Source organism: Zea mays, chromosome 8 (genome assembly GCF_902167145.1).
Source record: "Zea mays cultivar B73 chromosome 8, Zm-B73-REFERENCE-NAM-5.0, whole genome shotgun sequence".
Lineage (NCBI taxonomy): Eukaryota > Viridiplantae > Streptophyta > Magnoliopsida > Poales > Poaceae > Zea > Zea mays.
In genome coordinates this window covers 162778981-162849137 of record NC_050103.1, presented here as the reverse complement: position 1 = coordinate 162849137, position 70157 = coordinate 162778981, and the positions used below count along the sequence as shown (strand labels likewise).

General features: G+C 44.4%; 6 protein-coding genes across 7 annotated transcripts; 1 reads left to right on the top strand and 5 right to left on the bottom strand.

Annotated features, from left to right (window-relative positions):
- Positions 1-22577: 22577 nt before the first annotated feature.
- Positions 22578-23634, bottom strand: LOC100382442 (uncharacterized). The gene has a single exon (NM_001175184.1). The coding sequence runs from the start codon at positions 23406-23408 to the stop codon at positions 23118-23120; it is 291 nt and encodes a 96-aa protein (NP_001168655.1). The 5' UTR covers positions 23409-23634; the 3' UTR covers positions 22578-23117.
- Positions 23635-24293: 659 nt separating this feature from the next.
- Positions 24294-26592, top strand: LOC100283872 (uncharacterized). Its single transcript, NM_001156770.2, has 9 exons — positions 24294-24606; positions 24715-24833; positions 24947-25012; positions 25098-25195; positions 25321-25358; positions 25453-25540; positions 25614-25889; positions 25974-26039; positions 26115-26592. The coding sequence occupies exons 2-9, from the start codon at positions 24773-24775 to the stop codon at positions 26268-26270; spliced, it is 849 nt and encodes a 282-aa protein (NP_001150242.1). The 5' UTR covers positions 24294-24606; positions 24715-24772; the 3' UTR covers positions 26271-26592.
- Positions 26593-26683: 91 nt separating this feature from the next.
- Positions 26684-29593, bottom strand: LOC100280185 (uncharacterized). Its single transcript, NM_001153117.2, has 7 exons — positions 29373-29593; positions 28842-28907; positions 28483-28629; positions 27746-27853; positions 27577-27666; positions 27356-27478; positions 26684-27131 (listed from the first exon to the last, which is right to left on the bottom strand). The coding sequence occupies exons 1-7, from the start codon at positions 29536-29538 to the stop codon at positions 26968-26970; spliced, it is 864 nt and encodes a 287-aa protein (NP_001146589.2). The 5' UTR covers positions 29539-29593; the 3' UTR covers positions 26684-26967.
- A 1920-nt stretch (positions 29594-31513) lies between these two features.
- On the bottom strand, positions 31514-34174 carry LOC100193530 (Radical SAM superfamily protein). The gene is made up of 10 exons (NM_001138641.2): positions 33950-34174; positions 33781-33856; positions 33550-33647; positions 33301-33405; positions 33113-33199; positions 32927-33043; positions 32701-32804; positions 32256-32395; positions 32037-32173; positions 31514-31943 (listed from the first exon to the last, which is right to left on the bottom strand). Exons 1-10 carry the CDS (start codon positions 34148-34150, stop codon positions 31770-31772), a joined length of 1239 nt encoding a protein of 412 aa, NP_001132113.2. The 5' UTR covers positions 34151-34174; the 3' UTR covers positions 31514-31769.
- Positions 34175-34641: 467 nt separating this feature from the next.
- On the bottom strand, positions 34642-36085 carry LOC100283086 (uncharacterized). Its single transcript, NM_001367099.1, has 2 exons — positions 35427-36085; positions 34642-35343 (listed from the first exon to the last, which is right to left on the bottom strand). The coding sequence occupies exons 1-2, from the start codon at positions 36006-36008 to the stop codon at positions 34789-34791; spliced, it is 1137 nt and encodes a 378-aa protein (NP_001354028.1). The 5' UTR covers positions 36009-36085; the 3' UTR covers positions 34642-34788.
- A 1410-nt stretch (positions 36086-37495) lies between these two features.
- LOC100381463 (uncharacterized) lies at positions 37496-46902 on the bottom strand. 2 transcript variants are annotated; one of them, NR_159708.1, is made up of 12 exons: positions 46708-46902; positions 46566-46613; positions 45986-46039; positions 45619-45738; positions 39632-39777; positions 39356-39503; positions 39179-39262; positions 38574-38689; positions 38439-38497; positions 38279-38369; positions 37886-38198; positions 37496-37731 (listed from the first exon to the last, which is right to left on the bottom strand). NR_159708.1 is itself a non-coding variant. In NM_001174299.1 (11 exons), exons 1-11 carry the CDS (start codon positions 46808-46810, stop codon positions 37971-37973), a joined length of 1197 nt encoding a protein of 398 aa, NP_001167770.1. In that variant the 5' UTR covers positions 46811-46902; the 3' UTR covers positions 37767-37970. The 2 variants fall into 2 exon arrangements, 1 of the variants encoding a protein (NP_001167770.1); NM_001174299.1 differs by lacking the exon at positions 37496-37731 and having other exon boundaries at positions 37767-38198.
- Between the last annotated feature and the right edge of the window lie 23255 nt (positions 46903-70157).

Below are 70157 nucleotides of genomic sequence, written 5' to 3'. Positions count from 1 at the left end.
GCTCTGTCCTCTGCACGCGCAGGCGCGCATTAAATGCGTTGCAATCGACCGTTGCGCGCGAAGTAGTCGTTGCTCCGCTTGCACACCGGACAGTCCGGTGTGACACCGGACAGTCCAGTGTGACACCGGACACTGTCCGGTGCTTCACCAGACAGTCCGGTGAATTATAGCGGAGCGCCCTATGATTTTCCCGAAGGTGGCGAGTTCAGAGTCGAGTGCCCTGGTGCACCGGACACTGTCAGGTGGCACACCAGACAGTCCGGTGCGCCAGACCAGGTTGCCTTTGGGTTGTCTTTTGCTCTCTTTGTTTGAACCCTTTCTTGGTCTTTTTATTGGCTTATTGTGAACTTGTGGCACCTGTAAAACTTATAGACTAGAGCAAACTAGTTAGTCCAATTATTTGTGTTGGGCAATTCAACCACCAAAATCAATTAGGAAAAAGGTGTAAGTCTAATTCCCTTTCAATCTCCCCCTTTTTGGTGATTGATGCCAACACAAACCAAAGCAAGTATAGAAGTGCATAATTGAACTAGTTTGCATAATTGTAAGTGCAAAGGTTGCTTGGAATGAAACCAATATGTTCTCATAAGATACGCATGGATTGTTTCTTTATATTTTTAACATTTTGTACCACGCTTGCACCACATGTTTTGTTTTTGCAGATTCTTTTGTAAATTCATTTCAAAGTTCTTTTGCAAAATAGTCAAAGGTAAATGAATAAGATTTTAAGAAGCATTATCAAGATTTGAAATTTTCTCCCCTTGTTTCAAATGCTTTTCCTTTGACTAAAACAAAACTTACCAATTTGAAAATCCTACTTTCTCCCCCTTTTGAATACAATAAGATATCAATTTGAAAAATTCATCATTTCAAGGCTTTTTCTTAACTCAAATTTTCAAAATTGGTGGTGGGGCGGTCCTTTTGCTTTGGGCTAATACTTTCTCCCCCTTTGGCATGAATCGCCAAAAACAGATACTTGAGTGAAATATAAGCCCTTTTAAACTACTTTCTCCCCTTTTGCAAACAATAATATGGGTGAAGATTATACCAAAGTTGGAGAGAGGCTCGGAGCGACGGCGATAATTTGATGGAGTGGAGTGGAAGCCTTTGTCTTCGCCGAAGACTCCAATTCCCTTTCAATCTATGACTTGGTTTGAGATGCACTTGAAAACACATTAGTCATAGCATATAAAAGAGACATGATCAAAGGTATATTTATGAGCTATGGATGCAAGATATCAAAAGAAATTCCTAGAATCAAGAATATTTAGCTTATGCCTAAGTTTGTTAAAAGTTTGTTCATCTAGTGGCTTGGTAAAGATATCGGCTAATTGTTCCTTAGTGTTGATATATGCAATCTCGATATCTCCCTTTTGTTGGTGATCCCTTAAGAAATGATACCGAATGGCTATGTGTTTAGTGCGGCTATGCTCAATGGGATTATCCGCCACGCGGATTGCACTCTCATTATCACATAGAAGAGGAACTTTGGTTAATTTGTAACCGTAGTCCCTAAGGGTTTGCCTCATCCAAAGTAATTGTGCGCAACAATGACCTGCGGCAATATACTCGGCTTCGGCGGTAGAAAGAGCTACGGAATTTTGCTTCTTTGAAGCCCAAGACACCAGGGACCTTCCCAAGAACTGGCAAGTCCCCGATGTGCTCTTTCTATCGATTTTACACCCCGCCCAATCGGCATCCGAATAACCAATTAAATCAAATGTGGATTGAAAGGGAATTAGGCTTACACCTAGTTCCTAAATAATTTTGGTGGTTGAATTGCCCAACACAAATCTTTGGACTAACTAGTTTGCTCTAGTGTATAAGTTATACAGGTGCAAAAGGTTCACATCTAGCCAATAAAAAGACCAAGTGTTGGATTCAACAAAGGAGCAATAAGGCAACCGAGGGCACCTCTGGCTGGAGGCACCGGACTGTCCGGTGTGCACCGGACAGTGTCCGGTGCGCCCGTAGACTTCGTTTTCTACCCTTCGCCAGAGGACTTCGTTTTCTACCCTTCGCCAGAGGACTTCGACTTCAACCCTTCGCCCTCGGGAATTCGCGGAGGCCGGCGCGCTATAATTCACCGGACTGTCCGGTGTGCACCGGACATGTCCGGTGCGCCAACGAACCGCGGCCTCCGGAACTCGTCATCCTCGGGTTTTCACGACAGCCGCTCCGCTATAATTCACCGGACTGTCCGGTGTGCACCGGACTGTCCGGTGTGCCAGCGGAGCAACGGCTCTCTGCGGCGCCAACGGCTCCCTGCGCAGCATTAAATGCGCGCGCAGCGCGCGCAGACGTCAGGGCTGCCCATACCGGTGCACCGGACATCAAACAGTGCATGTCCGGTGTGCACCGGACACCCAGGCGGGCCCACAAGTCAGAAGCTCCAACGGTCAGAATCCAACGGCAATGGTGACGTGGCAGGGGCACCGGACTGTCCGGTGTGCACCGGACTGTCCGGTGCGCCATCGAACAGACAGGTTCCAGCAACGGTCACTTTTGGTGGTTGGGGCTATAAATACCCCAACCACCCCACATTCATTGCCATCCAAGTTTTCCAACTTCTAACCACTTACAAGAGCTAGGCATTCAATTCTAGACACATACAAAGAGATCAAATCCTCTCCAATTCCACTCAAGCCTTTAGTGACTAGCGAGAGAGATTTGCCGTGTTCTTTTGAGCTCTTGCGCTTGGATCGCTTTCTTTTCTTTCTCTTTTGCTCTTGTGATCAACACTCAATTGTAACCAAGGCAAGAGGCACCGATTGTGTGGTGGCCCTTGCAGGGAAGTTTTGTTCCCGGTTGATTGAGAAGAAGGAAAGCTCACTCGGTCCGAGGGACCGTTTGAGAGAGGGAAGGGTTGAAAGAGACCCGGCCTTTGTGGCCTCCTCAACGGGGAGTAGGTTTGCGAGAACCGAACCTCGGTAAAACAAATCCGCGTGTCACTCTCCTTATTTGCTTGCGATTTGTTTTGCGCCCTCTCTCGCGGACTCGTTTATATTTCTAACGCTAACCCGGCTTGTAGTTGTGATTATTTTTGTAAATTTCAGTTTCGCCCTATTCACCCCCCCTCTAGGCGACTATCAATTGGTATCAGAGCCCGGTGCTTCATTAGAGCCTAACCGCTCGAAGTGATGTCGGGAGATCACACCAAGAAGGAGATGGAGACCGGCGAAAAGCCCACTACAAGCTACGGGAGCACTTCATCGGAAGAGTCCCGCACCAAAAGGAGGGAGAAGAAGAAGAGCTCCTCCAACAAAGGGAAGGAGAAGAAATCTTCTTCTCACCACAAAGAGAAGAAGGAAAAATCTTCTTCCCACAAGCCGCATCGGAAAGGCGACAAGCACAAGAGGATGAGGAAGGTGGTCTACTACGAGACCGACACTTCATCAACATCGACCTCCGACTCCGATGCGCCCTCCGTCACTTCTAAGCGCCAAGAGCGCAAGAAGTATAGTAAGATCCCCCTACGCTACCCTCGCATTCCTAAACATACACCTTTACTTTCCGTCCCATTAGGCAAACCACCAACTTTTAATGGTGAAGATTATGCTATGTGGAGTAATTTGATGCGATTTCATCTAACCTCTCTCCACAAAAGAATATGGGATGTTGTTGAGTATGGTGTACAGGTACCATCAATAGGGGATGAGGACTATGACACGGACGAAGTGGCCCAAATCGAGCACTTCAACTCCCAAGCCGCAACCATCCTCCTTGCCTCCCTAAGCAAGGAGGAATACAACAAAGTACAAGGATTGAAGAACGCCAAGGAGATTTGGGACCTACTCAAGACGGCGCACGAGGGTGATGAACTCACCAAGATCACCAAGCGGGAAACGATCGAGGGGGAGCTCGGTCGCTTCCGTCTTCGCCAAGGGGAGGAGCCACAAGACATGTACAACCGGCTCAAGACCTTGGTGAACCAAGTGCGCAACCTCAGGAGCACAAAATGGGATGACCACGAAGTGGTTAAGGTTATTCTAAGAGCTCTTATTTTCCTTAACCCCACTCAAGTACAATTAATTCGTGGGAATCCTAGATATCCACTAATGACCCCCGAGGAAGTTATCGGGAATTTTGTGAGTTTTGAATGCATGATCAAGGGCTCCAAGAAGATCAACGAGCTTGACGAGCCTTCCACCTCCGAGGCGCAACCGGTGGCCTTCAAGGCAACGGAGGAGAAGAAGGAGGAGTCTACACCAAGTAGACAACCAATTGACGCCTCCAAGCTCGACAACGAGGAGATGGCCCTAATCATCAAAAGCTTTCGGCAAATTCTCAAGCAACGGAAGGGGAAGGACTACAAACCCCGTTCCAAGAAGGTTTGCTACAAGTGTGGTAAGCCCGGTCATTTTATTGCTAAATGTCCTATATCTAGTGACAGTGACCGAGGCGACGACAAGAAGGGGAGAAGAAAGGAGAAGAAAAGGTACTACAAGAAGAAGGGCGGCGATGCCCATGTTTGTCGGGAATGGGATTCCGACGAAAGCTCAAGCGACTCCTCCGACGACGAGGACGCCGCCAACATCGCCGTCACCAAGGGACTCCTCTTCCCAAACGTCGGCCACAAGTGCCTCATGGCAAAGGACGGCAAACGGAAAAAGGTTAAATCTAACTCCTCCACTAAATATGAATCTTCTAGTGATGATAATGCTAGTGATGAGGAGGATAATTTGCGTATTCTTTTTGCCAATCTTAACATGGAGCAAAAAGAAAAACTAAATGAATTGATTAGTGCTATTCATGAAAAGGATGACCTTTTGGACTCCCAAGAGGATTGTCTAATTAGAGAAAACAAGAAACATGTTAAGGTTAAAAAGGCTTATGCTCTAGAAGTAGAAAAATGTGAAAAATTGTCTAGTGAGCTAAGCACTTGCCGTGAGATGATTGACAACCTTAGAAATGAAAATGCTATTTTAAATGCTAAGGTTGATTCACATGTTTGTAATGTTTCAATTCCCAATCTTAGAGATGATAACATTGACTTGCTTGCTAAGATTGATGAATTGAATGCATCTCTTGCTAGCCTTAGATTAGAGAATGAAAATTTAATTGCTAAGGCTAAAAATTTTGATATTTGCAATGCTACTATTTCCGACCTTAGAACTAAGAATGAAATGTTGCATGCTAAGGTTGTAGAACTTAAATCTTGCAAACCCTCTACATCTAATGTTGAGCATGTTTCTATTTGCACTAGATGTAGAGATATTGATGTTAATGCTATTCTTGATCATATGGCTTTAATTAAACAACAAAATGATCATATAGCAAAATTAGATGCTAAAATTGCCGAGCATAACTTAGAAAATGAAAAATTTAAATTTGCTAGAAGTATGCTCTATAATGGGAGACGCCCTGGCATCAAGGATGGCATTGGCTTCCAAAGGGGAGACAATGTCAAACTTAATGCCCCTCCAAAGAACTTATCTAACTTTGTTAAGGGTAAGGCTCCCATGCCTCAGGATAACGAGGGTTACATTTTGTACCCTGCCGGCTATCCTGAGAGCAAAATTAGAAAGATTCATTCTAGGAAGTCTCACTCTGGCCCTAATCATGCTTACATGTATAAGGGTGAGACATCTAGTTCTAGGCAACCAACCCATGCTAAGTTGCCTAAGAAGAAAATTTCTAATGCATCAAATGATCATGCCATTTCATTTAAAACTTTTGATGCATCTTATGTGCTTACTAGCAAATCCGGCAAGGTAGTTGCCAAATTTGTTGGGGGCAAACACAAGGGTTCCAAGACTTGTGTTTGGGTACCCAAAGTTCTTGTTTCTAATGCCAAAGGACCCAAAACAGTTTGGGTACCTAAAGTCAAGAACTAAATTTGTTTTGTAGGTTTATGCATCCGGGGGCTCAAGTTGGATACTCGACAGCGGGTGCACAAACCACATGACCGGGGAGAAAAGAATGTTCTCCTCATATGAGAAAAACCAAGATCCCCAACGAGCTATCACATTCGGGGATGGAAATCAAGGTTTGGTCAAAGGTCTTGGTAAAATTGCTATATCTCCTGACCATTCCATTTCCAATGTTTTTCTTGTAGATTCCTTAGATTACAACTTGCTTTCCGTTTCTCAATTATGTCAAATGGGCTACAACTGTCTATTCACTGATGTTGGTGTCACTGTCTTTAGAAGAAGTGATGATTCAATAGCATTTAAGGGAGTGTTAGAGGGTCAGCTATACTTGGTAGATTTTGATAGAGCTGAACTCGACACTTGCTTAGTTGCTAAGACTAACTTGGGTTGGCTTTGGCACCGCCGACTAGCCCATGTTGGAATGAAGAATCTTCACAAGCTTCTAAAGGGAGAACACATTTTGGGACTAACCAATATTCATTTTGAGAAAGACAGGATTTGTAGCGCATGCCAAGCCGGGAAGCAAGTTGGCATCAATCATCCACACAAGAACATCATGACGACCGACAGGCCGCTTGAGCTACTCCACATGGATCTATTCGGCCCGATTGCTTACATAAGCATCGGCGGGAGTAAGTATTGTCTTGTTATTGTGGATGATTATTCTCGCTTCACTTGGGTATTCTTTTTACAGGAAAAATCTCAAACCCAAGAAACCTTAAAGGGATTCTTGAGACGAGCTCAAAATGAGTTCGACTTAAGGATTAAGAAAATAAGAAGCGACAACGGGACGGAGTTCAAGAACTCTCAAATTGAAAGCTTCCTTGAGGAGGAGGGCATCAAGCATGAGTTCTCTTCTCCCTACACGCCACAACAAAACGGTGTAGTGGAGAGGAAGAATCGAACTCTATTGGACATGGCAAGAACCATGCTTGATGAGTACAAGACACCGGACCGGTTTTGGGCCGAAGCGGTCAACACCGCCTGCTACGCCATCAACCGGTTATATCTTCACCGAATCCTCAAGAAGACATCATATGAACTCCTAACCGGTAAAAAGCCCAACATTTCATATTTTAGAGTTTTTGGTAGCAAATGCTTCATTCTTATTAAAAGAGGTAGAAAATCTAAATTTGCTCCTAAAACTGTAGAAGGCTTTTTACTTGGTTATGACTCAAACACAAGGGCATATAGGGTCTTTAACAAGTCCACTGGACTAGTTGAAGTCTCTTGTGACGTTGTGTTTGATGAAACTAACGGCTCTCAAGTAGAGCAAGTTGATCTTGATGAGATAGGTGAAGAACAGGCTCCATGCATCGCGCTAAGGAACATGTCCATCGGGGATGTGTGTCCTAAGGAATCCGAAGAGCCTCCAAGTACACAAGATCAACCATCCTCCTCCATGCAAGCATCTCCACCAACTCAAAATGAGGATGAGGCTCAAAATGATGAAGAGCAAAATCAAGAAGACGAGCCACCTCAAGATGATAGCAATGATCAAGGGGGAGATACAAATGATCAAGAAAAGGAGGATGAGGAAGAACCAAGACCGCCACACCCAAGAGTCCACCAAGCAATCCAACGAGATCACCCCGTCGACACCATCCTCGGTGACATTCATAAGGGGGTAACTACTCGATCTCGGGTTGCTCATTTTTGTGAACATTACTCTTTTGTTTCCTCTATTGAGCCACACAGGGTAGAGGAAGCTCTCCAAGATTCGGATTGGGTGGTGGCGATGCAAGAGGAGCTCAACAACTTCACTAGAAATGAGGTATGGCATTTAGTTCCACGTCCTAACCAAAATGTTGTAGGAACCAAATGGGTCTTCCGCAACAAGCAAGATGAGCATGGTGTGGTGACAAGGAACAAAGCTCGACTTGTGGCCAAGGGATACTCCCAAGTCGAAGGTTTGGATTTCGGTGAAACCTATGCACCCGTAGCTAGGCTTGAGTCAATTCGCATATTATTAGCCTATGCTACTTACCATGGCTTTAAGCTCTATCAAATGGACGTGAAAAGTGCCTTCCTCAACGGACCAATCAAGGAAGAGGTCTATGTTGAGCAACCTCCCGGCTTTGAAGACAGTGAGTATCCTAACCATGTCTATAGGCTCTCTAAGGCGCTTTATGGGCTCAAGCAAGCCCCAAGAGCATGGTATGAATGCCTTAGAGATTTCCTTATTACTAATGGCTTCAAAGTCGGAAAAGCCGATCCTACACTCTTTACTAAAACTCTTGAAAATGACTTGTTTGTATGTCAAATTTATGTTGATGATATTATATTTGGGTCTACTAACGAGTCTACATGTGAAGAGTTTAGTAGGATTATGACACAGAAATTCGAGATGTCAATGATGGGGGAGTTGAAGTATTTTCTAGGATTCCAAGTCAAGCAACTCCAAGAGGGCACCTTCATTAGCCAAACGAAGTACACTCAAGACATTCTTGCTAAGTTTGGGATGAAGGATGCCAAACCCATCAAGACACCCATGGGAACTAATGGGCATCTCGACCTCGACACGGGAGGTAAGTCCGTGGATCAAAAGGTATACCGGTCGATGATTGGTTCATTGCTTTATTTATGTGCATCTCGACCGGACATTATGCTTTCCGTTTGCATGTGTGCAAGATTCCAAGCCGACCCTAAGGAATCACACCTTACGGCCGTAAAACGAATCTTGAGATATTTGGCTTATACTCCTAAGTTTGGGCTTTGGTACCCTCGGGGATCCACATTTGATTTGATTGGTTATTCGGATGGCGATTGGGCGGGGTGTAAGATTAATAGGAAGAGCACATCGGGGACTTGCCAATTCTTGGGAAGATCCTTGGTGTCATGGGCTTCAAAGAAGCAAAATTCGGTCGCTCTTTCCACCGCCGAAGCCGAGTACATTGCCGCAGGACATTGTTGCGCGCAATTGCTTTGGATGAGGCAAACCCTGCGGGACTACGGTTACAAATTAACCAAAGTCCCTTTGCTATGTGATAATGAGAGTGCAATTAAAATGGCCGACAATCCCGTCGAGCATAGCCGCACTAAGCACATAGCCATTCGGTATCATTTTCTTAGGGATCACCAACAAAAGGGGGATATCGAGATTTCTTACATTAATACTAAAGATCAATTAGCCGATATCTTTACCAAGCCACTTGATGAACAATCTTTTACCAGACTTAGGCATGAGCTCAATATTCTTGATTCTAGAAATTTCTTTTGCTAAGCTTGCACACATAGCTCATTTGAATACCTTTGATCATATCTCTTTTATATGCTATGACTAATGTGTTTTCAAGTCTATTTCAAACCAAGTCATAGGTATATTGAAAGGAAATTGGAGTCTTCGGCGAAGAAAAAGGCTTCCACTCCGTAACTCATACTTCGCCACCACTCCGAGCAACTCTCTCTTCTTTGGGGGAGAAATGAGCATCAAGGAAAAGGACTTCATCCTTGGGGGGAGAGAGTAAAAGCTCAAACGCAAAAGGACCGGACTTCGTCTTTGGTATAATCTTAACTCATTCATTTATGACCAAAGAGAAGGAACTTACTTCAAGGGCTCTAATGATTCCGTTTTTGGCGATTCATGCCAAAAAGGGGGAGAAATGAGCCCAAAGCAAAAGGACCGCACCACCACCACCAAATTCAAAAACTTAGTGCTTTCCAAAAGTATTTATCATTTGGTATCCTATTGTGTTCAAAAGGGGGAGAAAGTAGTATTTCAAAAATGGTATATCAAAACCCTCTTGAACACTAAGAGGTGGATCTCTTTTAGGGGGAGTTTTGTTTAGTCAAAGGAAAAGCATTTGAAACAGGGGGAGGAAATTTCAAATCTTGAAAATGCTTTTGCAAACTCTTATTTATTTACCTTTGACTATTTGCAAAAGATCTTTGAAATGGATTTACAAAAGGTTTTGCAAAAACAAAACAAGTGGTGCAAACGTGGTCCAAAATGCTAAATAAGAAAGAAACATTCCATGCATATCTTGTAAGTAGTTTTATTGGCTCAATTCCAAGCAACCTTTTACAAACTAGTTCAATTATGCACTTCTCTATTTGCTTTGGTTTGTGTTGGCATCAATCACCAAAAAGGGGGAGATTGAAAGGGAATTAGGCTTACACCTAGTTCCTAAATAATTTTGGTGGTTGAATTGCCCAACACAAATCTTTGGACTAACTAGTTTGCTCTAGTGTATAAGTTATACAGGTGCAAAAGGTTCACATCTAGCCAATAAAAAGACCAAGTGTTGGATTCAACAAAGGAGCAATAAGGCAACCGAGGGCACCTCTGGCTGGAGGCACCGGACTGTCCGGTGTGCACCGGACAGTGTCCGGTGCGCCCGTAGACTTCGTTTTCTACCCTTCGCCAGAGGACTTCGTTTTCTACCCTTCGCCAGAGGACTTCGACTTCAACCCTTCGCCCTCGGGAATTCGCGGAGGCCGGCGCGCTATAATTCACCGGACTGTCCGGTGTGCACCGGACATGTCCGGTGCGCCAACGAACCGCGGCCTCCGGAACTCGTCATCCTCGGGTTTTCACGACAGCCGCTCCGCTATAATTCACCGGACTGTCCGGTGTGCACCGGACTGTCCGGTGTGCCAGCGGAGCAACGGCTCTCTGCGGCGCCAACGGCTCCCTGCGCAGCATTAAATGCGCGCGCAGCGCGCGCAGACGTCAGGGCTGCCCATACCGGTGCACCGGACATCAAACAGTGCATGTCCGGTGTGCACCGGACACCCAGGCGGGCCCACAAGTCAGAAGCTCCAACGGTCAGAATCCAACGGCAATGGTGACGTGGCAGGGGCACCGGACTGTCCGGTGCGCCATCGAACAGACAGGTTCCAGCAACGGTCACTTTTGGTGGTTGGGGCTATAAATACCCCAACCACCCCACATTCATTGCCATCCAAGTTTTCCAACTTCTAACCACTTACAAGAGCTAGGCATTCAATTCTAGACACATACAAAGAGATCAAATCCTCTCCAATTCCACTCAAGCCTTTAGTGACTAGCGAGAGAGATTTGCCGTGTTCTTTTGAGCTCTTGCGCTTGGATCGCTTTCTTTTCTTTCTCTTTTGCTCTTGTGATCAACACTCAATTGTAACCAAGGCAAGAGGCACCGATTGTGTGGTGGCCCTTGCAGGGAAGTTTTGTTCCCGGTTGATTGAGAAGAAGGAAAGCTCACTCGGTCCGAGGGACCGTTTGAGAGAGGGAAGGGTTGAAAGAGACCCGGCCTTTGTGGCCTCCTCAACGGGGAGTAGGTTTGCGAGAACCGAACCTCGGTAAAACAAATCCGCGTGTCACTCTCCTTATTTGCTTGCGATTTGTTTTGCGCCCTCTCTCGCGGACTCGTTTATATTTCTAACGCTAACCCGGCTTGTAGTTGTGATTATTTTTGTAAATTTCAGTTTCGCCCTATTCACCCCCCCCTCTAGGCGACTATCATGGATCCCCGAGGGTACCAAAGCCCAAACTTAGGAGTATGAACTAAATATCTCAAGATTCGTTTTACGGCCGTAAGGTGAGCTTCCTTAGGGTCGGCTTGGAATCTTGCACACATGCATACGGAAAGCATTATATCTGGTCGAGATGCACATAAATAGAGTAAAGAGCCTATCATCGACCGGTATACCTTTTGATCGACGGATTTACCTCCCGTGTCGAGGTCGAGATGCCCATTGGTTCCCATGGGTGTCTTGATGGGCTTGGCATCCTTCATCCCAAACTTGTTTAGAATGTCTTGAATATACTTTATTTGGCTAATGAAGGTGCCCTCTTGGAGTTGCTTCACTTGAAATCCTAAGAAGTACTTCAACTCCCCCATCATTGACATCTCGAATTTCTGTGTCATGATCCTACTAAATTCCTCACATGTAGATTCGTTAGTAGACCCAAATATGATATCATCAACATAAATTTGGCATACGAACAAATCATTGTCAAGAGTTTTAGTGAATAGAGTAGGATCGGCCTTTCCGACTTTGAAGCCATTAGTGATAAGAAAATCTCTTAGGCATTCATACCATGCTCTTGGGGCTTGCTTGAGCCCATAAAGCGCCTTAGAGAGTTTATATACGTGATTAGGGTACTCACTATCTTCAAAGCCGGGAGGTTGCTCAACATAGACCTCCTCCTTGATTAGTCCATTGAGGAAGTCACTTTTCACGTCCATTTGATAAAGCTTGAAGCCATGGTAAGTAGCATAGGCAAGTAAAATGCGAATTGGTTCTAGCCTAGCTACGGGTGCATAGGTTTCACCGAAATCCAAACTTTCGACTTGTGAATATCCCTTGGCCACAAGTCAGGCTTTGTTCCTTGTCACCACACCATGCTCATCTTGCTTGTTGCGGAAGACCCACTTGGTTCCTACAACATTTTGATTAGGACGTGGAACTAAATGCCATACCTCATTCCTAGTGAAATTGTTGAGCTCCTCTTGCATCGCCATCACCCAATCCGAATCTTGAAGTGCTTCCTCTACCCTGTGTGGCTCAATAGAGGAAACAAAAGAGTAATGTTCACAAAAATGAGCAACACGAGATCGAGTAGTTACCCCCTTTTGAATATCGCCGAGGATGGTGTTCACGGGGTGATCTCGTTGGATTGCTTGGTGGACTCTTGGGTGTGACGGTCTTGGAACTTGTTCATCTTCCTCATCTTGACCATGGGCATCTCCCCCTTGATAATTGCCCTCATCTTGAGGTGGCTCAGCTCCTTGATCTTCTCCTTCATCATTTTGAGTTGGTGGAGATGCTTGCATTGAGGAAGATGGTTGATCTAGTGCATTTAGAGACTCTTCGGATTCCTTAGGACACACATCCCCAATGGACATGTTCCTTAGTGCGACGCACGGAGCCTCTTCATCACCTATCTCATCAAGATCAACTTGCTCTACTTGAGAGCCGTTAGTCTCATCAAACACAATGTCACAAGAAACTTCAACTTGTCCAGAGGACTTGTTAAAGACTCTATATGCCCTTGTGTTTGAATCATATCCTAGTAAAAAGCCTTCTACAGTCTTAGGAGCAAATTTGGATTTTCTACCTCTTTTAACAAGAATAAAGCATTTGCTACCAAAGACTCTAAAATATGAAACATTGGGCTTTTTACCGGTTAGGAGCTCATATGATGTCTTCTTGAGGATTCGGTGTAGACACAACCGGTTGATGGCGTAGCAAGCGTTGTTGACTGCCTCTGCCCAAAACCGATCTGAAGTCTTGTACTCATCAAGCATGGTCCTTGCCATGTCCAATAGAGTTCTATTCTTGCTCTCCACTACACCATTTTGTTGTGGCGTGTAGGGAGAGGAGAACTCATGCTTGATGCCCTCCTCCTCAAGGAAGCCTTCGATTTGAGAGTTCTTGAACTCCGTCCCGTTGTCACTTCTAATTTTCTTGATCCTTAAGCCGAACTCGTTTTGAGCCCGTCTCAAGAATCCCTTTAAGGTTTCTTGGGTATGAGATTTTTCCTGCAAAAAGAACACCCAAGTGAAGCGAGAATAGTCATCCACAATAACTAGACAGTACTTACTCCCGCCGATGCTTATGTAAGCAATCGGGCCGAATAGGTCCATGTGTAGGAGCTCGAGTGGCCTGTCAGTCGTCATGATGTTCTTGTGTGGATGATGAACACCAACTTGCTTCCCTACCTGACATGTGCTACAAATCCTGTCTTTCTCAAAATGAACATCTGTTAGTCCCAAAATGTGTTCTCCCTTTAGAAGCTTGTGAAGATTCTTCATTCCAACATGTGCTAGTCGGCGATGCCAGAGCCAGCCCATGTTAGTCTTAGCAATTAAGCAAGTGTCGAGTTCAGCTCTATCAAAATCTACTAAGTATAGCTGACCCTCTAACACTCCCTTAAATGCTATTGAATCATCACTTCTTCTAAAGACAGTAACACATGTATCTGTAAAAAGACAGTTGAAACCCATTTTACATAATTGCGAAACTGAAAGCAAGTTGTAATCTAAAGAATCTACAAGAAAAACGTTGGAAATGGAATGGTCAGGAGATATAGCAATTTTACCCAATCCTTTGACCAAACCTTGGTTTCCATCCCCGAATGTGATAGCTCGTTGGGGATCTTGGTTTTTCTCGTAGGAGGAGAACATCTTCTTCTCCCCTGTCATGTGGTTTATGCACCCGCTATCGATGATCCAACTTGAGCCCCCGAATGCATAAACCTACAAAACAAGTTTAGTTCTTGATTTTAGGTACCCAAATGGTTTTGGGTCCTTTGACATTAGATACAAGAACTTTGGGTACCCAAACACAAGTCTTTGACCCCTTGTGCTTGCCCCCAACATATTTGGCAACTATCTTGCCGGATTTGTTAGTTAAAACATAAGATGCATCAAAAAATTTAAATGAAATTTTAGAATCATTTGATGCAATTGGAGTTTTCTTCTTAGGCAATTTAGCATGGGTTGATTGCCTAGAGCTAGATGTCTCACCCTTATACATAAAAGCATGATTAGGGCCAGAGTGAGACTTCCTAGAATGAATTCTCCTACTTTTGCTCCCGGGGTAACCGGCAGGGTACAAAATGTAACCCTCGTTATCCTGAGGCATGGGAGCCTTGCCCTTAACAAAGTTGGACAATCTTTTGGGAGGGGCATTAAGTTTGACATTGTCCCCCTTTTGGAAGCCAATGCCATCCTTGATGCCAGGGCGTCTCCCACTATAGAGCATGCTTCTAGCAAATTTAAATTTTTCATTTTCTAAGTCATGCTCATTAATCTTAGCATTAAGTTGAGCTATGTGATCATTTTGTTTCTTAATTAAAGCTAAGTGGTCATGGATAGCATCAACATTAATGTCTCTACATCTAGTGCAAATGGAAACATGCTCAACGGTAGATGTAGAGGGTTTGCAAGATTTTAGTTCAACAATCTTAGCATGTAAAATGTCATTCTCACTTCTAAGATTGGAATTTGTAACATTGCAAACATCTAACTCTTTAGCCTTAACAAGTAATTTTTCATTATCACTTCTAAGGCTAGCAAGAGAAACATTTAATTCTTCAATCTTAGCAAGTAATTCAACATTATTATCTCTAAGATTGGGAATTGAAGCATCACAAACATTTGAAACAACCTTAGCATTTAAACTAGCATTCTCATTTCTAAGGTTGGTGATAACATCATGGCATGTGCTTAGCTCACTAGATAATTTTTCACATTTTTCTACTTCTAGAGCTTAAGCATTCTTAACCTTAACATGCTTCTTATTTTCCTTAATTAGGAAGTCCTCTTGGGAATCCAAGAGTTCATCCTTTTCATGAATAGCACTAATTAATTCATTTAACTTTTCCTTTTGTTGCATGTTTAGGTTGGCAAAAAGGGTACGCAAATTATCCTCCTCATCACTAACATTATCCTCATCACTAGAGGTTTCATATTTAGTGGAGGACTTTGATTTTACCTTCTTCCTTTTGCCGTCTTTTGCCATGAGGCACTTGTGGCCAACGTTTGGGAAGAGGAGGCCCTTGGTGACGGCGATGTTGGCGGCGTCCTCGTCGGAGGAGGAGTCGGAGGAGCTCTCCTCGGAGTCCCACTCGTGGCACACATGGGCATCGCCGCCCCTCTTTTTGTGGTACCTCTTCTTTTCTCTCCTCTTGCCCTTCTTGTCGTCGCCCCTGTCACTATCACTAGATAACGGACATTTAGCAATGAAATGACCGGGCTTACCACATTTGTAGCACACCTTCTTGGAACGGGGCTTGTAATCTTTCCCTTTCCTTTGCTTGAGGATTTGGGGGAAGCTCTTGATGATGAGCGCCATCTCCTCATTGTCGAGCTTAGAGGCATCGATGGGTTGTCTACTTGATGTAGACTCCTCCTTCTTCTCCTCCGTCGCCTTGAATGCGACCGATTGTGCTTCGGGCATGGAGGGGCCATCTAGCTCGATGATTTTCTTTGAGCCTTTGATCATCAACTCAAAGCTCACAAAATTTCCTATTACTTCCTCGGGAGACATTAGTGTATATCTAGGATTTCCTCGAATTAATTGAACTTGCGTAGGGTTAAGGGAAATGAGGGATCTTAGAATAACCTTGACCATCTCATGGTCATCCCATTTGGTGCTCCCGAGGTTGCGCACTTGGTTCACCAAGGTCTTCAAGCGGTTGTACATGGCTTGAGGGTCCTCGGCTTGGTTGAGTCAGAACCGACCGAGCTCCCCCTCGATCGTCTCCCGCTTGGTGATTTTGGTCACCTCATCTCCTTTGTGTGCGGTCTTGAGTACGTCCCAAATCTCCTTTGCGCTCTTTAATCCTTGCACCTTGTTATACTCCTCTCGACTTAGAGAGGCGAGGAGTATAGTGGTGGCTTGGGAGTTGAAGTGTCGGATTTGGGCGACCTCTTCCGAATCATAGTCTTCATCCCCCGGTGATGGTACCTATACTCCAATTTCAACAACATCCCAAATGCTTGTGTGGAGTGAGGTTAGGTGATGCCTCATTATATCACTCCACATATTATAATCTTCACCATCAAACATAGGTGGTTTGCCTAATGGGACGGAAAGTAAAGGAGTACGTTTGGAAATGCGAGGATAGCGTAGGGGAATCTTACTAAACTTCTTGTGCTCATGGCGTTTAGAAGTTACGGACGGCGTGTCGGAGCCGGAGGTGGATGGTAACGAGGAGTCCGTCTCGTAGTAGACCACCTTCCTCATCTTCTTCTTCTTGTCACCGCTCCGACCCGACTTGTTGTGTGAAGGAGATCCCTTCACTTTGTTGGCAGACTCCCCGGATGGAGACTTCACGTGGCTTGTAGCGGACTTCTCACCGCTGATCCCCATCTTCTTGGCGTGATCTCCCGACATCACTTCGAGCGGTTAGGCTCTAATGAAGCACCGGGCTTTGATACCAATTGAAAGTCGCCTAGAGGGGAGGGTGAATAGGGCGAATCTGAAATTTATAAACTTAAGCACAACTACAAGTCGGGTTAGCGTTAGAAATATAAACGAGTCCGAGAGAGAGGGCACAAAACAAATCGTGAGCAAATAAAGAGCGAGACACGATGATTTGTTTTACCGAGGTTCGGTTCTTGCAAACCTACTCCCCGTTGAGGTGGTCACGAAGACAGGGTCTCTTTCAACCCTTTCCCTCTCTCAAACGGTCACTTAGACCGAGTGAGCTTCTCTTCTCAATCAAACGGAACACGAAGTTCCCGCAAGGACCACCACACAATTGGTGTCTCTTGCCTTGGTTACAATTGAGTTTGATCACAAGAAGAATGAGAAAGAAAAGAAGCGATCCAAGCGCAAGAGCTCAAATGAACACAAATGTCGCTCTCTCTAGTCACTATTTGATTTGGAGTGATTCCGGACTTGAGAGAGGATTTGATCTCTTTGGAGTGTCTAGAATTGAATGCTATAGCTCTTGTAATGTGTTGAAGGTTGGAAACTTGGATGCCATTGAATGTGGGGTGGTTGGGGTATTTATAGCCCCAACCACCAAAAAATGGTCGTTGGAAGACTGCTGTCGCATGGCGCACCGGACAGTCCGGTGCGCCAGCCACGTCAGCAGACCGTTGGGGTTCGACCGTTGGAGCTCTGACAGGTGAGGCCTCTGGGCTGTCCGGTGGTGCACCGGACAGGTCCTGTAGACTGTCCGGTGCGCCAACTGCGTGTGCTCTGTCCTCTGCGCGCGCAGGCGCGCATTAAATGTGTTGTAGTTGACCGTTGCGTGCGAAGTAGCCGTTGCTCCGCTTGCACACCGGACAGTCCGGTAAATTATAGCGGAGCGCCCTCTGATTTTCCCGAAGGTGGCGAGTTCAGAGTCGAGTGCCCTGGTGCACCGGACACTGTCCGATGGTGCACCGGACAGTCCGGTGCGCCAGACCAGGTTGCCTTTGGGTTGTCTTTTGCTCTCTTTGTTTGAACCCTTTCTTGGTCTTTTTATTGGCTTATTGTGAACTTTTGGCACCTGTAAAACTTATAGACTAGAGCAAACTAGTTAGTCCAATAATTTGTGTTGGGCAATTCAACCACCAAAATCAATTAGGAAAAATGTGTAAGCTTAATTCCCTTTCAAGACCAACGAGGCTTTTGGCATCCCGTGTTAAGCTTTACAAACTCTCTCCCTAATTTTCCGTTGGATCAATCTGTCTTGGAGGGCAAGTTCCAACACCAAGCATCAACAAAACGCTGGAGAGACAAAGCCATTATCCCCATGGAATTTGCAGAAGAAGAGCTCGTTCTCATTAGAACAGCAAGAACAGAATCAAAGGGCAAGCTTGAGCCAAAATGAGAAGGCACATTCATAGTCAAGAAGAAGACGTCACCAAATTCCTACAGGCTTTAATGCCAAATAGGCGTAGACCTCAAACACTCATGGAATGTAGATAACTTAAGAAAATACTATTTGTAGGACAACAATCTAGCAGGGCCTCTGAGCCCTTGTAAAAGAACTCTGGTTATATTTGTGCAACAAGACCCGCACTCTTTTTCTCGCAAGGGGGCAAGGTTTTTAATGAAACAGAGCCATGTAATAATAAAAATAGAAAATCACCCTAAAAAGTGCAGCGAAGACGTCGAAAAAGGCACCAAGAATAGCCTTCGTTATTCGACAACTGGCAAAGTCACCACGACGGAAAATCAAAGATAACCGTCATGTGCGACACTAATCGTATCCGAGCAAAAGTCTCCTAAGGGTGCAGCCGGATCAGCACAAAACATGTGTGAAGACATCAAAGGTTGCGAAGTCATCTAAGAGACATAGAAATCCGAGAAAAAGTCGCCTAAGGGTGCAGCCGGATCAGCACAAAACTATGCGAAGACACTTAAGGGTCTAAATTCGTTCAAGAGACACAGAAATCCGAGCAAAAGTCACCTAAGGATGCAACTGGATCAACACGAAAATTGTGTGAAGACACCTAAGATTGTGAAGTCGTCCAAGAGGCATAGAAATCCGAGCAAAAGTCGTCTAAGGGTGCAACCAGATCAACATGAAAATTGTGCGAAGACACCTAATGGTGCAAAGTCGTCCAAAAGATCCAGAAATCCGAGAAAAAGTTGCCTAAGGGTACAACAGGATCAACAAAAAAAATGTACGAAGACACCTAAGGGTGTGAAGTCGTCTGAGAGACACAAAAATCCACGCAAAAGACGCTTAAGGGTGCAGTCGGATCAGCACAACAACAACGCGTGAAGATGAAGTCAGTCACAACTCGGCAAGGGGACGATGGTAGCGTTCCGCATCCAAGTTGTCAATTGACGACTATCTTCAAAAAGGGTTTTCAACAAAAATGAGCCATAGAGACTTCACACTTAGATTATAAAACCAACATGCCATTAGGGGCTACAAGGCTCCTCTTTCGGAATGAGACCACGCTCCTAGTAGTTATACAACATCAGTTCAAGTTCCTCGCCTTCGAAGAGTGTCCTAAGCTCCGACTCCACTCCACGACACGACAAAGATCGGGGATCCCACTCAGTGCCTCCATCAACACAAAAAACGAGGATCCATGTCTAACTTAGTCACCCCCGTCGCCACAATGCGATGACCCCATACCCGATGCCTCCTGAAGCGAGACCCACGAAACAGGCCCGCCAAGGCCCATGCGTCACCGCCTGCGACAACCACAGCGCCCACGCATAGACACATCAACGCAACCCCCTCGCTTTGGAACACTAACCTTTCCGTTTTATCACAACTAGCATAGCCCCACTCGAAGGCCCCTCACCAGTTTCAGCCTCCACCGTAGCCCCACTCGAAGTCCTCCTCAAGGAAAAATCTAAACCCTAACCCCTATTCGATGGCTCCGAATAAAAAAACCATCCCCATCACTGAAATATGACGGACCCTGGCACGATAGGAGCGTAACACAAACGATGGAGTCAAGACTACCCTTCTCCTTGTCCAGCAAACCAAAATTTCCCTGTGTAGGCTCAGTCATCGGAATTTGCGCAGGCACCAAACCAGTGTCAGTGTGCACCAACAACATAACCCCCCAGGAAAGTATTATCACCCTTTACAGTTGTGCTTTGCTCCAATCATCATCACCAGCACAGTGCGTAGTCTCCGCATAACCAGGCTCGATATCGGCAACGCCAGGCCACGAAGGCTGCTGCTCCATGTCCGCCTCAGCTCCACTAGTCTCCAGCGTACAAAGCAACTCAAAGTCTTCGACCTCCTCATCCCTCAACGTATGATACAAAAATCAACACGTTACAACCTTGACACACAAAACACATTCCTGATCAAAAACCAAAAAATAACATCACCTGCTCCACCGCCCGCCCAGTCCTCTCCCTGACCACGAAACGACCGTGCAGACCCCACATCCGGTCAAACATGGAACCAACATGTCGCTTCATATACAGGTCCTCGACTTGAAAACCCTCTTGGTCGAAGTCCAGATTACTCTATTCAAAGCTCTCAAACTGCCGACAGAGCATTGACAAAGCCTTCGCGGGTAACAAAGGAGGCATAGGCCATCAACCTGTCCGGGAGACTTGCCAGCTCCTCCTGCCACCAGCCGAGGAAACAAGTGCCTAGCTCCTCCCTGGAGCTATCGAAGGGCATCGTTACAGCGCCTAGTACGTGATAGGCCTCAACAAACAACGAATGGGCCTAATCCATGCCAGCCCGCGTCTTAGCTTCCAGCTTCTCGAAATAAGTCTCCATAGCCGGTAATTCCTACACTAGAGTGGTGACACGATCCCACACGCCCTGTGCATCCAACTGTATTTGAGTCACCATTTCCTTTATCTCGCCCAACTAGCGGTTGAGGTCCTCATTCTCTTGTTCAAGCTTGCAGGCCTTCTTCGCCAGGCATCGACTCTTTGACTCGGCCGCCGATTTTTCCCATACAACTCAGTATTCTTGGTCTGCAGGTGCTCAACCTTAGTCTCCAGCTCAGCTTTCCCGGCACGCGGCCGCGAGGTCGTAGAAACGACGAAGGTGCCATATCCCACCTAGCATGCAAAGACACTAACTTTCCACAAGCAGACTTCGTAATAAGAGAGAGATGCAGTCATGACTTGCCCGATCCCATCCCCGGGTAGGAGACACATTCATGACTCGCCCGAGCCCATCCTCGGGTGGGATAGACAGTCACGACTCGCCCGAGCCCATCCTCGGGTGGGATAGACAGTCACGACTCGCCCGAGCCCATCCTCGGGTGGGATAGACAGTCACAACTCGCCAGAGCCATCCTTGGGTGATACAGACAGTCACGACTCGCTCGAGGCCAACCCTTAGCAGGAGATGCAGTCACGACTTGCCCGAGGCGAACCCCGGACGGAGATGCAATCACGACTTGCACGAGGCCAACCTCGAGCGAGAGACATAGTCATAACTCGCCCGAGGCCAAGCCTGGGATGGACACATAGTCATGACTCACCCGATGCCATCCCTAGGCGGTACGGGCAGTCACGACTCGCCCGAGGCCAACACCGAACAAGCAGTGCATTTCCGACTCGCCTGAGGGCATCTCGTGCGATGCTCCAGCAATAATAGGAATAATTTGATAATGTTTGCTACACGGATTTTGCATATCATAGTGATGTTTGTCGTTCCGTATCTATGTTTCATACAAATTTTTACTCCCGTTGCAACGCATGGGCACATACCTAGTAGCATGTTTAGGACCACATCAGTTGATCGTGCCCTTATGGTACGAGGCATCAAGAGCCCGAGCCGAAGATGCAGTCACGACTCGCCCAAGGGCAATCCCGGGTGGGATACGCAGTCACGACTCAACCGAGACCATCCTCGAGCGGGACAGGCAGTCACGACTCGCCCGAGGTCAAGCCCGGGCGGGAGATGCAATCACGACTCGCCCAAGGCCATTCCCGGGTGGGAGACGCAGTCATGACTCACCCGAGGCCAAGCCCAGGCGAGAGACGCAGTCACGTCTCGCCCGAGGCCATCCTCGGGTGGGACAGGCATTCACGACTCGCCTGAGGCCAACCCCTAGCGGGAGATGCAGTCACGACTCGCCTGAGGCCAACCCTGGACAGGAGACACAATCTCGACTTGCCCGAGGCCGACCTCAGGCGGGAGACGTAGTCACGACTCGCCCGAGGCTATCCTCGAGCAGGAGACACAGTCATGACTCACTCGAGGTGACCATCCTCAAACGAGAGATATGGTCACGACTCGCCCGAGGCCATCCCCCGGGCGAGACAGGCAGTCAAGACTCGTCCGAGGCCAACCCCTGACAAGCAGCACATTTTCAACTCGCTTGAGGGCATCTCGGGTGATGCTCCGGTAATAATAGGAATAATTTGATAATGTTTGCCACACAAAATTTGCATATCATAGTGATGTTTGTCATTCCATATTTATGTTGCATACAACTTTTTACTTCCGTTGCAACGCACGGGCACATACCTAGTAGCATGTTTAGGACCACATCAGTTGATCGTGCCGTTTTGGTATGAGGCATCAAGAGCCCTCCATTTTATGGTGATGCTGACTCCATATGCACAGATTGTGTTGAATTTCTGTATCAATCACTGACCGATGCGCGCAAAAGGAAAATAGTTGTACAATACCATAACAATCATAATATTGTGTTTGACTAGCTAAGATTGTTCTAGCCTTGCGCGGGTGTTTGATTAATTGGTTTACACCGTTAAAAATATTCGTTTTAGATATATATGAGCAGCAATATATGTGAATATATATTGAGGTGAATTATCTTAACAGACAACTATCTTTAGTAGTAGAACATTTTAGCCTACAAATATAGAAGCATCATCAGCCTAGATGTTATATTTCTATAGTATTGTTTACATAGAGCTGAGTGGATATATACATGCATCGAAACAACAAAATATCGGCATTAATAGGAACAAAATAATGATACTTTGAAGTGTGTTTCTTCAGCTACGTACTGACAGCGAATCAACCATAGATATACAAATTTCTTAATACAATAAAATATTGGTCTTAAAGGGCGCACAATCCAGATAAAAATAACAAAATATGCAATGCCTTCTACGATTATGTCTAATCTTTATGGAGATCATTATCCTCTTTCCTAATATGTAGTGCTCCTTTCTTGGGTCTGTATGGGTTTCGCATAGTGGTAAATACGAAGCTTATTATTTTCTGACTTCAAAGAAAAGTTAAATCTGTACCTTTTTTAATGCTTGTATATATTTGTCTGCAAAATAGCTATATTACCAAGTTGTTGGTGTATCGAACACTAAACTTTTTTTTCTTTATTGGTTAAAATAAGTTGAAATATCTAAAGAAATAAAATAATTTTGTTGTTAAATACTTTCTTAAAATGGTGGGAACCAGTCGATTAATTGTATTTGAGCTCCTAGCAGGTTGAAGCGTAGTGGGACTATAGTGCTACTCGCAAGAGGCCAGGCATTAATGGAGGCGACCTCCCACTTCTCTCTTGCACTTCTCTTTGTCTGTCGTAGTGCCATTGCCCACTGCATTGCTGTGTAAGCCAGAAATCCACAAATCGATCCATAGGAGGTGTGAGATGAACGGGCGGCTTTCGGCGAAGTAGCAGTGCCTGGAGGCTGGAGGTGAAGGTGCCCAACCTGTTCTGATGCCCCCATCTAGTTGGATGTCCACGGCCACGACGGCGACCGAGCTCCTCCGCTAGGTCGCTGATCCTGCCTCCCGCTCCGAAAGCTCGCGACTTTCCTCTCCGACGACGATGTGTACACGACAAGAATGTGTTGGCTCGGACCCGCGGAGACTGTGGCGTCCTTGCTGCGGAGAGCGGACAGGTAGGCCACGGAGGCTGCCATGCGGGTGGTCGCGGTGTCCGACCGCATCGTGGAGGAAAGCAAGGGGTGTGTGGCGTGGCCGCGTCGCTCGCGCGCCGTGTGCAAGTAGGGCCTCGCTTGAGTCGCCATAAATACAGCTACGGCGGACACCCACGTGCAGCGTGTAGAAGAAAGTGGAAGGCGTCCGATGCTTCAAGGTCATAGCGTGCAGTGCGTGGTGGTGAGGCCGCTGTTGGCCGTTCGAAGATAATTGGATGGTGAATTGAAGACGGAGCCACGTGGATGTCCTCTGCGTTTACTTTTGCTCCCGCGGTTAATATAGTAAATAAATAAATAAATGTGTTTAGAATTAAGAATCATAGTTTAAATCTTCATGTGTGTATAATTTTAGTTTTTTTTTATCTTTTAAATATGTGCTAACGACGGTAAAGAGTGGTGCTTCGAGACTTGTGACTACTTTTATATGTTCACGACTGATGGTCCTTCCGTGGATTCCTTTCGAGCTGTATTGGAAAGGGATGTACTCTATTTGGCCTGTAACTAACCTGTGCACTGATTCTATCTTGCTCCTCCCGCTAGACATCTCTAGAACACAAGTTGTTGACAATATCTGAGGACATGGTTGGAGCTGCTAGTGTGGTGTTGTGTTGGCAGACAGGCAGGCATGCCGCAAGGAGTCCTGGAAGAAGGATGCGTGGATCGATTGCAGCGTCACACGCGGCGGCAACAAGAAGAGGCACCGACGGACGCATCGCGTGCCCTTCTCCCCTCCCCTCGTGCGTTGACAAAAAAGAAAGTGAAGTGAAGAATCAACCAACAATGGCCGGCGGAATCCACCGACCACAATGCTGATTTTGTTTGAGCCATCTGGACTGGACTGGACCCTATAAAAAACAGATCAGATCTCCCCCACCCTCGCTTCCCCAGCCTGCAGGTTGTCGTCGCCCTCTTCCTCCTCCTTCGCTGTTGCTGTTGCTGTTGCTTCCGCTTCCGCCGCCGCCGCCGCGGAAATCAAACTAATCTGGTAACGGAAAAATCTCTCCTCTTCCACTTCCTCGCCACACACAATACTTATTCTGTGTGCCATTCCCCTCCCCTTCGTCCGGGATCTTGCTACTTCTTCTTTGCTTAGATCGAGACCACACCGTTCCAGAGAGATCCCCCAAACAAAAAAAGAGCACGGGATCGAAATGGAGCTCGACGGCAAGTACAGCAAGGACCAGAGCCTCAAATGCGAATGCCTCCTCTTCGGTACGTACACACAATACAGCCTCCTCTCCTCATTGCAAAACGCTCGTGGTCGTCAGCCAATCGCACGGACCACAGATCAATCAACAGCTGCTTTTGCTTGTCTCCTCTGCTAGACCTCGATGACACACTATACCCGTTCAACTCCGGCATTGCTGCCGACATAAAGAAGAACATCCAAGGTAGTACAAGTACATTGTACATATACACCCTAGCCCGAGTCCATGTCCTCCTTGTTGCGTGCTGATGAGAGTGGTGCTCTTACAGACTATATGGTGCACAAGCTCGGCGTTGACGAGGCCATAAGCTTGGACCTATGCGTCCTCCTCTACAAGCAGTACGGAACCACCATGGCTGGCTTGAGGGTGCGTGCTCTACTACACAGTTCCAGAATTATATATGTAACTGCTTCTTTCTTGTTTGTTTCCTGGCCCTGATCGCTTCTTGCTATCTTGGTTGCCCTCTTCTGTTATTAAATAAAATATAATAGGCTGTTGGGTACCAGTTTGATTACGATGACTACCACAGGTACTGTACTGTACTGGACTCAGATTCGGCTTTCTTAAGTTTGCCATCTGCATTTCAGGTTCCCTAATAGTTCTCCCGCTTAATTCCTGTGCAGCTTTGTTCATGGGAGGTTGTCTTATGACAAAATCAAGCCTGATCCTGTGCTTAGGAACATCCTCCTCAGCTTACCCATTCGCAAACTTGTACGTGGCGTGGCATTTCTCCATACTGGCTTGGCTTGGCTTTTGTTTAATTCTAGTATTTGTTTCTATATAGGTGTTCACAAACGGTGACAGAACACATGCTTCAAGGGCCCTCAAGAGGCTTGGCATTGAGGATTGTTTCGAAGGAGTCGTGTGCTTTGAGACACTGAACCCGACATCTCCTCCTCCTCCTGTCCCAGCTCAGGAACTTGAAATCTTTGATCTAATGAAGCATCTGGCTCATCCACAGCCCGCGGTGCAGCTACCAAAATCACCTATCCTATGCAAACCGTCAAGGGAGGCCATGCTGCAGGCTCTCAAGGTCGCCTCCATTAATCCACAGACAACTGTAAGCACCTACCTGCTCGTCATGGACGATCTGAGGGCTACCTTTTTCTTGTATGTTAAATAGTAATGCTACCTTTTCCTTCAGATATTGTTCGATGACAGCTTCAGGAACATTGAAGCTGCAAAGCAAATTGGAATGTGTACTGTCCTGGTAAGCAATCTCCCCTGTAAACATACTGATGCTATAGAGAACTTTGATGAATGAATGAATGAATGTGCCAACCAGGTTGGAACATCTGAGCGGAAAAAGGGTGCTGACCATGCCTTGGAAAGCCTCCACAACATGAAGGAAGCACTGCCGGAGCTGTGGGAGGAAGCTGAGAAGGATGAAGATGTGAGGAATTCGAGCAAAGCCGGAATCGAGACATCTGTGATCGCGTAATCTTTTTTGTTCCTTGGTTACAAATGTAGCCCCTTCTGTTTTCCTTGGAGGACAACACGAGGTGGTGGTGTATGAAAAAAGAGGAGACCTCCTCAAGGGGTGGGGGGGACTGACTGATACTACGACCACTGATGTTACACCCCGTAAACTATTACTATCCAATAAGAATGTTTTCTTCTTCAACTATCTAGGATGGTCATTTTGTTGGTGTTTAGTTAAAGCAGCTATCCAATATTTTTTTGGATCCAAATGTGTATGTCCTCGCTACTTGGTTCTTCATGCTTATGAATGTGGAGTGATGATGTCCTGTTGTCCTTGGATTCACCATTTACTTCATTATATATGACAACAAATGCTTTAAATTACCATGGGATCAAGCTGCTCTAGATTTCTCATTTAGTGAAGTACATGGATGAAAACAAATGCTCAAGCGCTTATACATTACCATTGTTAGTAATACAAAACTGACGTACAGCGCCAGTTTTTTGAGTCAGAAATGCAATCAGCAGACAACACTGTACATCGTCGCTATTGCTAGTGTGCATAACATAGGGGTCCACCACAAGTGCTTTAACTTTTACTGTACAGATCTCCACATCCCAATGCTATTGGGCAGATCAAACAGGAACTCGAGATGGAGAATCCCCTTGTCTATCAAGTGTAGATCCCGTTTCCTTCCCACATTCAGATGATTTTGCTACATGGCAAGTGATTTTGCTAGCCCTTTAACTGGACATTCCTGATTCTTTGACTGACTTCGATTAATGTTGTTTTCACTTGTGGAATCCAGTGATGACGCTGAGAATGATGAAGATGTTATTGATGATAAGTCAGCGCAAAATGAGCTTGACAACATATTTCCTGCAAAAAGCATAACCATAGCTCTGAATGAATAATAATGATGAGTTAGTTGCTACATTTACAAACCACCAAATATCTATGTAAGTTCAAAAGACTTCGAAGAAACAAAACCCAAACCATGTTTGCTCCTGAGCCTGGGACCTATGTGGTGATTGAAGTTCCACACTATAGGCAGTTTTCCTATGGGACAGAAAAAGGTAATAGGAATATATAGCATGACGTACCACTGATTATAGCAGCCTGGAGTCTGTCTCTCACGACCCTCACAAATTTGTAAAGATCATTATTACAGTTAAGATCCTTCACCAATTCTTCAGCGCCATCCACAGAGGGAACACATTGTACTACTGTTATCAACAAGTAAAGGAATTTCAACATTATGTGACATCTAATACAACTATCAGATGGCTCAACTAAAGGCCTCAACTAAAAACCTGTAACTCACATGTGTATCTTCCTTCAACAAGCTTTACGCAAAAATAGCACTCCTTGTCAGGACTTTGCACATCAATTTTATTGAACATAAATTTCACGCCTTGCAAAAAAAAAAATCATGTGTCAGATGCTATTGCATCAATCTAATATACTAATTGACTCACTAAGATTTCAATTACCTTCTCCTCCAACAACTTGAAAACCAAGAAACTTATTGTACCATATAAGAGCTTTCTCTAAGTTCTTATCCTCGTTTGTGTCACTTTCAGATTCAAGGGATTCAATATCTGCCATCAAATCAAGATTTACTAAGGCATATAGATTTCAAAACATGCATATCCTTAAAAAAGGGGAAAATGAGTTAAGTTTACAATAAGGCTATCTCCAGCAGCTTACCATCATATCACTCATCGCATCTCTTATTTCAAATCTCACTATGTGAACAGTGTAGTATAGTCTATAGTGCAAAACCGTGTTTTGCACGACCATAAGCATTATCTGCTAGAAATAGCTTAACAGAGATATGATGTATATACATCAAAGTAAACCCAGGTTTTTTAGAAGCAACAGTAATTCATTCGTATCTGAGAGATCAATAGAACCCCTCTAAACCGAGATTTTGTAATATTAAATTCTGGTAAAGCACTGCTAATTGAAAATTCAGTTTAGAACAGATACCAGGGACCATTCATGTAAATAAGCAAAACAGAGGCTTCGTTAATAAATAAAAAACAGGGGCTTCATCGATATAAAGAATCCCCCATAATAAAATCCTAAAACAACTACACTGACGTACGGTGATAAAGAATCACAAGGATTCAAATATGTGGTTTAGAAGGGAAAAAATGACTGAAAGCTGAATACCACAAATGGTAACTTGTTGACTGTATAATCACTAATAAGTAACTACAATTACCTTTGAGTTGAATTGATATGGCATTCATGCATTCATCTCTTGTAGCCCTACGACCCGTAACCAAGTGTGTGAGCTGCTCATTTGTTGCAGTGGTTTTTAAAATCGACTCAGTCATGAGATTATGTTTTGACCTTCTGCTTGTTTGGACTGCAGTGAAGAAAACTTCCATGAGATGAGATTGATAAAGAAACCCGGGGGCAAGTTTGGAACCAAACAATAGAAAGAACAGAAAATTAGCACAAGTGAGATACTGTTAGCATGTATAAGAGTGACAAAATGAAATGAACGATGATGATACATTTCACTATAATTACATAACAGATGCAGTCGCATGGAAATGCTTGTGCAGTTGTGCTCACCGGAGAGGGCCTGTGCTAGATCTGATTCTAACTTCCGGAGATGTTGTTTTTGTTCGCTGAGTTTTGCTGGCATTCCAAAAACACAAATACGAGTAAAGTAATTTTGCAAATAATATTGAGCTTAAACAACTAGATATAGATAATATGCTAATGGCAACTGTTGTACTGAAAGGCAACGACCAGTGCTATTTGTCAAATTGATGAGGTGCTATAAGGTCTGGATGAATTGAGAACGGCCACGTTGAGAGAACACCTTTAGCAAGAAATGGGTACTACTACTAGGCAGGTGCCACTGAGTGAGTACAAGTCCAACATAGTACTAGTAGGTGGGGTTGTGTCAGGCAGAATCGAGCTTCCCTGGTAGAAACGTGGACTGGTTCTAGGAGCCTATGTGGTGGATTGGATGTTGGCTCCCCACGGAATACAACACACTATGGACCTGGCTGATCCATCATGATGACTAAACCATAGATCGAGGGCGAAGCCGAAACAGGTAAAAAAACAAAAGTGGGGGCGAAGAGGTTGATATGCCTCGGTTGGAGACGGTCTGGTTGGCGATGGAGCGCGCCTCGAGGAGGGCGGCACTGAAGGCCGAGGAGGCGGCGGCGGCCCAGTTCCGGGAGTCGATGAACCGCCGCTGGATGGCGGCGCGCTGCTCCTTCATCCTCCGGCGCAGATCGGCGGCGGCATCCGCCATTGGCTGCTGCGGGGTGGCACCGCGGTAGGCGTTGGAGAAGAAGAGGAGCCTGGAGTTCAAAATTCTTTTGGGGGGAAACGAGAAAAAAAAACACGTCATTTATCCTTGTCCCTTCTCGTCGTGCAAGGGCAAGGGGAAAGGAACCAAAGGATGTCGTCGGCTCTTGGGTTGGGCTTTCTTGTAATGCATGGGCCAAAACCTTAAGAAAGGCTCAGTCGTATGTATTTTTGTGTTTGATTTGAATCTCAACTCGTAAAATCATTTTAAATAACCTCCCCAGCCTAGTTAGAAGTAATTTTTAAGATCTTTTCTTGCCTTTTTAGTTAAAAATTATAATAAGGTTTTTGAACCATAGAAAATAACTAATTTCAAGAAAAGTCTTAGATATATATTAGTACAACAAAACTCCAATAAAACATTTATAACTCTTTTTTATAGCAATTTGAAAACTTCATTAACCTTCACACAGCATTAAGGGCCTGTTTGAGAGAGCTTTACTTCAAATGCTTCAGCTTTGGTTTTCCAGTTTTACTATAAAACAGCTCCATCAAATTATTAAGGTGAGTTCTAGGAGCGTTTGGTTTGTATATGGACTCCAACTTATATAGTACAATTGATTTGTGTGGGTTTCCTTGATTACCCTTGATGATTAGTGTGTTGTCACCAGAGAGAACGGAAGTTGTATGTTGCGTAACCAGTGGTATGGTGGGTAATTTTTGTACAGCTTCATGAGGAGATATAAAAACAGTGTTTTTGAAGCACCCTCTAAGGACCTTCATGAATTTTATGAAACGGGCCTCTAGTTTCGATTTTTTTTAAAACTAAAGCTCGTGGAGCTAGACCTGTTTGGGTCGAAGAAGTTCAAACAAAATTGAAATTTTTGAAGTGAAGCTCTCCCAAACAGGGCCTAAATCGCTGGCGACCAAATCTGATACAACGTCTGAAAAATTATACATCCAAATCAACTCTTGACTATCAGAACCAATAGTAGCAAGATGATGTGCTACCTTGTTACACATTCTAGGCGCAAACAACACCTTAACATCATTGAAACATGACAAAATCAGGAACTTAAGCTCCCTAATAATCACTCCATCATGTGAATCATCCCAATCATTCGATGTGAGGGCATCTCAAAGACACTTACAGTCTGTTTCAATTTCCAGAGTCATCATACCTTGGTTTGAAGCAAAATTCAGAGCTTTTAAACTCTTGAAAGCACGTCAAAAAGCTTCTAATGATTAAATTGAAGCCTAGAATATTTAAAAAACAATAAAAGTTATTTGAACACCCTAATGGATACTTAGCCATATTTTTTAAAACACAAATGGAACTTAAAGAGAGTTTAAAAGACGGCAACGAACGAAACATGCATCTACTTTGCAGGGAAGCCATCAGAGCTTGGTTCCTGGTAGTAGTTAGTGTGGTTATTGCAGTAAGCTGGTAGTCATCCTCTTTTCTCTTGAGACGAGCTAATCCTTTTTCAGCGGAGCCTGAGGTGAGATTGCCCTGGATTTTTTTTTATAAAGAAAGCTTATATTAAAGTTACCAAGTACATTACATCAAGAGGATACAAAGCCTTGGTACAAAACTTTCGGCTTCTCGCAGCCAACTAAAGTACGAAACCACAGTACCGAAGCAAAACTAGATCGCCACCCATGTGCCCAGGGAAAAAAAAAGCTCTCATGTGCCCGAGAAAAAAAAAGCCATGGCCGTCCGCCCCAAGAGTCGCGACCCCGCAGCAACCAACGGCTGAGCCTCCTCTCGCCCAAGAGATTGCCCTGGATGGCTTTGCATATATCAATGACGAGAGACCTCAGACCTGCTCCTGCTGTGCTTCTCATCCCTCGTCTCTGCAGCAGCTCCACCGGCGGGGGGAGAAGATTTGATGTTGTTTGCCCAGGGTCTCCAAACAGAAACAGAGTAGCTTCATGAATCATAAGCGTTCAGTTTAAAAGGCCAGTGTCAATGTTGTGAATGCAACAGATCATGGACAGTAGGAGTTCATTTCTGGTGACTTTCTGTAACAAAGATGGGTTTATAATATCTGAGACAAGTGTGGTAATTCCGTAATTGCCACTCATGACATCAGATGGGCACGGACAGAACGTTCCAAAATTCTCTAGCGTTATGCATAACTTGCTGTCACTTTACAACACCTAATGTCCCCATAAATTAAATGACGATTCCGTATGCTTGAACATGCTGCATCAACCTGATAGGTGTTTCAATTAAGCAGCTACGAGGGTCCGCTCTGTGGAGGGTGACGGTTCAATCTCAAGTAGTGGATTCTTCTGAAACTCATTCCTCAGCTGCCCACAGGCTGCGTTAGCGTCAAGCCCACGGGTCCGTCGAACGCTAACGGTTATCTTGCGTGCTTCTAAAGCATCAACAAAGGCTTGGACCTAATTTGCAGTATAATAGTGTAAATAAGATCAGTAACTGGTTACGAAATAATAGTTTCTATTTGTTTGTTATAGGACATAAAGCACGCATACCACTTTTCTGTAAGGTCTCTTGTACTCGGAGCCTTCAATTGGGTTATAGGGAATCAGGTTCACATGGTAACCACCTCCACACATACGAAGTAGTTCTGCTAGCTCTTCGGCATGCTCCTTTTCATCGTTAATCCCAGCTGGCCACGAAATCCACTCTAGCCATGTTAGTACTGTCGATGAGTAATATTTTCTCCTGAAAAAGATAGAATCATCTGATACCTAGCAGAGTGTACTCGAAGGATACCCTGCGCCCAGTTTCAAGGAAGTAACTCTTGCAGTCATCCATTAGTGCTCCCAAGGGGTAAGACTTGGCGCTAGGAACAATCGTCTCCCGCAGCTTCTGATTTGGGGCATGCAGACTGATTTCAAATACGACAGACTTGTCAGCAACAAATTACAGGGGGGGAAATGCTGCATCTGCTTCTTGGTTCCTTATTATGTGTTGCTGCTCAACCAGAAGTTATGCAATCAAATCCTTGAACCAATTATATTGTGGTGACCAGATATCATACTTAAGTGTATTAACAAATTACAAGCTAAAATAGGGCTCAGGTTTTGTGACTGGAGGATCTTCACAAGCAAAAAAATAAGAGGCCTGCACTATAGCATGGTGACTGACCGCCAGTGCTAATGGTATGTGATATTCAAATTCGTAATAACATACCTGACTGCCAGCGTTGACTGAAGCTTGTGAGATGCTAGCATTTTTATTGTATTTGGAACACCAACTGTAGATATTGTCATCATCCTTTGCCCAATTTTTAGTTCCTGACAGCATGAAATCCACGCACTTGTTAAAGTTATAGCTTATATGGAAAGATATTCATGGTAAATTGTCGCATCAAATTAACAGGATGAGAGGAATGTAGCCTAGTTACTTGTCAACAGACCTTATTGAAGCATTGGTGTGCTTCTAGAACTGACTTGAGGTTCATCATGGGCTCACCCATCCCCATGAACACAACATTTGTCACCCTGTGTTTGAACGTCTCCTCGATGGCCAACACCTGCAATGGCATAATATTTAACGTTGCATTGAGGGATGAAGAAAGACAGAGGGGTTGCTGAGGGAGGACCTGTTCAACAATCTCATGTGGTTGAAGGTTCCTTGCAAACCCTCCCTTCCCCGTGGCACAAAATGAGCAACGAAGGGGGCAGCCGACCTGTATATGCATTACAAGTGTCAAAAGAAAAGAAAAAACATTGGCATACATACTACCGTTTGAATAACAGTGCCCAATAGCAGAGGATCCACTGACAGCACCTGTGATGAAACACAGGCAGTGAGCCTAGAAGAGCCTTTGTTGTCATCATCGACAGGAATCCCCACTGTCTCGATCAACCGGTTATCCTCCAACTTGAGAAGTATCTACAAGAACAGAAAGAATTGTCATGAGCCCCCAGACCAGTGCACGTGGAAATCCCAGCAGCATGCGATAAATAATAAAGGCAGTGTGGACAGGGCTATTTGCTTGATTGGTGTTTTACTGTCACATATCGTCATATCTATGACCTTGGTAGTGCCATCCGAGGCTGTGACGGCGTGGTGCACTGGCGACCGGCCAACACTCCACCCAGCGCCAAGCAACGCCTCCCGGAACGCCTTGGGCACTGCCAGTGAAAACAGTCAAGATTTAGAAACTGCCTAACAGTTTTTTGTCGGTTGATTGGGTTGCGGGAAGCAAAAGAGCAAGCAGGTGCCGTGCGTGAACAAAAATCGAAGGCCCTAGCTGGTAACACCCACCGTGGTTGAATTCTTGGATTTGCTTGGCTCTTGATTTGTAGAGGAGGTCGTGCAGCTGCTTGCCCCGGTAGCTTTGCTGCGCAGGCAGAATCAAAGTCGGGTAAGGCAAAGGCAGGCAGGCAAGGTAACCGAACCAAACAAAACCTGCCGGGCGCATTGGGTCTGGTACCTGGCCGAGATCGATGGCAAGCTGGCGGAGCTGAGGCTCCGATAGGCCGAGCAGTGCGCGGCGGGAAGTCCCCTGAGACTTGATGCCGGCGGGGACGGGAACGGGTACGGGGACGGAGGCGGTGGCGGTGGCGGTGGCGGTGGCGGTAGCGCGGAGCGCGCGTGCGAGGGGAGCGGCGCGGACGTGCTGGGGCGCAGCCATTTCATCCTGGATTACGGATTGGGCAGAGTCTGGCTCTTTAGATTTTTTTTGCCCTTCACATGTTATTTTCTTTCATTTGGGCCTCTTTAAAGGGCCCACGTAGATGGAGATATGTGTGGGCATCGCCTCTGGTTTGCTTTTTTTTTCATTTCCCTCCCGTTAGAAATATGACGATTAGATATAGTTTAGGAACCTCATTTTTTTCATAGAATTTTTATTTTACCAAAGAAATTTAGTTCATTTTTCCTTGAAAAAACAGAAATCACTTGAGAAAATGAAGTTCCTAAACTAGCCCTTAGATGGAGTACATGTGTAAATGGGCTAGGGAATCTACACTTAAATTTTGTGCAGATTGTTGGCAAGATGAGCAGAGTCGGCAGCCCGTGATTCGCGTTAAATGTGTACATGTTGTTAGAGGTTTGGTGTAGCGCGAATGTCGACGTCGTTCATACTGCTAGACCGTGATTGCTTCCGCTCGTGACTGAGTGCTCTTCCATAAACCGGTTAAGTTGAAGCCACCATTTACATCTAATCAACAATCAAGTTGTGTTTTATCACTAATTACCCAGGTCTTCACCACGGATTTACATACTACTTTTGTGAAGATACAAAAGATGATCGAATATGAATATGGTAGTTCACTCGGGTAGAGGCAAGGCGGACAGGCGGCGATGAGCGTTCAGATTCCGGTTGTTGAGCGCCGCAGCCTGACGGTGATCTTTTGGGTACCTGCGCGACGACCGGTGGGCATCGTCGTGGTCCTGGGCGGCTGTGAGTTGCTGCAGCGACGCGACGACCTGGTCCATGGTTGGCCTCTTCCTGGAGTCCTCGGAGAGGCACTGCAGCGCCAGCGCTGCCGCCCTTTGGACGGCCGGCAGCGGGTAGTGGCCGGCCAGGCGGTCGTCCAGGATGCGGGAGACGCGGCGCTTGCTGCTGAGGTAGGGGCGCGCCCAGTCGACGAGGTTGTGCTCGGTGGCCGGGCGGTTCTTGTCCATGGCGCGGCGGCCCGACAGCATCTCCAGCAGCACGACGCCGAAGCTGTAGACGTCGCTCTTCGGCGTGAGATGACCTGTTGCGAGATATTCCGGAGCAGCATATCCGTAGGTGCCCATGACTCTGGTGGACACGTGGCTCTGGTCGCCGGTTGGCCCGTCCTTTGCCAAACCGAAGTCAGACAGCTTGGCGTTGTAGTTCTGAAAACACACACAAAAGTCTCAGTTATATGTTAGGAGCTTGTTTCAGTTATATGTTCAGATATATATACATATATACTTACCGAATCCAGGAGCACGTTGGATGTCTTGAAATCTCGGTAGATAACTCTGGCCTTGTCGCTGTGCAAGAACGCAAGGCCCTTGGCTGCTCCCAGGGCAACTTTGATTCGTAGGTTCCAGGAGAGCGGCTGGAAACGTGAGGTCCTGAAAAGATGGTTCTCCAAGCTTCCTCGCGGCATGAACTCGTAGACGAGAAGGCGCTGCTCGTCTTGGAGGCAGTACCCTACGAGCCTTACGAGACTGGGGTGAGACAACTGGCCCAGGTAGTTGACTTCAGCCAGCCACTCCCTGTGCCCCTGCAATCCCTGCTGGTTGAGCTTCTTGACAGCGATGACCATCCCTGTGCCGGGCCTGGCCGGGGCGAAGGTGGTCTCGTCGATCCACCCCTTGAAGACGGAGCCGAAGCCTCCCTCGCCGAGGACGCTGTCGGGCCGGAAGTTCCGGGTGGAGGTCATCAGCTCCGTCAAGGTGAAGCTCCTGACATTGGCACACCGGAGAATCTCACCCTCGCTGCGAGGGAACGGTGATGTGGAAGGGGAGGCGGCGGTGTCAGAGCTAATCTTGGTTCCCCAGCAGTTGCCCATGGCAGACTCAGGGATGCTGGTGGAGGGAGGAGGCAAGAAGAATAGTAGGTGAGAGACAACAAAAGCTTTGTTTTGGCGTTCTCCTTCCCCTGGCCCTTCCTCTTTTATTTATTGACGCCAAACCCCATCATGTCCGTCTCTGTATATCAATCAATGTTCAATACCAATATCTATATATCTAATATTAAAAGAGCCAATATCTTTATTACTTTTCTGTCCGTGTTTCCCTTACTATCTTCGCCCGCCCGTTCATACGTCTTTATGTATATTCAAGTCTTAATCAAGATATCTAATCCAAAATGATCCATATCTTCTTGTTTTCCCCTTTGACTACTAAATAAATTATGCAAGCAGCAGAGCAGGGTGTCGTGTGAACTGGTGCGTGTGTGAACTGATGCAGTGATGCGTATTAGTCGTCAGTGGCGCGCCCTCCCCTGGGAAAAAAATTATGTTCCCTCCCCTGGGCCTGGTTGCTGCTGCCCGTGAGACCATCCTTTTGACTTGTTTAGTGGCGTGGCGTACTGTACAGGAAGGAAAGGAGTCGCTGTCCAGCTGCACAAGTCAAACACGTCCATCCACCAGCAACAGCAGGCAGCTCTGCTACCTTGTCCACTAGAGATCACTTGCTAATTAAATTTTGACCGCATGATTACTGACAGGCAGAGGATGCCAAAGGAGGAGGAACAACAGCTTGCTGTGTTCATTTCTTGGCAAACTATCATCCTTTCTTATTCTCCCCTCATACGTCCCCGGTGCTGCTACCCTTAACTGAGATGCAATATAGGTGCTGTTTGCTTGGACGAAAGGAGCGGTAACGGCAGTGGGATCAGCAACCGGTGTCATCCGATGCAGAGTAATGATTACCGCCCTTTGTTTGGTTGTTGTGGGCAACATTTTCTGTTTTTAGGGTATCGGATGACGATAGGTAGGGAATGGGAATGAGATTCTACATGCTTGTATCCGATAACGCTGCTATCCATTACGCAGTGCGCTAACCAAACTCTAAGGAACGGCATCAGCTGTCACAGGGAATGGTTACAGGTCTAAAATGGCTGAATCAAACAGCTCCATAGGTCTACTAGTTCATAACCGGAATTTTAAGGCGTCCGGGAAAAAAAGAGGTCGTATGCTCGGATACCGGCAAAACATTATTTTCAAAGATCACAATAGCAGAAAGAAACTTCAAATTGAGCCAGCTCTGTAGTCTGTACTCATAAGGTCATCTAACACAGGGGCCAGGGCTCTCAGACCGAGACCCTCCAAGCTGAGGGACATGATGCTGGGACCCTTCTTCCGGCCGTTGAGGCTCTCTCAGCTAGCCTCTAGGATCTTCTACATCAAGAACCCTAGTGGCAGTATATGGGTTTGTTTATGAGTTACTGAGTCCAAGTACATCTACTTTATATTGCAACAAGTTACAAGTACAACCTCAATAAGAAGCTTAGACAAATCTAACTGGTTCAAGTTAGATATGGAGAAGCTCATTAAGATGTCGCAATGCAAATCAGATTTCATCGGGTTTATGGGTTTTTTTCTATCGAGTTTCCTATTTTCTGAACCAAAAATGACAGACTGCCTGCTAAAAACTGCAACGGACTAAAGCTGCAATATAAAACATATACAGTGGCACCTGAATTTTAGCAGGTCCCTCGTGATGACGTGACAGAATTCCCGCCTGACCTCTATCACTATAAGCAGAAGTGCAGAACAGATTACTTCTCTCCTAATGGGAAAAAACACACAAAAGAGTAATCAAGTAGAGAAGGAAGGAATAGACTCCAAATACATTATTTGTTCAACTGTAACAGATACTAAGAGTACGGGACTTATATGCAATACAAATGCACGAGTTTCCCATGAGTAGAATAACATATTACCATGGCATGCCATCATCATTCATGCACATGCACCGCGAACAAGCATTAGCATACACAGCAACCATCTACTCCGTCCCAGTTTCCTTCACTTGAACATGGAGATGTCAAACACACGGGCGGAGCCATCTGATGAGACCGAGACCATGGCGTTGCCGTCAGCTGTGATGGCCATCGACTGTACTACATCTGCATGCCCACTGAACTCCCTGGCACAATCCCCAGAGAGGCTGTCCCAGATGCGCACCTTGCCGTCGATGCATCCTGACGCAACATACCTTGACGAACCTAACCATGCCAGTGATGTCACTCCCTCCTGCTTCGAAAAATGGATGAATGAATGGCTGAACGAACAAACCGCAAGGTGCACACAGAGGGAAGAAACAATCAACCTACATCATGTTCACAAGTGCATCGGCTGGACTGGTGTGTGAGGTCCCATATGATCAGCTTTTGATCCATGCTCCCTGTAGCTACCCAGCCATAGCTGCAGACAAGAAAGTCATGATCTGCAACCAAATTGTCTTGCCATTTGCCAACTAATTTGAGACACTACCTTGATGAGATACCAACACACTCAATGGAAGTGGTGTGGCCTACTAGTGAGCCAACGATCTGAAAAAACACCAAACATTGATCAAAATGGTGAGAGAAAAAACGAAGAATGGCTTGGACTATAAGCTACACCTACCTGGCCCGAGTTTACATTCACAGCGTGCACAGAACTGTCCTTGGAGCCACTAACAACCGTTTGTGAATCCAAAGTCATTGATAAGCATGTCAATCCATCAGTATGATAACCATGGCCTACAATAAGGGAAACAAAAATACCAAACAAATTTCATGTGTCTGCTTGATTGAGCACATCTAAAACTATATGTGGTCATTACAACAAATTCAGTTTGTGAATCCGAAGCATTGATAAGCATGTCAATCCATCACAGTATGATAGCCATGGCCTACAATAAGGGAAACAAAAATACCAAACAAATTTCATGTGTCTGCTTGATTGAGCACATCTAAAACTATATGTGGTCATTACAACAAATTCAGTCAATTCCAAAATATACTTTCACTTTGGTTTTGTCCTAAGTCAAACTTCTCCAACTTTGATTATATTTCTAGAAAAAAAATATTACCATCTACAAGTTCAAATATATGCTCCACGAAAACACATTCCATGGAGAATTCAATGAAATCTGTGTGATGTTATAGATGCTGATGCATTTTTCTATAAACTAGGTCAAAGTTGAAAAGGTTTGACTTTTGGAACAGAGGGAGTAGGTGGCAATTTACCTCGAATAACATGCCTGCTTTGTGCACTTCTTGGGTCCCATATCCTCAAAGATGCATCATCTGATCCAGTACATATAAGTTTACCTTCACAATCACAAGGAACAGATCATTCATAGGTCACCTAACCACAACTTATAAATAGGCAGATGCATAACAATCAAGGAACCATGAGAGTACCATCTGGAGTAAAATCACCACATGTCACTGTGTTACTATGTCCAACAAATGTATTTATAATGGCATTATGGTCAGCGTTCCACATCCATACATTACAATCCTCTGATCCTGCAATTATCAAATGTCCCCGAGGATGCCATTTAAGCCACTACAAAATCAAACATGTAAGTTACATTATGAGACTAATCATCAAAATATCAAATAGTAATGTATTTTGTGATGTAAAGGGTTTCACGATGGAAATAAGTTCAGTTGAATGAGATCAGAAAATCTCACCTCAAAACCTGACCCAGAACCCTCAAGGGTTCCCTTGAGAGCTCGTGCAGCTGTATTCCACACATTTATTTGCCCATCAAAACTTCCACAAGCCAACAAATTCCCATCTGAACTGAAAGCCACTGTGCCGACAGTATCCTTGTGTCCTGTATTAAGAACAGCTATTATCTAAGTTTCTTGAGCTTGCGAATCAACAACATGGAAGAAAAATAAGCATCCCTACAAGAAGAGATCGAGTCCGGAACAATGACATACGTGATAGGTTAGAGGTAGTACCAATTAAACTTGTCCAATATTAGTTGAGATGGTTTGGTGATGTGGTCTGCTGCTTCTCCTCTTGGGAATACACAGGGGAGAGACGAGGATGAGAGGAACAGGAGATGGAGCGTAAAGCGTAGGCGGAGGGCGATCACCGCCGCTGGCCTGGCTGTGATGGTCGGCCAGGACAACCGAAGGTGACCTCCCTACCTGGAGATCTTTATTCCTTCAATACCTAATACAAACTAAAGGCAAATTCCCTTATAGACTGGGTCTGCCGCACCACCCAACAGGATAACAATTATCTGCTATAAAATAGGAGATCTAATCTATCTCTTAACTGAACAGCTAAAAAATCTCCTGACCCCTATCTTCTAGCTGCGCACCTGGGCCCAACTCCTAGCTGCGCTGGCTCCCTTTCTTCCTATGATAATGCTTGCCTAAGAAAGCATCTATAACATGTCCCTCCTCCCCAACAAACAGCTCGTCCGCGAGCTGTACTTCCGGAAAGAGACTCTTGAATTCTTCCAGTGCTTCTGAGGAGGGCTGACCCATCCATTGCACAAGAACTTCCCAGACGCCTCTATTTAGCCGAGCTTTAGTCACTGTGGCCGGTGTAGGCACCACTCTGCCATGCAGCAGTTCAGGCAGAGGCACCACCGTCTCTGGAGGTGTTCGTTCATACTTCTTTAGGAGCGAGACATGAAATACATCATGAATACGCGATCGAGCTGGTAGTTCCAATTGATAAGAAACTGGACCTACTGTCTTCACAATCTTGTAGGGGCCATAGAATCTTGGTCCCAACTTTGAATGAGATGGAGAAGTCACTCCCACCGATGTACGCTGCTGTAACCGGACCCAGACCCATCTTGCTGATGTTTCATAGTAATATGTGCCTGTATCAATCTGTCTTTGATTTCAGCCAAGAAGTCATCCATGTCTTTCATCTGTTTGTCAACTGCTGCTAACCGTGCACTCCCAGGTTCATAAGACTGCAAGGATGGAGGCTCCCTGCCATACACCACCCAGAACGGTGAGCATTTGAGGGCCGTGTGATATGAAGTATTGTAACAATAGTCTGCCCACAGCAACCATTGCAACCATGTGTGAGGTCGGTCACCCGCCAAACACCGAAATACATTAGGATCACCCTGTTTACCACCTCTGATTGGCCATCCGATTAAGGGTGGAAGGCCGAGCTCATGCATAACTGGACCCCAGCAAGCTTAAACAACTCCTTCCAGAACACACTGGTGAAAACTGTGTCTCTGCCACTAACAATTGAGCAAGGAAACCTGTGCAATCTGATTATATGATCAAAGAATGCCCTGGCCACTGAGGATGCAGAATATGGATGACTCAATTGAATGAAGTGTGCAAATTTTGAGAAACGGACCACTACAGTTAAGATAACTAACTTGCCGCCCACTTTAGGGAAACCTTCAATGAAATCCATTGCAATATCACTCCACACCTCTGAAGGAACAGTGAGTGGCTGTAGCAGCCCCGCTGGATGCAGGTGCTCAGATTTATTTCTCTGACACACTGCGCAGCCCCGAACATATTCCCGGACCCTTTTTAAAATGTGGGGGTTATAAAAGCTTGCACGCAATCGGTGAGCAGTTTTCTCAACTCTTTCATGCCCTGCTTCATGTGTGTCAGCCAATACTGATGTCCATACTGACGAGGAGTCTGGCACAAACACTTTTGCTGTTGAAAAGCAGCAGATTAAATGACTCTGTCCACCCCGCCTTGGCTGTCACAGCCTGTATTGATGCCCTGATAGCCACCACCTGAGGATCAGCACTACACTCCTCCCGGAGAACATCAAAGAACTCAAAGGTTGGTGCTGAAATGGCATGTAAACAGTGCTGAGTATCCTCTCGTCTGGACGATGCGTCTGCTGCTCCATTAAACTTTCTAGCCCGGTATTCCACCTCCAAATCATATCCAAATAATTTACTGACCCAAGTATGCTGTGGTATGGTTGGCAACCTCTGATCAAGGATAAATTTGAGACTATAATGGTCTGTCCTTACTGTGAAAGGGAGTCCCCACAAATAAGGCCTCCAATGACGAACTGCCTTGACCAGGCCAATCAATTCACGTTCATAGGCTGGCAGCTTTTGATGATGTGGCGCTGCTGGACGACTGAAATAAGCAATTGCTTCATCTCCCTGGTGAAGCACAGCAACGAACCCGGAGCCAGAGCATCGCAGTCCACTACGAACTGTCGGGAGAAGTCAGGCATTTGTAGCAACGGAGCAGTAATCAGCGCCTGCTTCAAAAAGAGAAAGGCCTTGTCTGCCTCTTCGGACCAGCGGAATGCCTCCTTCAAAAGGGCAATTAGGGGACGTGCAACAGCCCCATAATTTGCAATATATTTGCGGTAGTAACCTGTTAGGCCTAGAAACCCCCTTAAGGCTCGTAATGAGCGTGGATGTGGCCAATTGTGGACTGCAGCCACCTTTGCTGGTTCCATGGCAACCCCTTCTGCAGAAATAATGTGGCCTAAGTATGTCACTGTCAGCTGCCCAAAAGAACATTTGGACTGCTTGAGTGCCAATTTGTTAGCTCTGAGAACTTGAAACGCTTTACACGCTGAAGATGAGTGGACCAGCAGCAGCCAGCCACTATATATTAAAATCTCATCGAAAAAGACGAGAACAAACTTGCGAATGAAGGGTTTCAAAATCTCGTTCATCAAAGATTGGAAGGTTGATGGTGCATTCGTGAGACCAAAAGGCATTACCAAACACTCATAGTGATCCCGGTGAGTTCGGAATGCGGTCTTGTTAACATCAGCCTCATGCATTCGTACCTAGTGATACCCGCTGCGAGGGTCAAGTTTGGTGAAAAACCGAGCCCCCCGCAGTTCATCCAGAAGTTCATCCACCACCGGAATTGGATATTTGTCTTTCACTTTGCGTTCAGCTCCCTGTAGTCGACGCAAAAGCGCCAGGAGCCGTCAACCTTCTTGACCAATAGAACGGGAGAGGAGAACGCTGATGTGCACTCCCGGTTTATGCCCTGTTGTAGCATCACATCACATTGTCGTTCAGTCTCGTCCTTCAAGAGCTGTGGATATCGGTAGGGTCGTACTGCTACAGAGGCTGAACCGGGCAGCAACCTAATACGGTGGTCCTGCCGGCGAGAAGGAGGTAGCCCCTGTGGTTCTGCAAATATGTCTTCAAATGAGGAGATGACGGTCTGCATTAAGTTTGGCTGTGTGTGAATGGCAGCACATTGAGTCCCAGCTGCACCTACTCCCTTCCATGTCAGGTGCCGACCCTGGTGCCCAATCTTCATAGTGAGTTCTTTGAAGTTCCACAAAATTGGTCCCAAAGACTAGAGCCACTGAACGCCCAAAATGACCTCAAATACAGCGAGGGGTAAGACATAACCAGTAAGAACAAAGGCCGCATAATCAATGGAGAGCAGGATGTTGCGGCCACTGGAAAATGCCTGCACTTGGTATTTTGTCCCCATTAGCTACCTTCACTGATAGTCCAGGTCTGCAGTCCACCTGCAGCCCAATTTTAGCCGCCACATTCTCCTGGATGAAGGTGTGGGTAGACCCTGAATCCACCAGCGCAGTCAGGGAGGTGCCATGGATATTGATTCGGAGTTGCATGGTATTTCCCACCTCAGTGCCTGTCAATGCGTGGAGGGAGATGCCCAATTCAGCAGCTACCTCCTCTTCATCTTCATCGGCTAACTCCAGAAAGAATACCCCTTTGACTGCACATTTATGGTCAGCAGTGTACTTCTCTGTGCAGTTATAGCATTCGCCGCGTGCCCTTTTTGCAGCCAACTCCTCTGCTGACAGTCTTCTGAAACGTGATCTGGGGTTTGGTACAGTCTTCTGGGCCAGTGCTGGTGCCATTGGTTTCTGCTGTATAGGGCCAGCACGTCCTCCCTTGGAGGCTCTCTCCTTTGTTGCTTCATTCTCGCGCCGCTCATAAGCCCTTGCCAAACTCATGGCTGTTTGAAGATGAGTGGGGGCTTGGAGCTCCACATCTGTCCGCAGTGGCTCGCCCAGGCCAGCTGTATACAGATTAACTTGTTGGGTCAAGGATAGATCATCACAGCGGCAAAGGAGCTGTGAGAACTGCCTTGTGTACTCGTCCACAGAGCCTGTGCGGCGAAGGTCCTTGAGCTCAGCGAGGCCATTGGAGTGCAGGGGCGGCCCAAAGCGCATGTTGACGAAGAAGGCGAACCAAGGCCAGGGCAAGATGTCATGGTCCCGCTCCAGCGCATAGTACCATTCCGCTGCGACACCATCCAGATTTAGGGATGCTATCCATACCCGATCCTCGTCGAGGGTGTGCATACCACGAAAGTATGATGCACATTTGGTGAGCCATGGAAGAGGATGAGACTCGCCGTCGAAGGACGGAAAGTTGGGTTTGGGCCGACGGTGGTCACCATGACCGTGGTGGTCACACGTAGGCTGCCCATCATCGGAGTCTTCGTGACGGTAATCGCTGTTGAGGCCATGGTTGCGGTATCTCCTCCTGCCGATGTCATCCCGACGGCCCTGCCTGGGCCGACGCCTGCCCATGCTGTTGCTGGCACGCCGATCCAAACCGGCTTCTACGTTTTCAGTGTTTGCTTCGTTGTTGGCGGCATCCAGATCATCTTGTGCCATGCTGCCCAGACCCGAACTCGCTTGTGGCTGGGCCGATTGCTTCCCTGCTATGATTTCCAGGCAAGCAAGGCGCGTGTCATGGGAGTCCATGCGTCGGTTGAACGTCCCCAGCTGTGCCGACAGTTTGGTCCCCAAGTCGGTCATGCATGTGAACTGGGTGACCAGAAAATCCAACTTCTCCGCAGCCATCATGGTCGCAGGATCACCGCCGGAGCCAGCCATGGAAGCCGATGCTCCAGTTGAATCTGATACCAATTGATGTGGTCTGCGGATGAGAGGAACAGGAGATAGAGCGTAAGGCGTAGGGGGGAGGGCGACACCGCCGCCAGCCTGGTTGTGATGGTCAGCCAGGATGACCGAAGGTGACCTCCCTACCTGAAGATCTTTATTCCTTCAATACCTAATACAAACTAGAGGCAAATTCCCTTATAGAACAGGATCCTAAATCGCGATAGCAATCGGAGGAGAGACAGAGGAAGGCCAAAGAAGTTGACATGGGAAGATACGGTGAAAGAAGACAAGGATGAATTATATCAAAAAAATTAGTCTTAAATAGGAGTGTGTGGAAAATAGTTATCCATGTGCTTGAAACCTTGAATTGTGATTTCCGTAAGTTTCAACTTTATCCTACCCCCAACTTGCTTGGTACTAAAAAGGCTTTGTTGTTGTTGCTGCTGCCGCCGCAACAACATGAAAAGATGCTACATGAGCAGAGGCTGACTAATAGTAGATGCAAAATCTAGGAAAATCGTACAAGTTAGCTAGCGAGTTACATCCATGGACAAGATGTGGGTGTCATGAACTTCGAGCACAACACCAAATACAGAAAATCATACATGATGCATGTGCCACCAGTATTTACATGGACAAGAACAAAGTTCATTTCATGTAATGTTCTGGATAAACAACAATGAATGAAGAGAACAAAAATATTATCATACATGAATTCAAACAAATCAAGAGTGGGTGTACTTCACATAAAGAAGAAATAAAAGCATGAAGATAGCAGAGGTAGTACAGAGATATTTTGATAATAATTGCCATCCAGCAAATTAAAAAACACAGAAAACTATACCAGTCAGCTCCAAGGCACCCTCATCTGATCCGATCCTCCACAGAAATCCCCTATCATCTTTGCCTCCAGAAGCCACAAGTGATGCATCTGTAGGACTGCATGCAACAGAGAAGACTTCATCTGTACCCAGAAAAATGGAAGGAACAATAAAAGGAGTATTAGCTTAGTTATCAAAGAAAGACGTTGAGATGTGTAGGATACTAGGATAGGAAACATGGGATTAGCTATCCAAATTTTCCAGGTCGAGTATTAATCTGTGGTAATAAATTGAAAATCATTGCACCATATTACATGTAAATATAGTACTACTCTGCAGATCAGCACCACAAAAGCAGGGTGAGCTTCACTTTCTTGTGTAACAACTTGCCTTTGTGGCCAAGAAATGAGTACGTAGAATCATCAATGATGTCTTCTGAATCAACTGGAAACGAAAGTAGCCGTTAGATTGCATAATGAAGCACTGCTGATGACTTAAATGTAAATCATGAAAAGTGATTGAGCAACTGAGCACATCATCATCTGCAGGTTTCTAAATAAAAATTCCAGAAGCACATGAGCCGGAATTCTTCAGAATCCAATGGAACTAGTGGCAAGAAAATTGCAAAAGTATGTAAAATGAAGGGAGCTAGCTGTGCTATTTAGCGAGACATTGATACAGAATCAGCCAGTTGCCCTGTCTGATCATATCTCATTCTGATGCATCCATGGAGACCTAGAAGGCTAGAACAGCCAAGCGTAGGATGCACACCTCAAGTGAATAGGTGATATAAGAACATTACACGGCACTAGAATATGAATATCACTGCACGCTAATTATGTCAGAACAACAACCACCTCAATCTCCTCGAGAACTATCTGAGAGGCTAACTGACAAAAAAAGGGGGGAGCAGATAAAGAAAATTTCGCATAGACTGAAAGCTGAAGCTCCAAACAAAATCCACCCCTACCAATCCCGTCGCCGACGTCGTCATCTTCTTCGTCGCGGTCGGGGAGATCTGACAAGGTAAGGCAGGCACGAATAAGCAGCAGTAGCGATGGAGCAAGCAAGTACGCAAGTAAGTAGAAGGGAAACTAGCACTGCTGATCAACCTTCTTCGTCGATGGTTATCTCGTGGATGATGTCCTCCTCGTCGATGAAGACCTCCTCCTCGCCGTCAGATCCTTCGCCGGGAAGCTCGCCTGAGATACTCATCGCCGCCGACGCCGACGCCGCTGTTTGGGGACAAGTGCGCGTGTGCAGAACCGCAGAAGCCACGAGGGGCGCAGGGCAGTCGTATGAGGCCGTAGACAGCAGGCAGCACGCAGCAGGCGAGCAGTCGAAACGGGGTGGATCGCGGGCGCGCGGCAGGGGCTGAAGTTAGGGTTGGATGGGAATTAGTGGGCTGAGCTGAAGACATAGGCCCACTACTGCGGCTGCACAGTCCCTGTGCATCCGCCGCTGGACCGAAATTTTTGTATTTTAGTACTTTTTTAGAAAAATAAAATCACGTTTAGTCTAAACTGTTGAACGACTTATTTTATGTTTTAGACTTTTTTTGGCATCATAGATTATGACGATGAGGCAACATATCTCGACGCTATAGCCTATAACACTGAGCACTAGCGTGGCAAAGGCGGCCGGGGCTAACGAGGCGCCGACGTGGCCCTAGCTCGGCTCCACAGATCTTACGTCGAGCTAGGGCTTTAGACGCGGGTCCGGCTCCTCTTACACATTCTCTTCCCTCCGCTCATCCGCCAGCTCCTAGGCTCGCTCCGGTGCCCCGACTGTCGCCCCGTCGAGGCCCCAGCCCCGCGAGCCGTGTCGTCTGTCGCCCATCCGCCACCCCATCTGTCGCGCCGCCCGCGCTAGCTCCCCGTCCACCGCCCGTCTGGAGCCCTGATGCGTCGTCTGCCGCCCCGTCTACCGCGCCGACGAGGTCCCCCGGCGCCCCGTCCGCCGCCCCAGCGAGCGCGCTCCGTGCCGAACAGCCGCCCCGTCCGCTGCTCGGCTCGTCCACATGTAGATGATAATTAGTTTTTTGCATTTGTGAAACTTTTTCATATATGTAATCTAAGTTAATTGTTTCCATTATACATTACTTATTACTTATATATAGGTATATATGGTTCCATTAAACTGTTTTCATTAACTTTTTATTACTTATATATAGGTATATATAGGTTCCATTAAATTGTTTTCATCTATGTAACCTAAATTAATTGTTTCCGTTAAACTGTTTTTATCTATGTAATCTAAGTTTAATTACATAGTTTATTTTGTTTTGCTTAGTATATTTAGTGAATATAGTTAGATAGCTACTTAGTTGTTAGCGAATGTATTTTGATAGCTACTTAGATGTCAGACATCGTGTTGTTTTCTATGTTGCAAAGTGTTGATGCCAGCTAGGGATGAAAACGAACGGAAAAACCCATCTCCCGTTTCCGTATCCGCATTTTATCATCGGAAACGGGATTGGGTCCGGAATAATCGGGAACGAAAACGGGAGCGGGATAAACGGAAATGCGAAAACGAACGGAAACGGAAATACTAACGGAAACTCATAATTTAATACAAATAGAAATGTTATTGATGTTTGACTAGTGATTGATTGGCAGAACAATAACATAAAACAAATAGATATATAGCGGCAATATTTTATTGTTGTTTGGTTGCTAAATGTGTATATTTAGCTACATCCGATGTTGTTTAAGACTTTAGATCACTTGTCATTTGAAAAAAGCTTGTGGTTACAATGGCCAATTGTGCTATAATTTGTCACCTAAATACACGATGATTTAGTTTATATACTAATGCATATTTGAAAGGGAAATAGGGTCAAACCTTTTTCCTAAATGATTTTGGTGGTTGAATTGTCCAACACAAATAATTGGGCTAACTAGTTTGCTCTAAATTATAAGTTCTACAGGTGCCAAAGGATCAACACAAACTAATAAAGTCCAAAAAAGGTTCAAATAAAAAGAGCAAAAGACAACTGAAGGCTGCCCTGGTCTGGCGCACCGGACTGTCCGGTGCACCAGGGAGATCGACTGCAAACTTGCCACCTTCGGGAATTTGGGAAGCCACTCCGCTATAATTCACCGGAGTGTCCGGTGTGCCAAGCGGAGTAACGGCTACAGCGCCAACGGTCATCTACAAAAGTGTACAGTGCATGAACAGTGCGCGGATAGCGCGCGCAGAAGTCAGAGCAGGCGCAGATGGCGCACCGGACAGTGAACAGGACATGTCCGGTGCACCACCGGACTGTCTGGTGGCCCACATGTCAGAAGCTCCAACGGTCGAACCCTAACGGTTGGGTGATGTGGCTGGCGCACCGGACAGTGTCCGATGGTGCACCGGACTGTCTGGTGTGCCATACGACAGCAGCCTTCCCCAACGGCCATTTTGGTGGTTGGGGCTATAAATACCCCCCCCGAGAGCACCTAGAGGGGGGGTGAAAGTGCATTCATCCCTTTTGTGAGTTTTGGTGATTTGGATAACAACACATTTAAAGGTCTAACAAGTTTGCTAAGTGTTGAACAGGAAATTCAGTATGATGAACATACTTGAATAGTGTATAATGATCAGTGAACAAGGTTCAACACAAGGTCAAATAACCAGTGAGACAATGCAAATGGATATAATATGGTCTCTATATTGGTTTGAATATATGGACAAGTCCTGAGAAATCACTATGCATAAATATGATCATAAATATAATAGAGGTTGAAGTGATTAAGAGGATTGGTCAAGCCAAAGTGAATAAGATATGAGGAATCATGAATTGGCTTGACCATATTACTATTAGTCCATATATGCTTCTATGAGAATCAAACTAGAGCTTGATTGATCTTAGCATTTATATCTAGATGACATTCAAGCAAGGTTCACAATATTGAAGAAATGATTCTCTCAATGGATGCTCAATAGGATGTGACTCAAGAATGGCTTGATAGGGTGAAGATAGCAAGGAAAGGGCTCCGAGGAACTAAGCGAAGGTGAAGGCCAAGCGACGGCTTGTAGACCGAGGTACCATGGCTAAGGTGAAGAAGAGAGTACTTGCACTAAGTCGATGAACTAATCAGCTATAAAGAGTTACAACATGTTGATGCATCAGTAAGGTGACTTGAAGCCATGATTTGAACTCATATATGGTGAAATGGTACAAGTCACATGTTTTGTTTTGTGTTTGCTTCAAAAGGTGAGACAGGGATGTTTGTGATCCTTATGAAGCAACGCCATGGAGAAATCACACTTGAGACACCAATGACTCAAGGAGTTTACTTAATTATATTTTATTTAACTTGAGTATAGGAATCGTCGTACTATCAAGGGGGATCCAAAAAGAAGGTTGGTGTTGGTACTAAAGCTCAAAAATCCTTGATCCAAAACTTCCATTTTACCCTTGTTAATCCTTAGTGAAAGTATGTAGTACAACCTTTTTAAGTCTATCTTGGTCAAAATTGATTTTTGGAAAAACAGGTTCAACCGGTTTTTACACTGTTCACCTTTTTTCAAAATACTGGTTCAGCCGGACACTCAACCGGACACTCAACCGGTTTTTGTCTGGTGGAAACAGGTTCAACCGGTTTTAAAACAGGTTCAACCGGTTTTTGCACTGTTCACTTTTTTTTGCCAGTCTGCTGTGTCAGCCAAAAAGTTGTGCGCAGCTTTTTGAAAAACCGGTTCAACCGGTTTTGGGACCGGTTCAACCGGTTTTTGGGCAGAAAAGTCAAAAACGGCTAGTTTTGGAGCCCCACCTATATATACTCACTCCTACCTCTCTCCCCACAGTAGAGCACGCACAAAACTTCATTCCCAACCTGAGAAACACCTCCCACTCTCTCTCACACACCTCTTGCCTCTCCCATTTCAAATCTTTGGAGAGAAATCTTTGAGTGAGTTTGAGAGCTGCAATTTTTGTGCTTCATCTCCAAATCTCTCTTGCTCTTCTTGATTCGAGCTTTGGTACTACATCGAGTTCTTTGTGGATTTATTACTCTTGGAGCTTCTAGCTCCTAGACGACTAGGTGTCTCTTGTGAGTCTCCAAATCTTGTGGAAGACCACAAGAAAGTTTGTATTACCCGCTCGTTTGAGCAAAGATTATTGTGTGGGCTTGACCTTTGTGGTCGGCAAAGGGAGGATTAGGGTTGAAAGAGACCCGGCTCTTTGTGGGCGCCTCAACGAGGAAGTAGGGCACCTTGGTGGTGTGACCGAACCTCGGGATAAATCTTGTGTCTCTTGTGTTCTTGCTCATTGTGTTTGTTTGTGTTCTTTGTTCTCTCACCATTCCGTGAAAGATTGTTTATATCTTTTTGGTGTGTGGATTTTGAGAAGTGCCCTTCTCAGATCTACTACTTTGAACCCTGTGGATCATTTAGAACATCTCATTTCCAAAGTTAACTGGGTGAATTTCGAGATCAATTCAGTTTTACCCAGTTTGCTTCTAGTTTTTGTTGAAAAAGTTTTAACTTGCCTATTCACCCCCCCTCTAGGCAACTTTCAATTGGTATCAGAGCCTAATCCTCGTTCTAACGCTTAACCGCGTGAGGAAAGATCATGTCGGGGGGACTAAGAAACGAAAGTGCTTCTAAGCTTGAAAAAGTTGAGGTTGTCTCGACTTCATCTTTTGGTGCAGATGTTGATCCTAGGGCAATAGACCTTGCCATGAGAATCGCCGAAAGGATGTTCCTCAAAATGAAGGAAGATGAGGCAAAGAACAAAATTGAAGAAGAAAATAATCGATGGAGACCAAACGACGAATCCACCTCTTCACAAGGTTCGTCTTTCAAATCCACTTCTCATATGTGCTTTATTGCTAATGGGAGTGACAGTGAAAGCGAAAGTGAGGATGAGGAGGAGCAAGAAAGTGATAGTGAAGATGAGGAAGATCTTCAAAAATTCTTCGCTCAACTAAGCAAGAAGAATCGGATGAGCTTGCTCAAACTCATGAAAAGAGCGGAAGAACAAAAGGAAATGCTTCATAAGCAAGAAGATATCCTCATCGAAAAAATCAAAGACTTGGAGAAGTTGACCAAAGAGAATGAGAAGCTAAAGTGCTCTCATGATGATTTGGTCCAAAGGTATGAAGACATTTCAATTGAGCAAATTAAAGCTATTAATCATTCATCATATATTGCTCAATTAGAAAATAAAAATGCTATGCTCAAGAACACGGTAGAAAAGCTAAATATTGAAAATCTAGCTTTGCAAGAAAAACATGATAAGCTTGTGTGCTCTCATAATAAATTTATGGATTCACATATCATGTTAGAAATGGCTCATGAGGTTGTGTTAACTAATTTGAAATCCTACCAACCTCACATATGCACATGTACTCATATAGAAACTATATTATCATGTGCTAACAAATGTTGCTCTCAAGAAAGCCAATCTTCCATTGAGCTAGAATTTTCAGGAACAAGTAATGTTTTCTATGCAAAAGAAAACAATGAGCTCAAGGAAGAAAATGAGAGGCTAAAAAGGAGCTTGACTCAATTGAAGGGAAAGTGTCATGCTCAACCTTCTCAAGATAACCGTGATAATATGGTGAAAAAGCTTGAGAAGGGGACAACCGTAGCATGCACAAAACCCCTTCAAAAGAATATCAAGCTTTCCAAGAAGGTCATGAGCAAACATCAAGAGAAGAAAGCCAAAGCTCATGACAAGTGCCTCAACCATGCCTCCACATGCTCCACACAAGGTAACAAACAAGCCACTCTTTCAAATAAGAGAAGATGCACTAGAAAGTGTTATCAATGTCATGAGAAGGGACATGAGATTAAGTCATGTCCCTACATAAAAGATAGTGCCTTAAATTTGGAAAGAAAGAGGCTCACTAACCATGTAGCAAACAAGAAGCAAGACAAGAAGGAGTCTTGCAAAATTAAAAATCATATTTGCTACACTTGCCGAAGAAAGGGACACCTTTGCAAGGATTGTCCCATGAGTAAGTATCCTAAGCCTACCATGTCAATTCATTCATACTCGCTTAGGAGACCCAAAAATGACACTTGTGCTAGAAAGGAAATTAGTTCACCTAAAACTAGCACAAAGGCCATTTGGGTGCCTAAGTACTTATTAGCTAACCTTGGTGGACCCATCCAAAAATGGGTACCAAAATGTACTTAATAAGTTTTGCAGGTATCTAGAGATGATATGAAGCTTTGGGGTGCTTGAGCGGTTTAACTCAATTCTTATCTCAAGCTATCAATCTTACATTGCCTATCCTTTAAGATTGACCCAAAGATGAATTGAGTTGTTATATCACTAACTTCATATTCATCTCTAGCAAGAACTTGTGTTGTAGGGAATAAGGATTAACCTTTGTGGGAATCAAGCAAAAGGCCTACAACCAAGTGATATCCAAAGGATGGTAACAATTAATTCTTAAGTGCACATTGCTTTTAATTGGTATATTCCTTTGTGTCTTTTGTAGCCACATAGGAAAAATGAAGCACTTGAGAATGAACTTAAAAGACTTTACCTTGCTTTGGAAAGGATCTAATTATATGGTAGATTGCAAGTTCATATTTTTATATTGTGACAATCTACATGCTTTAAATTTATTGTATGTATCTTGTGGCATATTTCAAGTTAATCATCATATTATTGCCATGACCTAGACATAAAGAGTATTATCCCATGTTCTTAAATGAATAGAGTGCTAAGTAAGAAATTCAAATTCTTATAGCACTTACCAAATGGGGAATTCTCTATATGACTAGAGTTGTGAGACTAATGTTTCTATCTAAGTGTTTATGTAGTCTCACAACATGAGAATGTGTTTCCCAAATGGAGTGTGCCATTCAACATTCAAAGAAGATCGAACCAATACTATGTGATGTATTCATTCTTGTTTAAATTGGTTTTGGGTCTTCTACATTAATCACTCACCATGCTATGAATTAAACTTGCCATGTAAAACTTAATTAAATAATCATGCTACTTTCATCTTTTTTACAATTGATTTTTTGCATGATGCTTGTAAGGGTAAGTTAGTTCATATCATGAGGTTTCCTTGTTTTAGTAACCTTCTTGTCATTCATATACTAGAGGTTGCTAAATAGGAAATTATTGCTTGTGTTACTACTACAATCTCTTTTAAGATATTTCATGGAAATTCATAAGTAGAGATTGTGCTCTTTCAATTGGTAAAATCACAAGCTTTAAAGGTTAATCTTCACCTAAAAGAAAGATTAGGAATGCTCAAGGCAAAGGTATGGAACAAATTGCTTCAATTGGTAGTTGATCAATACTAGTTCCTTCCAAGTGGCATTCTTTCAATTGGTAATAATATATTTTATGGAAAGGAATGTCAATATGAAGGTTAAATTCCTTTTGTCTTAAATTTATAAATTAGTGCAAATTGTGAATTCACTGCTCCATGTGCATTAACTTAAAAGGAATTTAATTTATGCCTTTACACCACATAAATGATGATTTGTTTGCCATTCATATATATATATATCATCATTTATTAAACACTTCCTTGTACTACTAATATCTCTTTTCAAAGTGTTTTATCGTCTAGTTTTAAAAGGAAAAGAGATAACAAAGAAGGAAGTCTCCACAAATGATGAAAAGAAGAATACTAAGGTGACACCACCACAGATAGTAAGATCTGTCAAATTGGTATAACAAAAGGTACATTCTGTATGGTGGTAAGTATTCTTAGGCATAAGTTAATTCATTGCAAATTTGTCATGCCTTGACCATGATATGTAATATACTCCTCATGAGACTCTTAACTGAATTAAAAGTGCATGTGGCAAGTCATTCAAATAATTGATGCACATATCTAGTGGGAGCACATTATATATATCTTGTGTCGTAGAGAATAAGTTCCCCTTGAGTAAGCTATACTAAGACAATCCAAAATGGTAAATTTGTATCTCATTCATATGGATTGTAATCTTTGTTTTCTAAATAGCTACTCTTGATGCAGTTTAAAATTCCCTTATCGTTAAATCTAAAAGTGCATAAGAATCTTTTTGTTGATATTCATGACATACATATGCACTAACATGGATATGATTTTTAAACTGTAAAAGGTACAATTAGTGATCCATACTCTTTAAATTTTGGAAACCCATATTTTGATATCTTAGAAATCTATTTCAATCGGTATCCATATGCTTCACATTCAATTGGATCACTAAGTTGTAAATTCCATGCATAACTTGTCTTTATGATATGAATGTTTGTGCGACTAACCTTGATAAGCTAGGTGCACCCAAGGTCAAGCTAGGTTCATCATCAAGAAGGCAATACAATGATGTATTAATAAAAGGAGAAAAGGCTCCTATTCTTAACTCTAGTTTTTTGTGTGATTAAATATTGACTTGAAACCATGTAAGATGATTGTCAAGTATATGTGAATGCCTACACAAAGAGAAAGGCCACAATAAGGAATGTGTGGGTACCCAAGGCTCTTACTACTAATCTCAAAGGACCCAATTAAATTGGGTACCAAGATATGAAGCTTAAACTTGTTTTGCAGGATCACTCCTTCAATGGATCAAGTTGGGTGCTCGATAATGAAAGTATAAATCATATTTGGAGATAGTAGCAAGGGTGATAACAACTGAATTTCAAGTGCATATTATTTTTAAATCTTATCTCTTTTGTGACTTGTGTAGCCACTAAGGGAAAAGAAGCACTTGAGGATATACATCAGTTGTTGATTATGAAATAAAGGTCCAATTGGAAGATGAATGAATATTATCATATGGTGAACAATCCAAAAATATGTGACGTATTCTCTATCTAGTTAATCTGGATTTGATTCTTCTTTATTAGACACTCACCATAATATGGATTAAGTCAACCCTTTAGACTTCATTGAATAACCATGCATATTATCCATGTCATTCAAAATATATTGTGCATGAGGGCTCAAGGGAAATTTAGTTCATATTATGAGGTTTCTCTATTTTAGCAACTCGCTTGCCTTCCACATATAAAGGGTTGCAAAATAAGAAACTAGTGCTTGTGCTACTAATGCCATCTCTTGTGTTGAGTTTATCCATAGAAAATCTATGTTGAGAGATGGTGCTTATTATTAAATTGGATAAATCACAAGCTTAAAGGATACTATTCAACTAAAGTAAGATGGAGTTGATAAGAGGCCAAGGTATGAAAACTTCCTCTCCTTCAGTTGTTTTAATATTCTATCCTTAGTGGGATGCACCATAGTATAGGTTAAATTCCTTGCAATATAAAATGTTCAATAGTGCATATAACTTTGACATCAACTATATGTGTGCACTAATTTAAAGGAATTTAGTCTATCCTTTTGGGTTTCAATAATGATGATTCATTTGCCATCCACATATAAGGATCATCATTTGTGAAACCCTCTCTTGTGTTTTTAATGCTCTCTTTTCTAAGTGTTACAACGAGGTCCTTCCAAGAGCTTTCAAGATGGATTCAAAATCTACAAAAAATGAATGAAGTTCAAGATCACTTGGTTGGATGAAATCACAAAAAGAAAAGAGATCACAGTGAATCAAGAAGGGAGTTATATTTTTTTTGTCAACCAAATAATGAAGATGTAGTGACATATTTATATGGATGGAAATTCATGATTATAATGGAGACCATGTGGCATAAAACAAAGGTGTGTCATCCCATGAACTATTGTATTACCTTTGTTCATCTAGTCTCTTACATGCTAGTGTGTGAATGTATATGCAATATCTTAAGTCACACCATAAGGTTGCACTTGTGGTGACGATTAAAAAAAACTTTAGATATTTGATTAATACCTCTTGTGGTGATGTCATAAGTTAGTCTTGAGTCATCTTAGTGAGGTATGAGTCAAACAATCTTGGCTTAAAATATTGCATATCATGTCTATTAGTATACCTTTTGATTATGAGTAATTCCTTCAATTGGTGCAATTTCACATTTTCATACTTTATTTGTACCTAGGTTCAAATTGTAGAACTTAATCCCCAGGCCTCACAAGTCCAAGTGCATAAGCTAAACAAGTATTCATCACTTGTATGCATACATTTAGGGGAAAATGGTCTATAATTTGAATCTTTGAGACTAACTTCATTTTCAAGTCTACTATGTGTGTAGTCTCAAATTAGAAAGGAATCTTCAAGCAAAGACAATCGCTTCCACTGCAAAATTTGATGGGTATCAAAGATTCTTTGCTCCAATAAATGTATCTTCTATACATTTCATAAGAGAATGAGTTTCTCTTGTATATGCTACTCCAACGTCATCTAAAATTGGTAAATATGTATCACATCTTTTTGGATTACAAATATCTGAAGTAGCATAGCTTATAGATTCTCCTGTCTAGAACTTAATTGATTAAATAGTGCACATGTTCCTTATGTTGCATGATTATGTTCAATTGATACTCCTTGTATGCCAATGGTACTTTAAGTTGCAAATAAGTACTCTAAACAGGTATCAATTGAATTCATATATATGTGTGCACTAAAACTTGAGGAGAACTTAGTGTAATATGCTATTAGTGATCTGCTTATCTATCAAATTGTATCAATTGGTGGTTTTCAATTGATATTTTTCGTACATGATCACTAGTTGTATAATTCATACTTGTGCAATTTTCATGTTGCCTCTTGTTATGATAAGAAAATGCTAGGTGATTCTAGACTCCAGGTATCAAGATTTATCTTTCAATTAGTATGACAATATTCATTTGATATCTTGGACCTATGTCACAATTATGCCAACAAGAGATTGCAAAATGAACCCTAAATACAACACAAGTGTGGAACACCCCTTTGAAAAGGTAAAACGCAAAGGTACATCACTTATGACACTTCTCCATTACCTTTGTGCCATCTAAGGACCCTCTTCATGATAGTGTGTTCACATCATGCTTACTCATAATTTCTACCCTTTATATTCTTTTTGGAGATTTATGACAAAGGGGGAGAAATTTTGCATTAAAGCTTACCTTTAGTCTTATGTAACTAAGTGTTAGAAGACTTTTGAAAAGGGGGAGAAATAATTGACAAAAGGGGGTTGAATCATAAGTAAAACATAGGATGAAGGAAATTGATGAGTGCATAATATGTCATAAGCATCACGTTTATTTATGACACAAAGCACCCTATGAATAGTATGATATAAGTTGTCTTCACTCTTTGACCCAAATATGTGGTTTTGGCATTTGAGTACAAAATTGGTATTTTCTGAAATGCACATATTTAGGGGGAGGAAACTATATCATAGGATTCAAAATCTTATTTATCAAATCTTATGTAAGCTTTAAATGTGTTGTCATCAATCACCAAAAAGGGGGAGATTGAAAGTGCATTCATCCCTTTTGTGAGTTTTGGTGATTTGGATAACAACACATTTAAAGGTCTAACAAGTTTGCTAAGTGTTGAACAGGAAATTCAGTATGATGAACATACCTGAATAGTGTATAATGATCAGTGAACAAGGTTCAACACAAGGTCAAATAACCAGTGAGACAATGCAAATGGATATAATATGGTCTCTATATTGGTTTGAATATATGGACAAGTCCTGAGAAATCACTATGCATAAATATGATCATAAATATAATAGAGGTTGAAGTGATTAAGAGGATTGGTCAAGCCAAAGTGAATAAGATATGAGGAATCATGAATTGGCTTGACCATATTACTATTAGTCCATATATGCTTCTATGAGAATCAAACTAGAGCTTGATTGATCTTAGCATTTATATCTAGATGACATTCAAGCAAGGTTCACAATATTGAAGAAATGATTCTCTCAATGGATGCTCAATAGGATGTGACTCAAGAATGGCTTGATAGGGTGAAGATAGCAAGGAAAGGGCTCCGAGGAACTAAGCGAAGGTGAAGGCCAAGCGACGGCTTGTAGACCGAGGTACCATGGCTAAGGTGAAGAAGAGAGTACTTGCACTAAGTCGATGAACTAATCAGCTATAAAGAGTTACAACATGTTGATGCATCAGTAAGGTGACTTGAAGCCATGATTTGAACTCATATATGGTGAAATGGTACAAGTCACATGTTTTGTTTTGTGTTTGCTTCAAAAGGTGAGACAAGGATGTTTGTGATCCTTATGAAGCAACGCCATGGAGAAATCACACTTGAGACACCAATGACTCAAGGAGTTTACTTAATTATATTTTATTTAACTTGAGTATAGGAATCGTCGTACTATCAAGGGGGATCCAAAAAGAAGGTTGGTGTTGGTACTAAAGCTCAAAAATCCTTGATCCAAAACTTCCATTTTACCCTTGTTAATCCTTAGTGAAAGTATGTAGTACAACCTTTTTAAGTCTATCTTGGTCAAAATTGATTTTTGGAAAAACAGGTTCAACCGGTTTTTACACTGTTCACCTTTTTTCAAAATACTGGTTCAGCCGGACACTCAACCGGACACTCAACCGGTTTTTGTCTGGTGGAAACAGGTTCAACCGGTTTTAAAACAGGTTCAACCGGTTTTTGCACTGTTCACTTTTTTTTGCCAGTCTGCTGTGTCAGCCAAAAAGTTGTGCGCAGCTTTTTGAAAAACCGGTTCAACCGGTTTTGGGACCGGTTCAACCGGTTTTTGGGCAGAAAAGTCAAAAACGGCTAGTTTTGGAGCCCCACCTATATATACTCACTCCTACCTCTCTCCCCACAGTAGAGCACGCACAAAACTTCATTCCCAACCTGAGAAACACCTCCCACTCTCTCTCACACACCTCTTGCCTCTCCCATTTCAAATCTTTGGAGAGAAATCTTTGAGTGAGTTTGAGAGCTGCAATTTTTGTGCTTCATCTCCAAATCTCTCTTGCTCTTCTTGATTCGAGCTTTGGTACTACATCGAGTTCTTTGTGGATTTATTACTCTTGGAGCTTCTAGCTCCTAGACGACTAGGTGTCTCTTGTGAGTCTCCAAATCTTGTGGAAGACCACAAGAAAGTTTGTATTACCCGCTCGTTTGAGCAAAGATTATTGTGTGGGCTTGACCTTTGTGGTCGGCAAAGGGAGGATTAGGGTTGAAAGAGACCCGGCTCTTTGTGGGCGCCTCAACGAGGAAGTAGGGCACCTTGGTGGTGTGACCGAACCTCGGGATAAATCTTGTGTCTCTTGTGTTCTTGCTCATTGTGTTTGTTTGTGTTCTTTGTTCTCTCACCATTCCGTGAAAGATTGTTTATATCTTTTTGGTGTGTGGATTTTGAGAAGTGCCCTTCTCAGATCTACTACTTTGAACCCTGTGGATCATTTAGAACATCTCATTTCCAAAGTTAACTGGGTGAATTTCGAGATCAATTCAGTTTTACCCAGTTTGCTTCTAGTTTTTGTTGAAAAAGTTTTAACTTGCCTATTCACCCCCCCTCTAGGCAACTTTCAGGGGGGTGAATAGGTGATCCTGTAAAAACTTGAAACTTAATCCATAAAACTTGATTAGTAGTTAGCACAATTAAGCCAAGTGGCTAGAGAGGAGAGCTTGCACAACACGATAACCACAAAGAGATCAACACAGAGATGGCATAGTGGTTTATCCCGTGGTTCGGTCAAGTCCAACACTTGCCTACTCCACGTTGTGGCGTCCCAACGGACGAGGGTTGCAATCAACCCCTTTCAAGCGGTCCAAAGACCCACTTGAATACCACGGTGTTTTGCTTTCACTTTACTATATCCCACTTGCGAGGAATCTCCGGAACTTGGAGCCTCTCGCCCTTACATTTGATGTTCACAAAGAAGCACGGAGTAAGGAAGGATGAGCAACGCACACAAGACACGAAATCAGAGCGACAACACGCACACAAGTCGCAACAAGAGCTCACAACACAACTCGACGAGTTCACAACTCAAATAGAGCTCTAATTGCTATCGCAAAGAATCAAATGCGCGGGGTCGAAGTCTTGGTGCTTAGGAATGCTTAGAGAATGCTTGGTGTACTCCTCCATGCGTCTAGGGGTCCCTTTTATAGCCCCAAGGCAGCTAGGAGCCGTTGAGTGCATTCCAGGAAGGCAATTCTTGCCTTCTGTCGCCTGGCGCACCGGACGCTGTCCGGTGCAGATTTCTTTCCTTCTTTGGCGAAGCCGACCGTTGGCGCACCGGACACTGTCCGGTGCACACCGGACAGTCCGGTGCCTCCTTCTGACCGTTGGCTCGGCCACGTGTCTCGCGCGGATCGCGCGACCGACCGTTGGCTCACCGGACAGTCCGGTGCACACCGGACAGTCTGGTGAATTATAGTTGTACGCCGTTAATCACTTCCCGAGAGCGGCAAGTTCGCTTGAGCCAGCCTGGCGCACCGAACACTGTCCGGTGCACCACCGGACAGTCCGGTGCACCCAAACAGAGCTGACTTTGGCTGAACAAAGTCATCTTTAATTTCAACTTGATTTTTCCTGTTTCCAGCACTTAGACACGATACATTAGCCTCTAAAACAATGTACTAAGTCTGAGAAACATACTTTTATACTTGATTTGCACTTTGTCCACCATTTAACACTTAGGCACTTGTGTTGGACACTAAATCACCAAAATACTTAGAAATGACCCAAGGGCACATTTCCCTTTCAATCTCCCCCTTTTTGGTGATTTATGCCAACACAACATAAAGCAAGTAGAACAAGTGCACAATCAATTCAACTGAGAACACAAATTTGTTTTGAGTCAAATTTGGCATATATGGATCATTCTTTGCCACCACTTGGTTTGTTTTTGCAAATCAAACTCAATTTCCTATCTCTAAGTCAAACACACTTGTTGAAACATAAAGAGAAATATTTCCAGAGAGATTGATCAAAGAGTTCAAAAACTCCCCCTTTTTCCATAATTAAGCCTTCTCCCCACAAGAAACCAACTTTTGACAATAAGAGGCAAACAAGAGTATTTTGACAAACAAAAACTCTAACTCTACTTTTTCAAAATTCACAGTGGTAGCTGATCCATTTATTGCTTTGGCCTTATTTTCTCCCCCTTTGGCATCAAGCACCAAAACGGGATCAATGTTGGCCCTTTAACCCCATTGCCTCACCAAAATCTTCAACTAAGAGTAAAAAGGCAATAAGAGTACAAAGATGAACTTGGTATAAGTTACTCTTTCATCGGAGTGCAGTGGAAGTCTTGCATGGTCCAAGTCCACCTTTTCCCTTTCAAACCTCCTTTGAGACTAAATTAAGCAAACTCAAGCACACAGTTAGTCTCAAAGGGTCAAGTTGTAGCACATCTCCCCCTAAATTTGTGCATCATTTGCAAATGGACTTGTAAGGTCCGGGGAGTGCTTGTACAACTTGAGCACCATAAATAAACAACAAAATGTATTAAGGAACAGGATCAAGGCATAAAACATATGTATGTTACACATCAATCCAAGTTCCGCGAATCTAAGACATTTAGCTCACTACGCAGCCTGCAAAAGGTCTTCTCATCTAGAGACTTGGTAAAGATATCGGCTAGCTGGTTCTCGGTGCTAACATGAAACACTTTGATGTCCCCCTTTTGCTGGTGGTCTCTCAAAAAGTGATGCCGGATGTCTATGTGCTTTGTGCGGCTGTGTTCAACAGGATTATCCGCCATGCGGATAGCACTCTCATTATCACATAGGAGTGGGACTTTGCTCAGATTGTAGCCAAAGTCCCGGAGGGTTTGCCTCATCCAAAGTAGTTGCGTGCAACACTGTCCTGCGGCAACATACTCGGCCTCAGCGGTGGATAGGGCAACGGAGGTTTGTTTCTTAGAACTCCACGACACCAGGGACCTTCCTAAGAATTAGCACATCCCGATGTACTCTTCCTATCGACCTTACATCCAGCATAGTCGGAGTCTGAATATCCAATTAAGTCAAAGGTAGACCCCTTTGGATACCAGATCCCGAAGCAAGGCGTAGCGACTAAATATCTAAGAAATCGCTTCACAGCCACTAAGTGACACTCCCTTGGATCAGATTGAAATCTAGCACACATGCATACACTAAGCATAATATCCGGTCTACTAGCACATAAATAAAGTAAAGACTCTATCATAGACCGGTATGCCTTTTGATCAACGGACTTACCTCCTTTGTTGAGGTCGGTGTGTCCGTCGGTTCCCATTGGAGTCTTTGCGGGCTTAGCGTCCTTCATCCCAAACCGCTTGATCAGGTCTTGCGTGTACTTCGTTTGGGAGATGAAGGTCCCATCCTTGAGTTGCCTCACTTGGAACCCAAGGAAATAGCTTAACTCGCCCATCATCGACATCTCAAACTTTTGAGTCATCACCCTGCTAAACTCTTCACAAGACTTTTGGTTAATAGAACTAAATATTATGTCATCGACATAAATTTGGCACACAAAAAGATCACCATCACATGTCTTAGTAAAAAGAGTTGGATCGGCTTTCCCAACCTTGAAAGCATTAGCAATTAAAAAGTCTCTAAGGCATTCATACCATGCTCTTGGGGCTTGCTTAAGTCCATAGAGCGCCTTAGAGAGCTTACACACGTGGTCGGGGTGCCGTTCATCCTCGAAGCCAAGGGTTGCTCTACGTACACCTCCTCCTTGATTGACCCGTTGAGGAAAGCGCTCTTCACATCCATTTGGAACAACCTGAAAGAATGGTGAGCGGCATATGCTAGCAAAATACAAATGGACTCTAGCCTAGCCACAGGAGCAAAAGTCTCCTCAAAGTCCAAACCTGCGACTTGGGCATAACCTTTTGCCACAAGTCATGCCTTGTTCCTTGTCACCACCCCGTGCTCGTCTTGTTTGTTGCGGAACACCCACTTGGTTCCCACAACATTTTGCTTGGGACGAGGCACCAATTTCCAAACTTCATTTCTCTTGAAGTTGTTGAGCTCCTCTTGCATGGCCAACACCTAGTCCAGATCTAGCAAGGCCTCTTCTACCCTGAAAGGCTCTAGAAGAGATAAAGGAGTAATGCTCACAAAAATTAACTAATCGAGACCGAGTAGTTACTCCCTTGCTAATGTCACCCAAAATCTGGTCGACGGGATGATCCCTTTGAATCATCGCTCGGACTTGAGTTGGAGGTGTCGGTTGTGCTTCTTCCTCTATCACATGAACATCTTGTGCTCCCCCTTGATCATGCGCCTCCTCTTGATGAACCTGTTCATCCTCTTGAGTTGGAGGATGCACCATTGTTGAGGAAGAAGGTTGATCTTGCTCCTTTTGTTCCTGTGGCCGCACATCTCCAATTGCCATGGTGCGTATTGCGGCCGTTGGAACGTCTTCTTCATCTACATCATCAAGATCAACAACTTGCTCTTTTGGAGAGCCATTAGTCTCATCAAATACAACGTCGCTAGAGACTTCAACCAAACCCGATGATTTGTTGAAGACCCTATATGCCTTTGTATTTGAGTCATAACCTAACAAAAACCCTTCTACCGCTTTGGGAGCAAATTTGGAATTCCTACCCTTCTTCACTAGAATGTAGCATTTACTCCCAAAAACTCGGAAATACGAAACATTGGGTTTGTTACCGGTTAGTAGCTCATACGAAGTCTTCTTGAGGAGGCGATGAAGATAGACTCGGTTTATGGTGTGGCAAGCCGTGCTCACGGCTTCCGTCCAAAACCGTTCGGGCGTCTTGAATTCACCAAGCATCGTCCTCGCCATGTCTAGTAGCGTCCTGTTCTTCCTCTCTACCACACCATTTTGTTGTGGTGTGTAGGGAGCAGAGAACTCGTGCTTGATTCCTTCCTCCTCAAGATACTCCTCCACTTGAAGGTTCTTGAACTCGGACCCATTGTCGCTCCTTATCTTCTTCACCTTGAGCTCAAACTCATTTTGAGCTCTCCTTAGGAAGCGCTTGAGGGTCCCTTGGGTTTCAGTTTTATCCTGCAAAAAGAATACCCAAGTGAAGCGGGAAAAATCACCAACTATAACAAGACCATACTTACTCCCTCCTATGCTTAGATAGGTGACGGGTCCGAAGAGATCCATATGAAGTAACTCCAGAGGTCTTGATGTTGTCATCACATTTTTGGCATGATGAGAGCTTCCCACCTGTTTCCCTGCTTGACAAGCTGCACAAGGTCTATCTTTTTCGAAAGTAACATTTGTTAGACCTATCATGTGTTCTCCCTTTAGAAGCTTGTGAAGGTTCTTCATCCCCACATGTGCTAAGCGGCGATGCCACAGCCAGCCCATGCTAGTCTTAGCAATTAAGCATGCATCTAGACCGGCCTCCTCTTTTGCAAAATCAACTAAATAGAGTTTGCCGTCTAATACACCCTTAAAGCTAATGAACCATCACTTCTTCTAAAGACAGACACATCTACATTTGTGAATAAACAGTTATATCCCATATTACAAAGTTGACTCACAGACAACAAGTTATATCCAAGCGACTCAACTAAGAACACATTAGAAATAGAGTGCTCGGATGAAATAGCAATTTTTCCTAACCCTTTCACCTTGCCTTGGTTCCCATCACCGAATATGATTGAATCTTGGGGATCCTTGTTCTTGACGTAGGAAGAGAACATCCTCTTCTCCCCCGTCATGTGGTTTGTGCATCCGCTGTCGATAATCCAGCTTGAGCCCCCGAATGCATAAACCTGCAAGGCAATTTAGGCTTGGGTCTTAGGTACCCAACTCTTGTTGGGTCCTACAAGGTTAGTACAAATAGCCTTAGGGACCCAAATGCAATTTTTATCTCCCTTGCATTTTGCCCCTAATTTTCTAGCAACTATCTTCCTATCCTTTCTACAAATAGCAAAGGAAGTATTTAAAGCATGATAAATTGTAGAAGGTTCACTATTTGTTTTCCTAGGCACATGAACAACATTTCTTCTAGGCATGTGATTAATAGCATTTCTCCTAGCTAAATTTCTATCCTGCATAATAGAAGAACTAGAAGCAACCATAGCATGAGAATCAAAAGCATCATAACTTCTATAAACATTTCTAGAATGTCTCCTATCATGATACATGAAAGCATGGTTCTTTTGAGCACTACTAGCCATAGGGGCCTTCCCTTTCTCCTTGGTGGAGATGGGAGCCTTATGGCTTGTTAAGTTCTTGACTTCCCTCTTGAAGCCAAGACCATCCTTAATTGAGGGATGTCTACCAATCGTGTAGGCATCCCTTGCAAATTTTAGCTTGTCAAATTCACTCTTGCTAGTCTTAAGTTGGGCATTAAGACTAGGCACTTCATCATTTAATTTAGAAATGCAAGCTAGGTGTTCACTACACGCATCAATATTAAAATCTTTGCACCTATTGCAAATCATAACATGTTCTACACAAGAGTTAGATTTATTCGCTACTACTAGTTTAGCATTTAAATCATCATTAACACCTTTTAAAGTAGAAATGGTTTCATGACAAGTAGATAGTTCACAAGAAAGCATTTCATTCCTTTTAACTTCTAGAGCAAGAGAATTTTGTGCACTAACAAATTTATCATGCTCTTCATAAAAAAATCCTCTTGCTTTTCTAATAACCTATTCTTATCATTCAAGGCATCAATTAATTCATTAATTTTATCAACCTTGGTTCTATCTAGGCCTTTGAATAAACATGAATAATCTATTTCATCATCATCACTAGACTCATCCTCACTTGAAGAAGCATAAGTACTAGTATTACGAGTGCTTACCTTCTTTTCCCTTGCCATGAGGCAAGTGTGATGCTCGTTGGGGAAGAGGGATGACTTGTTGAAGGCGGTGGCGGCGAGTCCTTTGTTGTCGGAGTCGGACGAGGAGCAATCCGAATCCCACTCCTTTCCAAGATGTGCCTCGCCCTTCGCCTTCTTGTAGTTCTTCTTCTTTTCCCACTTTCCACTCTTCTTTTCCTGGTCACTATCATTATCGGGACAATTAGCGATAAAATGATCAATCTTACCACATTTGAAGCAGGAGCACTTCCCCTTCATCTTGTTCTTGTTGGGGTGCTCCTTGCGACCCTTTAGCGCCGTCTTGAACCGCTTGATGATGAGGGCCATCTCTTCATCATTAAGCCCGTCCGCCTCAACTTGCGCCACCTTGCTAGGTAGCGCCTCCTTGCTCCTTGTTGCCTTGAGAGCAATAGTTTGAGGCTCTTGGATTGGGCCATTTAATGCATCGTCGACGTATCTAGCCTCCTTGATCATCATCTGCCCGCTTACGAACTTTCCAAGGATCTCCTCGGGCGTCATCTTCGTGTACCTAGGATTCTCACGAATATTGTTCACAAGATGTGGATCAAGGACGGTAAAGGACCTTAGCATTAGGCGGACAACGTCGTGGTCCGTCCATCGCGTGCTTCCATAGCTCCTTATCTTGTTGACGAGGGTCTTGAGCCTGTTGTACGTCTGTGTTGGCTCCTCCCCTCTAATCATCGTGAATCTCCCGAGTTCGCCTTCCACCAACTCCATTTTGGTGAGCATGGTGACGTCGTTCCCCTCATGTGAGATCTTGAGGGTGTCCCAAATCTGCTTGGCATTGTCCAAGCCGCTCACCTTATGGTACTCGTTCCTGCATAATGAGGCTAACAACACAGTAGTAGCTTGTGCATTTTTATGAATCTGTTCATTTATAAATAAAGGACTATCCGAGCTATCAAATTTCATTCCACTCTCTACTATCTCCCATATACTAGGATGGAGAGAGAACAAGTGACTACTCATTTTGTGACTCCAAAATCCGTAGTCCTCTCCATCAAAATGAGGAGGTTTACCAAGTGGAATGGAAAGCAAATGTGCATTTGAGCTATGCGGAATACGAGAATAATTGAAAGAGAATTTGAGTTAACCGTCTTCTTTTTCTCGTAGTTGTTGTCGTCATCCTTTTGGGAAGAAGAGGACTCGTCGCTGTTGTCGTAGTAGACGATCTCCTTGATGCGCCTTGTCTTCTTCTTCTTCCCATCTCTTCGTTTGTTGCCCGAGTCCGAGTCGGTAGGCTTGTCATCTTTAGGCTCGTTGACGAATGACTCCTTCTTCTTATCATTGATCACAATCCCCTTGCCCTTAGGATCCATCTCTGCGGGCGATTAGTCCCTTTCTTGAAGAGAACGGCTCTGATACCAATTGAGAGCACCTAGAGGGGGGGGGTGAATAGGTGATCCTGTAAAAACTTGAAACTTAATCCACAAAACTTGATTAGGAGTTAGCACAATTAAGCCAAGTGGCTAGAGAGGAGAGCTTGCACAACACGATAACCACAAAGAGATCAACACAGAGATGACACAGTGGTTTATCCCGTGGTTTGACCAAGTCCAACACTTGCCTACTCCACGTTGTGGCGTCCCAACGGACGAGGGTTGCAATCAACCCCTTTCAAGCGGTCCAAAGACCCACTTGAATACCACGGTGTTTTGCTTTCACTTTACTATATCCCACTTGCGAGGAATCTCCACAATTTGGAGCCTCTCGCCCTTACACTTGATGTTCACAAAGAAGCACGGAGTAAGGAAGGATGAGCAACGCACACAAGACACAAAATCAGAGCGACAACACGCACACAAGTCGCAACAAGAGCTCACAACACAACTCGACGAGTTCACAACTCAAATAGAGCTCTAATTGCTATCACAAAGAATCAAATGCGCGGAGTCGAAGTCTTGGTGCTTAGGAATGCTTGGTGTATTCCTCCATGCGCCTAGGGGTCCCTTTTATAGCCCCAAGGCAGCTAGGAGCCGTTGAGTGCATTCCAGGAAGGCAATTCTTGCCTTCTGTCGCCTGGCGCACCGGACACCGTCCGGTGCGGATTTCTTTCCTTCTTTGGCGAAGCCGACCGTTGGCGCTTTGGAGCCGTTGGCGCACCGGACACTGTCCGGTGCACACCGGACAGTCCGGTGCCCCCTTCCGACCGTTGGCTCGGCCACGTGTCTCGTGCGGATCGCGCGGCCGATCGTTGGCTCACCGGACAGTCTGGTGCACACCGAACAGTCCGGTGAATTATAGCCGTACGCCGTTAATCACTTCCTGAGAGCGGCAAGTTCGCCTGAGCCAGCCTGCACCACCGGACACTGTCCGGTGCACCACCGGACACTGTCCGGTGCACCCAGACAGAGCTGACTTTGGCTGAACAAAGCCATCTTTAATTTCAACTTGATTTTTCCTGTTTCCAGCACTTAGACACGATACATTAGTCTCTAAAACAATGTACTAAGTCTGAGAAACATACCTTTATACTTGATTTGCACTTTGTCCACCATTAAACACTTAGGCATTTGTGTTGGACACTAAATCACCAAAATACTTAGAAATGGCCCAAGGGCACATTTCCCTTTCACCCCCAACCACCACTCTTCAAGACACCCAAGCATTCACTACTCATCATTCCATACAAGAGCAATACACAACACTCCAAGACACAAAACAAAGCCTCCGATCAAATCAAAGTCCACAATTCAACTCTAGTTTTTAGGACTTGTGAGAAGATTGGCTTGTGTTCTTTTGTTGTTCTTGTTCCTTGGTTGGCTTTCTTCTTCCTCTATTCTTGTTCCCAAGATCATTGTAATCAAAGCAAGAGACACCAAGTTGTGGTGATCCTTGTAGTGGACTAAGTGTCCCATTTGATTGAGAAGAGAAGCTCACTCGGTCTAAGTGACCGTTTGAGAGAGGGAAAGGGTTGAAAGAGACCCGGTCTTTGTGACCACCTCAATGGGGAGTAGGTTTGCAAGAACCGAACCTCGGTAAAACAAATCACCGTGTCATCCGCCTTATTTGCTTGTGATTTGTTTTTCGCCCTCTCTTTCGGACTCAATTATATTTCTAACGCTAACCCCGGCTTGTAGTTGTGCTTAAACTTTATAAATTTCAGATTTGCCTATTCACCCCCCTCTAGGCGACTTTCAATTGGTATTGGAGCTAGGTACTTCATTAAGAGCCTAACCGCTCGAAGTGATGTCGGGAGCTCACGCCAAGAAGGAGATGGTGACCGACGAGAAGCCCGCCACAAGCCACGGGAAGGCTCCATCGGGGGAGTCCGGCAACAAGAAGAGGGAGGAATCACCTCCCCGCGTGAAGTCGCACCGGAGTGGCGACAAGATGAAGAAAATGAAGAAAGTGGTCTACTACGAGACCGATTCTTCGTCACCCTCCACCTCCGGCTCCGACATGCCTTTCGTCACTTCGAAGTGCCATGAGCGCAAGAAGTTTAGTAAGATCCCCTTACGCTATCCTCGCATTTCCAAACGCACTCCTTTACTTTTCGTCCCATTAGGCAAACCACCGATTTTTTACGGTGAAGATTATTGTATGTGGAGTGATAAACTGAGGCACCATCTAACCTCACCCCACGCTAATATTTGGGACATTGTTGAGTTTGGAGCGCAGGAGCCATCCGTAGGGGATGAAGGCTATGACTCGGACGAGGTAGCCCAAATCCAGCACTTCAACTCCCAAGCCACCACTATACTCCTCGCCTCTCTAAGTCGAGAGGAGTATAATAAGGTGCAAGGGTTAAAGAGTGCCAAAGAGATTTGGGACGTGCTCAAGACCGCGCACGAATGAGACGAGGTAACCAAGATCACCAAGAGGGAAACGATCGAGGGGGAGCTCGGTCGCTTCATGCTCAACCAAGGGGAGAAGCCACAAGCTATGTACAACCGGCTCAAGACCTTGGTGAACCAAGTGCGCAACCTCGGGAGCACCAAATGGGATGACCATGAAATGGTTAAGGT

Bases quoted from the DNA above. Each gene is read 5' to 3' on its own strand.
- LOC100283872 (NM_001156770.2), top strand. From the start codon at position 24,773: ATGGAGCTCGACGGCAAGTACAGCAAGGACCAGAGCCTCAAATGCGAA. The intron at 25,359-25,452 runs GTACTGTACTGT...ATTCCTGTGCAG, and splicing joins GATTACGATGACTACCACAG to CTTTGTTCATGGGAGGTTGT. The intron at 26,040-26,114 runs GTAAGCAATCTC...TGTGCCAACCAG, and splicing joins TTGGAATGTGTACTGTCCTG to GTTGGAACATCTGAGCGGAA.
- LOC100382442 (NM_001175184.1), bottom strand. From the start codon at position 23,408: ATGGGGGCATCAGAACAGGTTGGGCACCTTCACCTCCAGCCTCCAGGC.
- LOC100283086 (NM_001367099.1), bottom strand. From the start codon at position 36,008: ATGGGCAACTGCTGGGGAACCAAGATTAGCTCTGACACCGCCGCCTCC. The intron at 35,344-35,426 runs GTAAGTATATAT...GTGTGTTTTCAG, and splicing joins CCAACGTGCTCCTGGATTCG to AACTACAACGCCAAGCTGTC.
- LOC100193530 (NM_001138641.2), bottom strand. From the start codon at position 34,150: ATGGCTGCGCCCCAGCACGTCCGCGCCGCTCCCCTCGCACGCGCGCTC. The intron at 33,044-33,112 runs GTCCTCCCTCAG...ATGCCATTGCAG, and splicing joins CACATGAGATTGTTGAACAG to GTGTTGGCCATCGAGGAGAC. The intron at 31,944-32,036 runs GTATGCGTGCTT...ACTGCAAATTAG, and splicing joins AGAGACCTTACAGAAAAGTG to GTCCAAGCCTTTGTTGATGC.
- LOC100280185 (NM_001153117.2), bottom strand. From the start codon at position 29,538: ATGGCGGATGCCGCCGCCGATCTGCGCCGGAGGATGAAGGAGCAGCGC. The intron at 28,908-29,372 runs GCATATCAACCT...TTGGAATGCCAG, and splicing joins CCAGACCGTCTCCAACCGAG to CAAAACTCAGCGAACAAAAA. The intron at 27,667-27,745 runs GTAATTGAAATC...TTTTTTTGCAAG, and splicing joins TCAAGTTGTTGGAGGAGAAG to GCGTGAAATTTATGTTCAAT.
- LOC100381463 (NM_001174299.1), bottom strand. From the start codon at position 46,810: ATGAGTATCTCAGGCGAGCTTCCCGGCGAAGGATCTGACGGCGAGGAG. The intron at 46,614-46,707 runs GTTGATCAGCAG...TTACCTTGTCAG, and splicing joins GATAACCATCGACGAAGAAG to ATCTCCCCGACCGCGACGAA. The intron at 39,504-39,631 runs GTGAGATTTTCT...TTGATTTTGTAG, and splicing joins GTTCTGGGTCAGGTTTTGAG to TGGCTTAAATGGCATCCTCG.